The sequence below is a fragment of the Heterocephalus glaber genome, unplaced genomic scaffold (assembly GCF_053883595.1).
Source record: "Heterocephalus glaber isolate CG9 unplaced genomic scaffold, H.glaber_assembly_v1.0 deba00001673, whole genome shotgun sequence".
Lineage (NCBI taxonomy): Eukaryota > Metazoa > Chordata > Mammalia > Rodentia > Bathyergidae > Heterocephalus > Heterocephalus glaber.
Window position 1 is genome coordinate 201,792 of NW_028258410.1, and position 72,089 is coordinate 273,880.

The window sequence follows — 72,089 nt, forward strand, 5'->3', positions numbered from 1 at the left end:
TGAAAAAATGTTCTACCTAGGGAAAGATTATCTCACTGTGGTTTTCATTTGCATTTTTCTGACAATTATTGCCTTGAGTTTTTTTCTAAATATTTGTTGATCATTTTGTATATTTTCTCTTAATAGTGTGTATTCTTCATAGGTTTCATTGTGGAGTTATCTCAAATTCTCAGTTAAATTTATTCTTAGGCATTTTATTTTTTGTAGCTATCATAAATCATATTTCTTCCTGGATATTTTTCCTTTAATTTACTCTTTGTGAATAGATGTTACTGCTTTTTGTATGCTGACTGTATCCTGAAACATTACTGATTATTTATTAATCAGTTTGAACAGATTGTGTGTGTGTCTGTGTGTGTTATTCTAGGTTATTCCATATCATGTCATCTACAGGTTATTCTATATTATGTCATGTGCAAACAGGAATAGTTTGACTTCCTCTTTTCAAATTTAGATTGTGTATATGAAATTAAATTAAAAATTAAAAAATATATTACAATTATTAGCACATGTTAATTGAAAATATAATGTCTTTCTTTCCACCATTTTCATATATGCATATACCATACTATGATCATATCTACCTTCCCTATTAACTTTGCTTATTCTGCTTGGATCCTTAACTTTCTCTACTAGTCCTTATTGCAATTTAGGACTAGAATATTTCCTCAAACTCTCACACTCAGACTTTTGGTTGGTGATTGTATCACTGGAGCACTATACTCATCAGTGGCTTCATTCACTGAGTTTACCAGCTAAGTGTGCTGTTAGGAGGTGGGGCCTGATCCAAAGAGATGATTACTAAGGGTTTGACTTGGAAGAACAGATTTTCCTCCCTGGCTTCTCTTTTTGGTTCCAGGAAGTTGGGTCATTGACACTTCTATACCTGACAATGTGGTTTAGAAGCCCTTAAAACTGCCTTGTGGAAGAACTTTGGAAAGGTTTGGAGAAACCAGCTAGAGAAGCCCCAGAATGCCATAAACCAAGCTTGATGGGAGGTTCTGATCAGTGCTCAGAAGCCCAGAATACTGAAAGAAATTCAGAAAGTCAAGGCCAGGCTTAGGAAACTTCAACTGGGAATGAGGACTCCACTGACAGTTGGGTCAAAGATACAAAACTACAAAGCTTTCTCTGAGAAGAGAGCCCTACATCCACCTTGCACACACAAAAAAGAACTGCTTAAGGCACTGATCTGAGAGAGGGTGCTACAGCCAAGATTCAGGAGGCCAGACTATTGATGGAGCTGGCGGCAGATGTTGGCATGATCCAGGTGATGCTGGGTTTGCAGGAATGTAGAATGCAGGAGTTGCAGAGTGAGGGAAGCTTCAAATTGTACTTCAGAAGGCCAGGGTGTGTGCCCCTTGAAATAGTGTGCAACTATAAGAGTGAAGCCAAAACTACAGTGAACACTTCAGGATGTTGGCAAAACCTGGAATGTGTAAATTCTACTGAGGAAATCCACTGAGAGTGATCAATGCCACTCCAAGAGAGAGACCTTAAAGGCGGAAATCAGTGATGCCATAGATGTGGGGCCACCCAAGCTCTTTGGTGCTCACATTTCACCACAACTTGCCCTGGATTTAATGTTTGGCCTGCTTAGTTTCAGTCTTGTTTTTATCTATTTCCATTTTATCCTTTCCTTCATTGTGCCTTTATATGTTAGCATTTTAGTTCTTTTTATTTTTACAGTGGCTTACAACTAAGGTGGTTTCCATTGAGTCTTACAGGAGTAATTTACTGAAGATTTTTCTGCTATTTTCATCAAGGATATTGGTCTATATAATTTTCTTTTTATTGTTGTGTCCTTATCAGGTCTTGTTAACACAGTAATATTGGCTTCAAAGACTAGTTTGGAAGAGCTCTTTCCCATTTTATTTTATAGAACACTTTAATGAGCATTGGTATTCTTTCTTTTGTAAAACTTAGTCATCATCCTTCCATCCCTGGGATTTCCTTTTTCTTTTTTCTTTTTTATTAAATGTACATGTTTATAGTACACACAGTTTTCCATCATCTTATGACTGTACATGTACATAATACCACTTATTTCCTTTTCTTCTTTTTTTTTTTTGGTACCAGAGATAGAACTTGGAACTTGTGCTTGTCAGGCAGGTGCCAGAACCACTGAGCTAAATCCCCAGCCCAATTTGTTTCTTTTTTTAACCCCTTCCCTCCTTCCTCCCTCCCTCTTCCTCTAATTCCCCTTTCTCCATTTTCATTCTTGATATTATTAATCTTAATTCATATTTATGGCATATAATGTTTATATTCTTTGAGGTCAGTAGGTTCCTGTACATGGTGTATGTTTTTTCTAAGTTTATTTCCCTTTCCCATTCCCTTTCTCAGTCCTGGGCTTTTCTTGTAGGGAGAATTTTAATTGCTACTTAAATATTATTACTTGCTGTCCATCTATTTAGGTTTAAAATTGAACCCCCTCGGTTCAATTTTAGTGAGCCATGCTGTCTAAAAATATGTCCATTTCTTCTATATTTTCATATTTTTACATAAATTTTTTCAAAATATTTCCAATAATCTGGATTTCAGTGATATCTGTTATAATGTCACCTTTTCACCTCTAATTTTATTGCTTCACTCTTTCTTTTGGTTACTTTGGCTAAGGGTTTGTCAATTTCTTTTATCTCTTCAAAATGCCAACTCTGTTTCATGAATCCTTTGCATCATTCTTTGAGTCTCTATTTCATTAACTTTAGCTCTGACCTTTTGCTTCTACTGATTTTGAATATGTTTTTTTTCTCTCTAATGTTGAATGCATACATATACACAATTTTAATGGTCTCCTTATGAATTAACTGTCTTAAAATTATGTAGTAATCTTCATGGGGTTTTTATATTTTTTGAATTAAATTCATTTTCTCATAGAAGTATAACTACCCCTGCTCTTTTTCATTCTTCCTTTGTGTGAAATACTTTTTTACATGCCATCACTTTCAGTTTATGTGAATCCTTACTGGCAATGTGCTTCTTCGGCTGGCAGGAAATGGTTGAATGCTTTCTAAAATTCATTTATCTACTCTATTTGAATGAGATGTTTAATCTTTTTGCATTCAAGTTAATTATTGATAGATAAGGACTTGCTACTGCCATCTTGTAATTTGTTTTTGATTTTATTTTAGGTTCATTGTTTCTTTTATCTTCTGATAATGTCTTCCTTTGTGGTTTGTTTTCTGTGATATTATGGTTTGACTTCTTTCTTTTTATACTTCATGCAACTAATGTACATTATTGTTTTGTTATCATAAATTTTCCATAAAACATCTTATTCTTATAACAAGCTACTTTAGGTTGATAATAACAACTTTAATCAGACACAAAAACTTTGTATTTTTAATTCCTTCTTTCCACCTTTTAAATTTTTGATAAAATTTTTATTTTGTTGTTTTGCAAAATGTATAATCTTGTAACTATCCCTTAAAATTGATTGTCACTAGGGCTGGGGATTTAGCTCAGTGGTGCCACTGCCTACCTCGCAAGCGCAAGGTCACAAGTCCGATCCCCAGAGCAACAACAACAAAAAAAAGACTTTAAAAAACAAAAACAAAAAGATATTGATTGTCATTATTGTTGTTTTTAATATTTTTATCTTTATTATGACAAAAAGAAAAATAAGGGAAATATTTCTTTATATAACAATATGTAATGTTATAGAGTTCTAAATACTTACAAAATTGAGATCTTAGCTTTCTTTTATCTCAGCTGGAAGAATTCCCTTCAGAAATTCCTGTAAATCAGTCCTAGATATGATGAGTTTGGTTAGCTTTTCTTTTTCTGGAAAGTTTTTATTTCTTCCCCAGCTTTGAGGGATGGTTTTTCTAGGCAAACATTCTTGATTGGTGGTGTTTTTTCCTCCCTCAGCACTGAATATTTGATCCTCCTTTTTCCTGACCTGTAAAATTTCTGCTAAGAAATTTACTGAAAATCATTTTGGAATCACTTTAATGTATTTCCCTTTTATGTCATGGTGCTTTCTTCTCTCTTTCCTTTCCTTTGATTTTTTTTTGGCATTTTAAACAGGTCTAATTTTATTTTATAAACCAATGACAGCTACTAATATCCTTTGGAGAACCTTCGCTAAGCCACATGAACAATCAGACCTATACAAGTGCAGAATATCTAAACATGCTTCAGAACTAAAAAACTAAGTTGTATGTCCAGAGGGCATACAACTTAATTTCTACCAAAAACACTTTTTCAAAGGGGCTATGGGAATATCAATTGACAAAATGCAGTAGAACAAATAACATGATTAGACAGAGAAGTATCAAGCACTTAATACAAGATAAATTAACTCATCAATTTTAAAGTACCTTCATTCATTCAAAATTAGTGCAGGAGTGGAAAAAATGTTTAGGATTATTTAATCATACTTTGAAAACTCCCACTGGAACTAAAACAAGTTTACAGTCCAGGTTATAGGAATCCAAGTTACGTGGCAAATTATTAAAAGTAGCACATAGCTTTTATTGTCATTTCAAGTTCATGCTTAGGGAAATAAGAAAATGCTGTTTGCAAAATTCATTACATGTAATTCCAACTTCCCAGCACATAGTTAGGTCATGCACAGGCAGAGAAAGAGCAAATGCTGGCTCAGTCAATCTCACTGCCTTGTCCAGCAGCCAGTGGCTTGAGGCTTCACCTACACTCTCTACTGGTTTCCCAGCACCTTGGCCCCTGTGAAGAGGGCTAGCCCTGGAGGGGAGAAGGCACACTGTTGATCCACCAGCACAGTTCTGGGCCACTTTAGATCTGCCCCACCAATGCCACCATCTCCCAGAGAAAGGGAGGATCTGAAAACCTAACTGGAGCAAAATGGGTAAGCTCCTGTCTGGAAGCCCTAAGAACTGGCATTCTTGCCTTGGAAATGCATTGTACTATCCAGATATGCAGCACTCTCCAAGGCATGTACTGAGGTGCCAGGCAAGCACCTGTACAGTCAACACAGTGTTTCAGATGTACCAGGGGAATTTAATCAATTAAAAAGGAATTCTACTAAAAGATTTTGGTCATTTGAAGTAGATACCACTCCTCACCCCCAATCTGTAAAATGTAACACTGAATCTTTCTGAAGTAAAGCACACTAAATCAAACCAATTACAAAGATATATGTGTCACACCAAGAAAACATTTTCAGTTACACTGACAGCCCAAAATGCTTTCCTTTTTTTTTTTTTTTTTTTTTTTTTTTTTTTTTGGTACTGGGGATCAAACTCCGGTCCTTACTTTTGCGAGGCCAGCGCCAGAACCGCTGAGCTAAATCCGCTGCCCATGCTTTCCATTTTCAAAGACAGTTTTTTGTTTGTTTGGATTTTTTTGTACTGGGGATTGAACTCGGGTTCTTGCACTTGCGCAGCAGGTGGCAAAACCACTGAGCTAAATCCCAGGCCCTCAAAACCATTTTTTAACAACACAGGAAAAAATGCTCACAATGTTAAAAGTGAAAACAATGTAAAACACAGTTAGCATTTATGCAGAATGATCTCAACTATGAAATAATTTTAATATTTAAACATTGAAAAAGACTAAAAGAAAATGTGCCAAACATTTAACTGCATTTATCTCTATGTAATGGAATCACAAGATACTGAATTTTTTATTTTTCTGGAAATTTTCAAATTTTCCAAGAAATTAATATTTATTAAGTCAGGGAAAATTAATCTCAGTTGAAAAACTGCATCACAACTACCAGTAGGTTATTAGTTAAATCCTAGGTAAGTAAACTGGCATTGAGGCATGGCTATGTAGCCTCCTTTTTCACTGCAATAAAAAATAATAAGGTACAACAAAATTTTATCGCAGATTCAAGGCAATCCTGATGCTTAAAGCATTACCTCCAGACATGTCAGCATTTAATATCTAACCTTCATATGCAGAAAACACCAACTTTTAATAATACATTTTAATTCCATTATAACTGCTTTAATTGTTCTCAGAGGCTGTTTTGAAGAAAAGGCACAATTTAAAAGCTACAGCCTTAGAAAAAATTTAATTACAGATTTTGAGATACTACAGTGAATTTTAAACAACTAAGAGATTGCTTTGTTGGATTAATCTCTTACATCTTAATTTCCAAAGAAGCTTTTTAGATACATTTCACTGCTAAAAAGCCATCAACAATTGTTATTTCAAAATGCAGACTGCAACTTTCAGCAAGCATTTCCTAAAAACTTACTGAGATCCACACACCACTGTGAGTATGAGTTTCCTTCAAGGAGAAAAATACTTGTTCCAATCAGCCAGCAACAGGAAACTCCAAGGACATTCTTCTATACTATCCCATCAGTTTCAGAATCCTTAACCTAACACCTGTGTTAGCTGTCAAGAGAAATTTCTAAACATAAAGCTATACTAATGTAAGGGACAGAGGAGTGACAGGGGAGGAAGGGTGACAAAATACAAGTAATTAAATTCCTCCTTACATATACTAAATATCAACCGTCTAGGCATGGTAACTTCCCTTCAATATCACTCTGTCACACTGCAAAGAATGTTTTGAGGGGTAAATTAACACTACAAATTGTGCTCAGATGAGATATAATGGCTCAGGCTACCTAAAATCACAGCTCTCTATAAACTGTGGGTTGAAGGTAGCCATTTTATACTTTGAAAAATTCAAAATTTGCCTTATTTTTCTAGGTAAAAATTACTTTTTCACCTTATACCCCCCTCCTGAACCTGATTTTCAAATGATTACATTTTTGTTATAGAGTCCTACATCCAGCTTCTTCAGATCCAAGAATCTGTCAAGGATTTAACAGAGCAAGAATTCCCATGCAGCCCACAGACTTTGTTAGGCACAAGGGAAAAACATTGCTAGAAATAGAGCTTATGAATTGCCCAAGCAGTAACACTGTTCCTCAACCCAATTACCTGGATGTATATACTCTTTTTTGTTTTTGTACCAGGGATCAAACTTGGGACCTTGCACTTGTGAGGCAGGAGGCAGAACCACTGAGATAAATCTGTGGCCCTACCTGGATGTACATACTTTAGGCTGTGTAATAAATCCTCTAGGCCTGAGACTTCTTGAGAGTACTTATTCATCTTTTAGTCACCTGCCTGTACTTCCAGTAAGCACTGTTCAGTAAATATTGAGCTATAAGAAGGAATATAGAATGACAGCACACACTTTGGTTTTATCACCAACTACGCCTTCAGCAGGACTTAACTGCAGAAATCAGACCTCTTAACACCAAATCCATGAAAACAAGGGGCTTTCAAACCAAAAGTGCTCAGTCTCCAATACTAAGGAGCTGCTACCTTAACTCCTGAAGTACTTTTGTCTTTTATTGTGTTTGTTTTTTTGGGGAGAGAGGTCCTTTCTATGTAGCTCAGGCTAGCCATGAACTCACAAAGACCCTTCTGTCTCAACCTCCTGGGTTCTGGAATGACAAGTTCTCCACCTGGGTTAGAGCCCCAGCATCACCAAACTCAAACTTGCACCTCTAGTCCTAACATTCATGGTGGAGAACTGAGGCAGGAGGATGGCCAGGTAGTGAGATCTTATCTAAAAAAAATAAATAAAAGACTATCTTTCCTTTAGACTCTTTGCTTTGTTTTTGAAATTCTCCAGTGTCATATTAAAGGCCTAAGAATGCAAATCCTCAGCACTTATACTAGCAAATGTGACACCTCACTATGCCAGAAATCTGTTTTCAACATGAGAGAAACTTAAAATTGAAAAGATGCTATCTTAAAGCCAATTGCCAATGACAGCAATTGTTCCCACCCACCAGTGCCTATGATGTCACCAGATCTGCATGCTAGAGCCTTTGAGTCTGAAATGATGTGTAATTTTTTACAGAGGGATAAACCAGGCCCAATGAGGTTGATTCCAAGTACTACAGTCAAGAATGTCATCATTTGTCACTGGTTTAAATTGAAGCCAAGTATCTTTGATTTTTAGTGTGACAGGGTGAGCAACCTACAGAGACCATGTATGGGATGAAAATGAATGAGGTTCTGAATGAAGTTATCAAGTGAGTGACATGTAACACCTGTTACTTGGCTCTGCCACTCAGAGGACACGCCCCTTCTTACTCAACCCTTGCCACCAATCAATTCTCACAATGACAGCAGAACTCAGGACAAGGACAAGAGACTTCAAATATAGGGCTTTCCAGACAGCACTAGAATGGGGAAGCCAAGTCAGAGCCTCTCTCTAGGCAGTGGAGATTGTAACCAACTTCATCAATTTATCAACATTTAACAAGCTCAAAATCTTCACAAACAGTATATAAGTAACAATCAATTTTAAAATTAACTTACTCTCTGGAATAAATATCTGCCAATTTAAATAGGGAATTAAGAAGGATTCTTGAAGGCTATGTAGGAGTATGAGATGGGGCCACAGGTCTATTTTTGCACCTGGGCTGCCAGAGGGCAAAGAGGACATGGCACTCACAAGCAGGACTTTTAACCAGCAATCCTCCTTTCCTCAAGAAGAAACACACTGTCATGCATGGTAGGATAGGTGATCTATTTAGGTTTTCCCATACCACCTTATAAACAAAATGTATCAGTGCCACAAAGGAAACTGGCTTGGAAAGGTTAAAGCACACTGCCCAAGATTATACAGGGAATATGGCCTATGGTAAAGTCTGAGCACTCTTCTAACCATGTGAGTCAAGGGTACAGCAAGTCCCAAATCATCCATCTTCTAGCCTGCTTATCCAGATTGGGGAAGGGGGGCCACATGGCACGACCCCCTTTACACAAATAAAATCTCATGTATTTCCTAGTATCTTTTTTGTCTTTTTGAGAGTCTCTCTGTGTAAACCCTGGCTGACCTTGAAATCATGATAATCCTCCTACCTCAGCATCCTGAGTACTGGAATTACAAGCATGTACCACCATGCCACCAGGATCCTAATGTCTTTAAAGAAAATCCTCTTTTTATCCCACCCCAAAGTTATACAAAAAGGAGTTTGTGGGAGTAAAGACACTCTAAATCTACAAACATAGTGGTATAGTGGTAAAGAGGATAAATTTTTGAGCCAGATAAATCTAGATTATCTATTCTACTACTTACTAATCTGCACTATCTTAACCAGTGAGCCTTCATCAATAAAATGGTAATATTCCAGGGTATGGATTAAGTGAGACTCCCCTTACCATGGTACAAAGTACACATTAAAAAATAGTTCTCATGGGATCACCCTCAGGTTCCAGCAGATCCCAGTTGTTCTAACACAAGATTCCTGTTAGCTCCTCTAGACACACAGGTTATGATTCTTCTCTACTTGTAGTCTTCTCTACTTGTAGTCATCTGAGGACCATAATTGTTAACCTTTCCAGATATTCTGTCTTCACTGTGCTATATTTCCATTTCAGACCTCTGTGTTAACCCCTGTAGTAAATTCTGAATACACCTGTATCAGATATTTTGCTAAACTATGTAAAAGCCTAAAGGAACAAGAGAGGGCCTTTGCTCAAGTAACAGCCAAAAGACAGTCATGGAAATAAACTGAAGCCCCATTTAAGGAATACTCTGGAAATAGGAAAAACCACAGGAGAAACTGGAGAAAAGCTGAGTAAGAAGTGGCATTTCATCAGTCTTCCAGGATGAAGAGGTAGGGTAGGAGGGCTTGTAAGGGGAGCATGAATTTACTCAACAAATTAAACAGTATGGCTACAATATCTGACCCCAGGTCAAGAAAGGGCCTTGTAATGCCTCGTCAAGTCTGCACTTGCTCCAGTAGATACAGGGCACTCATGCAAAGACAGACTAGTGATCAAGTCAGCTTGGAAAGAAGAAGCCAGAGCACAGACTATGCCAAGCCCAAGCTCAGTTCCTCCACAGGGCCATTCCTCAGCCCACCCTAACCTGCACTGTGAGGTGCTCCTTTCTATCCTCCAAATATCTTGCATATGTCATCTTCAAGACCTTAGAATAAGTCAACCTACTATATGTTTGCCTCAACAGAAAAAAATAAAGCACTCTTTACTGGTTTATCTATTCTTAGAGACTGCACAGGCTCCTGAATGACTATAAAAGATGACATATATTGACTGTTGTTGGGGCAGAAGGTCAAGTCTGGTTTGAACCATATTCTGAGACAAGTATTTATGAAACACTTATGTTTGATACCCTGGAAAGAAAGTCTAAAAGAGAAGTAGCCATCTAGAATTCAGAGATGACCCTGCATGGCCTTCTAAAGGCCACAGGCAGGGCTAGATAGCTGGGACATCTAACTCAGGTCAATGAAAGAACCTAAGGAAAGATTAGAGCCAAAGTAGCAGAAAAGAAATAGTTCTGGAAGAACAAGGACTACTAAAAGAAGAGTCACTGGAAAGTTAGGCAGAGAACTACAATGTAGTCCAGGTGATTTAGTCCACCTAAAGTACTGTTTACATAAAAAACAAGTTGATAATTTGGCTCTCAGTAAATTTTCAATGTTAAGAGGAGGAAATGACGAAAATCAGTTCATGTGTGTGTGAGTCTAACATCCAATGGCTAGGTCCCATAGTACAAAGAGAACAAGCAATACGTTATAGATAAGGGTCAAAATAAAGCACTGGATTAGTCTTAAGCCTGGATAGCCATTAAAGGAGTTTTGACTGAAACTTTCTGATAACCATTAGTGGATGTACTTTGATTGAAACTGTTTATCTAAATCTCTCCTGCTAAAGTGGGCTCAAGGTTAGTGAGGGTTATCCAACACTGGATCTTACTCATCTGTCACATCCTGTCTATGTGAAATGCTCTGCAAATGTCCCAAGTCTTTGTCATTTTTCCTCAAATTGGTACATTTTAGGTATCTATGGGTGTCTCTTATGGAGGTACTGGTGAGGTGAGTGTCTAGGAACTGATTAAAAAACTAATATAGGGGGAAAGTGTCCTATTTATAAAGGTAGGACATGAGAACATGACATTTGCTTTAATTATAAACTCAAGTTTGGCTCAACATACTCTTTTTCCCATGTCTCTTACTCTACCAAAATGTCATGAATTTAGACTCACTCTCCAATACAAAACTACAAAAGCTTCCATTTGCCCTCACTTCTAACTACAGATTTGACTTAAAATAAATTATATGCAAAACTGAATTCTGCTTAGTATTTACCCTAAGTAAGATGTTTCCAAGTACATTTTAAAAGATCACCTTGACAGTTTTTACTTGAATTTACATAAGGTAGTTAATCTACAATACTACTTAATAATGCTTTTAACGCAACTCAAATTTTTTCAAAGATTCAAATGAGACTTGTATTTTCCTCAATACACTTATGTTCATGAAAACCACTGGAGCATAAATCTCAGTGCAATTTGTTTCAATAGAGTCTTTCAAGGGGCCCTATTATTAAACAACACTGACTTAACAACATAAATTATAGGTATGACTCCAAAGAGTAAATTGTACTTTGTGTCTACCAAATTAGTGCTGTTATAAATCATTTCAGGGAAAATTATTTTTCAAAAAAGTATTATATTTAAACTTTATAAAACTCTTAACAGTTTAAATGTAAGTAAAATTTATAAATAGTCCCTTGTGCAACTACATCATCACTAAAACTCCCAAAGTTCAAAATAATAAAACACAGGTTCAAAATATTCAACTTTAGAAAATATACTGAGAGTTACAGTTTCCCAAAGAGGGGGGCTAACTTGTTGTTTTTACTATGTACCAAGTATATTCTGATCTTATAACAAGCTGGCATTTGTTGCTTAAATCTATTTCTACAAAACAGTAGTATAACATAGAAAAAGTAAGTATGGAATGAATCATAAATCTGAGACATGCTACCATAAACTAAATATGTTAAATATGCATACCTCTTGTAATTGTATTTGCAAACTTAAGGGGTAAATTTCAAGCACTAATTCAGTAGGAGCAGATCAATCATACTTTTGCCTGAGTTTCAAAAATTCTGAACAGTTTAATTCTTTTAACACATTAAAAATACTCTAGAGTGTTAAATACTCTGTCCATGTGACATAGGCTTTCTTGGAGTAATTTTTTTTTAACTTGCCATAAACTTGTAAGCCACACACACAAAAAATACTTTTAGGAGTATGGGAAAGAATCAAAGTATGCCAAAAGAGAATAAGAATTTCTGTAGGCATTACAGTTTCAATGATAGAAAAGACCACATATGTTTGTGTGCATGTGTATCTGTCACATTTTTATTACCAGGTTACCTTTTAGATGACTTATTCTATAGCCTACAAATATTAATTTTTGACAGGATTCGTAATCTAACTCACTAGTTACTTCTCAGTAGTTACTTCTTGCTTAATTATGTTTGACCCATGTTTTCAACTTGGTTTCAATCAGTTCTTAATTATTTTGTTGCTTTTTCTTTTAGCTGCAATATTGTATGTTGTCATACCGACGACTCCCCCACTTCTCTACATGGAAGTCTGTACTAGAGAGCAAGCAACCACAGACTTATCCCTGATGAGAAACCTCTCAGGCTTCTCCTTTAATCCTTAAGCCCCTCATCCAAGAATGCCTTCTGATAACAGTTCTAGCCTGGGAAGGCAGTGATGCATCTGCCCACAAGCTGCACTTCTGATCATCTTATCAAAGCAAGAAGGACCCAAAGGACAGCAGGAAAGAGGAAAATGGACCTCCTATCTCCTCTACTCCTTGGTCATCTATGTCCATCCTCTACAGCAAAGAAGATAATGGCAGATGCCAACAGCAGTTCCCAGGTCTGGAGCACTAACCCAACAATTACCTGCTTTACTTGCCTCTTGTGGACCAGGCTGCCCTCCAAGCAGCTATAAATGTAATAGAATTCTTAAGACACAAGAAATTTCTTAACTCAGAATCTGAGTAAGAAGACATGTACATCATATAATGCAAAGCAACAAATTCTAGTCAATGTTGCAGAAAGACTGTTACTGCAACATCAATCTGCTTGAGCTAACTTTTTAAAAACATTTTTAGGATGGCCTAGCTGTCAGTCAAAAATTGCCCTTAACTTACATTCTAGTTCATATATTTCTAGAGTGCTCACTGTAATAGACAAAAAGCAGACAATATATCTGGATCTATGCCTGAACATGAAAATGTGTTCACAGGCACACTCTTACCCATCTTTCCAAAGAAAAATATTTAAACGGCTTTACCATGCAGAGCTATGGCTTGCCAGAAGCTTTGTAAATCAGTCTCTAGAGAGGAGCTGTTTTCTGCTGAAGTAGCTGGGTTAGGGGACACTACAGTCAGTCTTGGTGGATCTCTAGTTTCCTGGTGGAGGAACCTTTCCACACAGGAAGCGGATCAAATCTTCTCTGTGAATAGTTCTGCATTTTTTAACCCAAGCCAACACATCCTTATTGCATCACTGACAGCCAATCTGAATTCCAATATCAAAACTTCTCTGATAGGTGCACAAGGTTTCTCAGTAGAGGTTGGTGACAGCGGTGGCTGCGTTTTGGAAGGGAACCCAGAGAGAAAGTCCTAGCTTCTGACACACTAGGTCTTTAGGGCTGAGCCAGGGCAGTGGCCCAGTTCTGGAAGAGGGACTACAGCTTCAGCTGGCTGTGCTCAGGCTGCCCAGGATCGCCACCTACTCCTGAGCTCCAGGGCAGCTGCTTGGCCTTGGCCAGGCAATGCAGGTCCCACTTGGAGAACAGTGGTCAGGCCCTTGCTCCTGGATCTCCGCCTCGCCCTCCTCCTTCTGCTCCTCCATCCCTGGTGGCCTCCCTGCCACCACAGCCGCCACCGCGTCCTCCTTAGGCGGGGCCTCCGCGGGACCATCTTCCTCAGGGGCCCAGAGGAGGGACCGGCGGCTGGCGGCAGTGCCTCCGGGAGGCCTGAGACCCCTATGACCCCGCCCTGTTGCCCTGCGCAGCCCGGGATGAGCCCCTCCCTACCCTGACCTGGGCCCCGCTGGCGGCTCTGGAGCTCTGCTACCGCCCTCCTCTGCCACCGCCTGTGGCCTCCCTGGGGCGCTGCAGCCAGCAGAGCCCTCTGCCCCACCAGTCCTGTGCCACCAAGCCACCCCCCTTTCCTTTGATATTTGATCATTTGATTATGATGCATCTTGGTAAACCCCTCTTCGGACTGAATTTATTTGGTAATTTCTGAGGTTCCTAAATTTGTTTGTTATCTTTCCTGGAGTTTGCAAAAATTTTTGACATTCTTTGTTTAAATGTTCTTTCTCAGCCTTTGTCACTGTTCTTAAACTAATGTGCAATGTTAGTTCACTGGATGGTGTCCTATGATTGCTATAGGCCTTGTCAGTATTTACAATTTTTCCTTTTTATCGCTCTGGTTGGATGCTTTTAAAATTGAATATAATTTGATAAATAAAATCATATATTTAAGGCATGAAACATCATGGTTATGTATATTTATGAATAATTACAACAGTCAATCTAATTAAAGTATCCATCATCTCATATATTTATAGTAATCTTAATTTCTTCTGCTTAAAAATATGTTATAATACTTCAGGCCTGGCTAGGTAAAAAAAATTTTCTTAAGCAAAAAAACCCACAAAACTGTGTTCAGCATGTCATACCCAGAGACAAATGGAAAGGGTAAAGTGAACACCAGTTAAATTAATGATTTCTTGATATCTATACATTAATGTGATTTTGAAAATACAAAAATATGGTAATATCATATACTGCATACTGCTTTGAAACCTTTTGTTTCATTTAATGGAATATAGTGAATACCTTTTCACCTCAATTAACTCATGTCAACCACACAATCTCCTAGTGATATAATTAATAATTTTTTTCCATCACCTGTATTGCCCTCCTTTTGTTCCCTACTTCCCCTTTATTCCATTCTTCTTATCTAATAGTCTTTTGTCTTCTTTCATGTCATCTTTTTTAGATTCCACATAGTAAGGAAAAAACATTCAATACTTCTCTTTCCAAATCTCGTTTATTTCATTGAAAATAATGTTCTCCAATTTCATCCATTTTCCTGCAGTGACAGTTCTTCTTTATGGCTAAATAATACTTCATTGTGTATTTATACCACATTTTCTTTATCCATTCAGGCTCATTGCATTATCTTGGCTACTGTGTCTTGGCTATTGTGAACTATGCTAAAATAAACATAGATATACAGGTGTCCCTACAAAATACAGAATACTGACTTTTAATTCTTTTGGAGTATATACCAGAGAGTGGTATAGCTGGATCACACCTAGGGTACTTCTATTTTTAGCACATTGAGGCACTTCCATACTGGTTTCTCTAGAGGCTGTGCCAATTCACTTTTCCAGTCCTTAGTCTCTTCAAGGCCTTTATAGTGAAGGGAAGATGGATTTTGTGAAAGGCTGTTTCTGGACCAATTGAAGTGAACACATGATTTTTATCTTTGATTCTATTTATGTTGTGTGTTATGTTTATTGATTTGTATATGTTGAACCATTCTTGCATCCCAGGAGTGACCAACTTGATCATGTTATATGATCTTTTTAATGTTCTGTTGAATTGATTTTAAAAATATTTTTTAAGAATTTCTGCATCTATATTCATCAAGAATATTGGTCTATAGTTTTACTTTTGTGTTGTGTTCTTGTTCAGATTTGATATCAGGCTGATATTGGCTTCATAGAATGAGTTTGGATGCATTTTTTTTTCTGTTTCATAGACTATTTTGAGGAATATTGGTGTTAATTCATGTTTAAATATCTGGTAAAATTCAGTTGTGAAAGTGTTTAGCCCTGGGATTTTCTTTTTTGAGAGACTTTTTATTACTGCTTCATTCTTATTGCTTATTTTATGTCTGTTTGGATTTTCTTTTTTAACATCCTCTTGGTTCAATATTGTTGGGTAATGTATGTGTACAAATTTATCTCTTTCCACTAGACTTTTCCAATTTATTCAACTATAGATTTTCAAATAGTCTGTAATGATCCGCAGGATTTCAGTCTCTAGTTATTAAGACAGGTTCACCTCTGTAAGTGACTTGACCTTTTTCCTCTACAACTTACAATAGTCTTTTCTTGTTTTGTACTCTTGCTGTTCAATGTGACATAGGGAGTGTATATATATATATATATATATATATATATATATATATATATACACACACACACACACACTTCTCTTCTATTCTGGAACAGACTCAATGAGAAAACCAGGGCTGTGTGATAGAGCTGGCTAGGGGCTCAAACCTGGTAGACTTGTGTACTCTGTTTCATGTACCATGATGCAGTTGGCTAATCTTAGTGTTGTGCCATCTCTGTTGGTCAGAATGCAGAGCAATCAATGGTCAAGATCCACAAACTGTTTGCTATGAGCCTTATCATTATTTTTTGTTTTTAACTGATCCCACATGGTCTATTGTTTCTCTGGGCATGAAACAGCAGTGAGTTTCATGGAGAGGATTACAGACTAGTGAGGAATCTGAATATTTGCCTTCAATTTACTTATGTCACTGTAGAAAACAGGGTTCCGGGAGAATCCTCTGTGAAGGGCCCTGCTAGCTTGGAGCCAGTGCAGTGTAATTGAAGATAACTGTTTCTCTTATCCTTCAAACACAGCTTTTCTCAGTTCTGCAACCCCACCAGGTATCTCACTCTCACTCCAGAGTTTTGGAATATTCAAGAGTGCTCTTGCCCGAGGACAACTTCTAGTTATATTTCTCTGGAGGAGGGGTAATACAACTGTGGAACTATTTTACCATCTTGCTGCATTCATGCTTTTGATGGAATCAAGAGTTTTGTGAATTACTGCTCAGGGTTTTTTGTAGAATGTCGCTGAATTGGGATTTGTCTAAAGTATTTATCTTGATTAGAGTGAACTTTGGGGGTTTGGGAAGGAAATTTCTGTATGGATAAATCTACTCTAATCGTGTTTCTTCTGAGGGTACTTATCATTAACATGATTTATCACTATTAATGTTAACCTTGACGACATGGCTAAGAAAGTACTTGTTGAAATTCTCTATCTTAAATACTATCTTTATCCCCGGCATTCCAGATTGTGCTATTTGGAATGAAGCCACTATACTCATTCTATACTTAAAAAGTAATACTACTTTTAAATTAAATACAAACTTTTTTTATAATTCTACAAGGGATACCTATTTTTGTTACTTATTCAATCACGTTTTATATCAGTATGGATGTAAATGTTGTACTTTGGGTTGCATACTTATTTTATACTTTGAATTATAATCAAGTAAAACTTTGTAACAAATTTATCTGACTTTTACCACTTGAAGCTCTTTAAATTAGTCCCTGTATCACTTTGGCATATTCCATCATTGCATTTTTATCTTGCTTCATTCAGAGAGAGAGAGAGAATTCTTCCTTAATTTCTGGCACTATAAAATTTTCTAAGATCATCTTGTGTGTTTCCTGCTCTTATCATAGAGTCAGCCATTTCTCCAAGGATCTCTACATTTATTTGTAGAGTGGTATTAGAAATTAATATCTAGATGCTAGATATTTGTAATTCTATTGGCATTTCATTGCTTCTATACCCCTTTCATTGACAGAGAAGGAAATGTATTTGTTGATACTAACACATGGATATACTTATATCTGTAAATATTTATCCCTAACCATCTCATTTGTATGTAGCTAAACAGGAGTTTGTACTGACATCTCAACTTCAATCTATTGTCACAAACATCTTCCACCTGTTGTTTATCTCTAATCTTATACTCAACCAGTGAGAAATCTGCCTCTCTTCATCCATCCTCTATTTCATTAATTTTTCAGTTCAATACATGTGATAATGGTTTCAAAATTCTTAACCTGTACCCCATATATCAAAATTATCAAGTAGCATACAATAATTAAGTACCTTTTACCTTCAATTTTACAAACTCCACTCATTTCCAAAATTACTTAGGTCAGTATCTTTCACATCAGTCCCTTTCACTGCAGTTATTTCAGAGCTTTTAAACATTTATATTCTTTTGTCACAATCTGCATTCTGTATTAGAATAACTTAACCTCCTGCTATGGTTTGAATATGGATTTTTGCCCCAAATTCATGCTGAAATTTAATTTCCACTCTGAGGTGTTAAGAAGGTAGAGGCTGCACTCAAGTATAGTGTTTTTATAAGAGAGGTCTTCATAAGTGATATAACATTGATAAGGTCATGATGATGGAGCCTCCACAATTGAATCCTTGTGGCTTTAAAAGATGGAGAAATATCAGAACATACAGACAAACATACAAACTCCCTGTCTCTTGCCACATGATATCTTATGACACACTGAAACTCTGCCAGCCAAAAGATCCTTTGACCTTTCACTTTCACAATCATGAGTACCAATAAATCTCCTTTCTTTATAACTAGCCTAGGCTCTGGTATTGTTTTACTGCCAGCAGAAAACACACTAACTCATCTAAGTATCTTTATAGATTTTGCATATATTTCTTTTTTTGTACTATAAAGTTCAATGTATTTCACAAATACATAATGTCATGTATCCACTGTTACAGCATCATATAGAATAGTTCCACTCCATAGAGCAATATAAGCATTCTTACTCAATACAGTAATCTTAACTCATTCTAAGCAATACTCTAATGTCCAAACACAGAAAATGAGAGTGATAAAAGTTCCTAAACAATCCTCCTGCTATCTTACCAACTAACATTAAATTCAATCATTGAGGGGCCTGGGATTTAGCTCAGTGGTTTTCCCACCTGTTGCGCAAGAGCAAGGAACCAAGTTCAGTCCCTGGTACCAAAAAAAGAAAAAAAATTCAATAATTGAAGGCAACTGACTTTCATAAGAATCTATTTTTCCTTCAATCAGAGCTGGACCTCAGAAGCCATTTAGACAAATATACAACCTAGAAACTCCCTGGCACAGGAAGAAAGCCTGACTGCTGGCAACCGAGCTGAGCATATTTCCTGTCATCACTGGCATAGACATAGAAACTTACAAACTGTGTTCCTTATATTTAGTTCACTTATCCCACGTTGGGAGTAAATTTACATTCTTATCTATTAGAAGAGAAATGATAAACCACCTCCATTTTGTTTTTCTTTTTAAATTGAATGATATAATGGCTGCAACAGCGTCAACTGCTTTGAAAGTAATGGAGTGAGGCTATCCACACCATTACTTTCAGCCCCAGATTCTTGCCAAATCCACCCAACAGACACTGTAACTTAGGTCAGTGATTTGCTCATTGTGTTTACAACTTTACAGAGACTTTTAAACTGTCCCTTTTTAGTCTACACAAGCATACACATTCGAATATAAGGACTAGATGTCAGAAGTTTCAAGAGGGGAATCTAAGATCAGCTCTACTTTTTGGAGCTCAAAAATATTAGCTCCAATGTTTCATGGCCTTTGAACATTTTTTCAAAAATCTTAATTTCAGAAAAAATGGTAGCGGCTATTGGCGCGGAGTCTGATTTGTAGTGTTGTTGCTTCGTTCTCCTTGCAAAATGTGAATGAAGCGGCCGGTGGTGAGGGACACCTAGGTATGAGTTGGCGGAGAAAATATAGGGGCATCCCCAGCCCGAAGAGCACGCTGCGCAAAACTGCAGCGCCTGAGGAAGTCAGCTCGGTGGTTGAGCCGGGGAGGAGGCAGTTGAGGTCCGCCCGCCCCTAGTATCCCTGGGGGCATGGACTGCGGTCTCCAGCAACCCCTTGGAGCAGTAAAAGTAACCCGGAGGAAAAGTATGAAACACCACGGAGAATGCTGAAAATGGATTTGTTATCATGTACCTTCAGTTCTCCAAATGATCCAGATGGGCAGAATGATATCTTTTGGGAACAAAATTCTCCAATGACAAAACAGTTAGGTAAAGGAAGAAAAAAAAAATTTCTGCCACAGATAGTGATGTGATTTCACATATTATTAATCGCATTGCTCCTCAGGATGATAAATCAACAACAAATTCTATGCTGGGCATTTGGATTGGTGCAACTGCTATTTCTTGTACTCCCAGTGTAGCAAAAGAAAAATCAAAACTAAAAATCAGCTGCATAAAGTTAAAAACAAAAAAACAAGAAAAAGAACTTATGAAATTGGCTAAACAATCTGATAAAAATATGGAAGAGCTAGATGTGATTCAAGAACAAATCAAGAAGAATCATGATTTTATCCAGATAATTTCAGACTCAGAGACTGTGCGTAATTGGAAAAATTGTATAGAAATGCAGTCATCATGTGATATAGTTCCTGAAATAGATAATGTTGCAATAAAGAAGCCAATGGAAGGAAACACTGCAATATCAGTGGCAAATGATCAAACCAGCAGTCAAAAGCCATTTGACCAAAATGTTGAAGCAGCCTTTAATGCAATTTTTGATGCTTCTACTCAGAAATGTAGTGGACAGCTAAGCCAAGGTCTGTCAGATGGTTTTTTGTACAACAGTTATACTACTTTTGGAAAAAAAAGTGCTTTGACAAAGGAGAATATCATTGCTAATGAAACTCTGGTCACTGAAAAACAGACAAGTAAAACCCCAGTAGCAGTTTCTCCTCAAGTAGATACTCCCACAATGACAAAATCATACGTGACTTCCAAAACTAAGGGACCGGAAGGATCTGATAAGCACATGGGTGCATTTTCTACCAGTGATTTTGAGGAAGATTGGGAAAGCTTACTAGGAAATGAACTTTTTGTTATGCAAAATGTCAAAATGCTTGAACTTTTCCCTTCTAAAACTGCCCAAGTTAACAGTACATCAAGACCAAATGTAAGTCTAGATACCAGGTTAAGAGATTCAAAAATACTACAAGATCTTCCTTCAAACACACATAATGGAGAACTGATAGATGCTAATAGAAAATACAGATTTTCACAAAATCCAAACAGTAAACCAAGCAAATTACCACTCACTGGAAACAAAATGAAATTTGACAGAACATTCAATAAAATTGTTACTCAAGACAAAACTCAGGACTCTGCAGTTGAATATAACTTGACAAAAATAAAAGAAAATGTTCACATGAACTTTACTTCTAATATAAATGCTTCTGAAAAGTCTTTTTTGAACACAAGATCCTCTAGCGAACCAAAACATAAGCCCATTTTTAAGCATTCTTTCAAAGCATCTGTTAATATTGATTCTTTTGGTTCTGCAACTTTAGTCAATGAAACCAGTGTTGGTAACTCAAATCAAGCTAATGCATCAAAGTTCGATTCTTTTTTTGATGATTGGAATGATCCATTATTTGCTAATGAAATTACTAAAGCATGTCATAAATTAGAGACGACTTGGGAAGCAAATGATGTAGATGATGATTTGTTATATCAAGCATGTGATGATATTGAAAGACTTACCCAGCAACAAGAGATAAAGGACAGCAAGAGTACTCTTGAGATCAATAATAATTCTAAACATGGAGCCCAAAACATGTCTACTGTATCTAAAAGAGGAAGTCACTTGGCACAACCAAAGCATTTGAATATGGACAGCATTTCAGTGTAGACATCTTTCTTGAGAAATAACTCACAAATTGTTAAACCAGTGAAGATAGAGAAACAGAAAATGTGTGGAAATTCTCCACATGTTTTGGGTGCAACAACAAATTTGACTATGTACCCTAAGAACTCAAATTGTGAGATCAATAATGTGCATGTGTCTTGGAATAATTCTGATGTTCCAATACATGTGACTAGTTCCGAATCAGTTCTTTCAGGAAGTTCAAATCATACTAGCTCAGAAATTGTTACTAGGGAGAAGTCAAGTACACAGAGACTATCCTGTATGATCATAACAGATGAAACTCAAAGTGACCATAACAAAATGGATAGATCTTCAAAGTATACATTTACAAAGCTGAAAAATTCTCACATTCTTTCTCAGTTCAGTCAAAATTGTATAGCAGGACATATGACTGCTACCAAAATTACTCATAGTCTAGAGAAAAAAAAACTGTCATCTCACTGAAGACTGACCCACAGCAATCTTTGATTAAACTTTCTGAATCTTTGAAACAGTCTTCAAAAGAGGAAGAAGAAAAAAATAGAAAGTATTCTCCTGAAGAAAATCAGAGAAAAAGGCAAGAAGCATTGGTTCGAAGAATGGCCAAAGCTCAGGCATCATCTCTAAATTCAGTTCCCATTCAGTTTCTTCAATGAAATATTAGCTGCAAGATAAAAACTGTTAATTAACTATCTATGATAGGAAGTATTTTGTTTTATTTCTCTGTGAGAAACAGTACTAACTTATAAAGCATGGACTTGTGCTTTGGTATTAAATCAATGTTTGCAATGATAAATGAAACTTTGGAGATATATGTGAAACTAATTATAAGTAATAGAAATTCAGGAACATTAAGAATTATGTAATAAAATTATGCACAGGAATATAGTAGTAGTTTTAAATCTTATGCATGCAGAGAACCACCCAACAAATAAGTAATTTACTAATTTTCTGTTGTAATGTCTTTTCCTAATACTACAGAGCTTCAACTTCTAAGTTAATAGAGATTACTTTTATAGTTTTATTTTCAGTAGCTGTTGCTTAAGGTTGCTTAAGTAGCTTGTTGTTCATACATTTCCAGTTTTTGATTAATACTTCCATTATCCTAGGAACATGCTCGGTAAGAAATGAGAACTTCAGTTTTATTTGTAAGGAAATTATTATTTTCAGTTCTTAGTCAAAGTAAATTTGAATTTTAGTATTTCTAAACTGAGTTTGGAAACTCTACCATTTTTAGGAAAAACATTGGTTAAGGAAGTCTAGGAAAAGAATGATGGAATAGCTATACTTGATAGGTAATTTAGTGTCATTAATGTTTAGAACTGGCAGAAATTTAAATATCTGATCTACATTATTGTATGGATGAGAAAAGTTACTACTGTTATTTTCAAAGTCACAGAAAAATTAAAGCTGTACTTGTATTAGAATGCTCTCTTTGAATACCTAAACTGTTAATACCATTTGCTTCAAACTAGTAGTCTATAAAATAATTTGAGGGGATGTTAATAATTTTACACCACAAAGAATATAATTAAAAGCACATGAAGGACAAAAAAAAAGTCTTAATTTCAGAAATAACTGCCTTTGAAAGGTGGGTTGCTAACTGTGTCCTGAGAGATGTGTTTCCTATTGCACTGCTGGGTCACTCATCACGGCTGAGACATAAGTAACACTGCACAGAAAATTCTACCAATAGAAAAAAAAATACCCCACTAACTTGATTTAATCAGAAATGGTTCTGAAGCATGCAAATAAGGTTAGTGTCTAATTATTTTTCCATTTTTAAAATCTCCATCAAAGCTTATTAATTCTGAAAAGTATTCTAAACAATGAATTCTGATTTTCAAAATGGGGACCTGGGATATTATGCAGGGGATTTTTCTTTTCCAAAGTAAACTTCTTCAGAAGGTAGATTTTGTATGAAAGGAGACAGCCATCTACTGCAGTCAGTATATGAAGTGACGGAATCAGATCCAGGAAGGATATGGGAAAAATAAGTATCACTCTCTGTTTTTCTGAAATTGCCATGATATGAAAAGCAAATCTTTGTAGGAGAAAGAGGAGGGAATGCTGATTGCACAGAGCTCATTATAGTGTCTAAAATAACTTTGAAACTTACACATGTTCATTCAATAAATGTCCAAAGGCAACTACCACAGTATATTTCTGTTCTGTCTTATTTTCATTGTTCCATATTTGAAAGTTTTTCTCTGCCCACACATTCTTAGAACATTCTTGGAGATAAATTCTGGAAAAGTCAGCATCTGTCTTCTTTTTCTTATGGTTCTAATAATATTTTAGCAAAAATAAACAAACAATAAGGATCAAATAAGACAGAAGTGAGGAAACCAATGCTAAAGTGGCTATTGAAGCATAGAATATAAAAATTGAGCATCATCATAAGTCCAGCAGATAGAAGTTGGCGATGTTGAACTAGTCTTTGCAGAACATGGTGAAGAGGTTAGGTTAGGAGACATGCTTCTTGTCCCCTCAATAAAAGCAGCAGATACGCGACTCCTTGGGTTTCAGAAGATCCACAGAAAATTTCTTAGCCTGTACTCTTCAGACTTTTTATCATCTGGAATTCATATCTTCTAAAGAATTGACTTATGAAATTACATTTAACAATAAATAGTAATTAATTGGTTAATTTTATATGTTGTCTAGGACACGACACCTAGATACTTCTTAGACTCTAGTCTGGAGACACCTAAGACATGTATATATTTAATCATTTTTTATAAAAATGACATAGCTATTATTCACCAAAGATATATGTGTGTGGATATAGAGAGAATGTATTTTCAACTAATCTTCTATTAGTTTGAAAAAGAAAAACAAATAACAACAACAAAAAGCAATATAGGGCAGAAAGTTAGAACTTAAGGACATAATAATGTTTCAAAATTAACAGCCAAATAGCTTCTTATGACACATATTTTGCTCCAGAGCGAAAAGCAAAAAAACAGAGGGATCAAAGAGAGTAAAGAAGAAGGAAAGGAAGGGGTGGGAGGGGGGAAGGAGGAGGAGGAGGAGGAAAAAGAAGCTCTCCGGGAAGTTATCAACACATCATCTTAGTTAATAAACTGCTTGTATGGCAGGAAGTATTGGTCTGAACATCTGCCATGTTCAGAAAGGTGAGGAAGTGGTAGAGGTGTAGGGTTTCTGCAGGTATGTGGTAAGGTTGGGTGAGAAGAGAGTCATCTTGCAGATCTCTTCACTGAAGTCAAAATGGCTTCAGCTGAACTTTGCCTTCTGAAAGGCATATAATCATCACACTTACTTATTATAATAAGTATAAGTACAGATAAAAAGAAAGATGATTAGCTAGTTTGGCATCTTTAAGATACAAAGACAATTTCCATTAGGCTTTTGAAATATGGGAAATCTCTAGAAATGTACAGAGTGCAGATGAGGAACCTTTAGTCCAGTCTAGCATGATTCATCTTAGAGATGAGCAAATGAAGGCCCTAAAGAATGCTAACGTCTAGACTGACATTCTGTTACTGCTTCTACTCTCTTCTATATCATGAAATTTTAAGATTCTCTCTGTTATGGAAATACCTTATTTCTCCATAAATTTTTAAAGATAATTTTGCAGGATATATCATACTAGGTTAGAAGACTTTTCAGAGTTTGAAACTTTTCACTTCAAGATCTCCTGACCTTTAAAATATGTGTTGAGAAGCCAGCTATAATTCTAGCTCTATAGGTGACTTGCTGCATTTCTCTAACAGCTTTTAAGATTCTGTCTTTAAGTTGAAATTCAGGGATTTTAACTATCATGTGTCTTTGGGAGTTTCTTTTCTGATTGCGGCTGTTTGAGGTCCCAAAGGCTTACTTATCTGTAAGTTCAATTTTTCACCATATTTGGAAAGTGTTCTGCTATTATTTCTGTAAACAGGTTTTTTTATGCCTTTTGTGCTGTCTTCTTATTTTTCACTAATTCAAATTAATATTAGATTAATCTTCATTGTGTCATGTAGCAGCTGTTATATCATCAATAAACAAAATGAAAACTGGTTTTTGAGCTTTAGCTCACAGTTTTAGGTTTTATGATTTTATAAAAACTTTATAAGGGTCGTATACTGTTTCCCTAATGAATATCTCAGTTCCTAACAAGTAGATGCAAGTTTGCAAGTATGACTTGCTTCCAGTATCCCTATTCATTAGATCAAAATAGCTTGGAAAAAAATTTTAAATGGAACATGGCGTTTGATTGAAAGTAAGCCCCTCAGCAATGTACTTGAAATATCTATGTGACAAGCAGAGAAAAATTACATCCCTGTAAATATTTCAAGTATTTTTTATCAAGAAAGTTTAGGAACTTTCAGATTGAGTGATTCAAGAGGCTCAGGAACTCTAAGGATCAAATATTGCATGACTAACTTCTCTGAAGTGCTAAAGCAGAAAACACAAAAATTCAATGTCTTGCTCAAATATTAATCATCTGTCTCTTCTGGGTACAAGGGAGGCAGTCTTAGAGATTCAAAATACATAAGAAAAAAGCATAATTGGTCTTCTGAGAAATAAGTGATAAATGAAGCTTATACACGTGGTATTTGTTTATAGTTGTGTTATAAGGCACACCGCAGTCTGTGTGAACATAAGAGAGTCAGTGAATGCACCTGGGAGAACCATGGAAGAGAGAGCATTTGAGAGGCTTTGAATGTGGGTTATAATACTGGATTCAAGTAAAACTGAATTTTTCTATTTTTTTATTGGTACATTTTAGGTATACAGTTTGTTTACATTTATCATTGGGTGTTTGTAATTGTACATGATATATCTTGGTTCTTATTTTTCCCCATTACTTTTGCGCCCTTCACCCCTCCGCCCTTCCTTATTTACATAGATTTCATTTCCTTTTATTTTTTCTTTTCTCATAGTTTTTCCTTTCCCTCTTTTCCTTTGCCCTTCCTCTCCCTTCACTCCTTCATCTCTGGACCTTTTTTCCTATTTCAAATTATCAATTATTCATTTTAATCATTTTAACCCTTGTTTACACTATCAGTTTCTCACACTAGAGAAACTATTCAGTATTTACACATGTGTGTCCTATTTATTTCACTTAAGAATATGGCCTAGATATGCATCCATTTAGCTATAAATGACTCTAGTTTTTCATTCTTTATGGCTGAGTAGTACTCCATTTTATAAAAAACCCCACATTTTCTTTATCCAGTTTCCAGTTGATGGGCACTTGGGCTGCTTCCAAGCTTTAGCTATTACAAACTGTGCTGCTATGAACATGGGTGCACATATATCACTGTGGTATGATTCTTTTAATTCTTTTGGGAAGATACCCAGCAGGGGAATAGCTGGATCAAATGGCACCTCTAGTCCTAGTTCTTTGAGGTTATCTCCATACTGACTTCCACAGTGGTTGCACCAGTCTGCACTCCCACCAGCAATGGAGAAGGGCTCCTTCCTCCCCTACAACTCTGCCAGCATTTCTTATTTGTTGATTTCTTGATAGAAGCCATTCTTTCTGGGGTGAGGTGGAATCTCAGTGTTGTTTTTCTCAAATGATGAGTGATGTTGAACATTTTTTCATATATTTGTTTGCTGCTTTTACTTCTTTGTCTGAGAAATGTCTGTTCATTTCAGATGCCCATTTTTGAATTGGGTCTTTGACTTTGGGGGTCTGATTTTTTTCAATTCTATATATATTTTAGATAGTAGTCTTTTGTCTGAGGTACAGCTGCTAAAATTTTTGCCCATACTGTAGGTTATCTGTTAGCTCTGTTGGTGGTTTCTTTTGCAGTGCAGAAGCTTTATAATAAGATGAGATCCCTGTTGTTGATTCTTTCTGCTAGTTCCCATGCTGCTGAGGTTTTGTTCATGAAGTCTTTTCCTATGCCAATGTCTTCAAGACTTCTACCTAACTTAACTTCCAGCAAGTTTAGTGTTTCTGTCTGTCGGATACTTTACATAGAAGACCCAAAATACTCTGCCAGAAGACTTCTAGACTTAATTGACAGATTTAGTAGAGTATCTGGATACAAGGCCAACACTCAAAAAAACAATAGCCTTCTTGTACACAAATAACAGACTCAGTGAGAGAGAAATTAAGGAAACAATTCATTTTCAATAGCATCCAAAAAAATGAAATATCTAGGAATCAATCTAACAAAGGAAGCAAAAGACCTCTACACTGAAAACTACAGCACTCTGAAAAAAGAGATTGAAGAGGATACAAGAAAATGGAAAGACATCCCTTGCTCCTGGGTAGGAAGAACCAATATAGTGAAAATGGCCATACTTGCAAAACTACTATATAGATTCAATGCAATGCCAATTGAAATTCCAAAAATATACTTCACAGAACTAGAGAAAACAATCCAAAAATTCATTTGGAACCATAAGAGACCTAGAATAGCTATAGCAATTCTAGGCAACAGAGACATGTCTGGGGGTATCACAATCCCCAACTTGAAACTATACTACAAAGCTACTGTGATAAAATCAGCATGGTACTAGCAAAGGAACAGACCTGAGGATCAGTGGAATAGATTAGAAGATGCAGCAACAACTCTAGACATGCTCAGCCACCTCATCTTTGACAAAGGAGCCAATACATAGGCTATTTAATAAATGGTATTGGAAAAACTGGATTTCAACCTGCCAAAGATTAAAACTAGACCCATACCTATCACCATGCACTAAATTGAGATTGAAGTGGATTAAAGATATAAAGCTGAATTTTTCTTCCTCCACAAATTAATTAAAAATATGCCTCCTGGACTTGAACCAGTCACCACCCTTGCCTCTATCACATTTATGCACCATACCTAATTTCTTATTCTTAATGGCACATTAGAGGGACAAGTGAACCTTCAAGACACCTGAAGGCAACAATTCTGATGTTTATGCAAAGTGATATTTCAGTTATACCTAAGGTAGCCAATGTTTAAGAACTGCTGGCCTACAATGTTCTAAAATCTCTGCATCCATTAATATTTAAATCTGTAAATCATCCTATTGTGGCTGATAGATTTTAGCCCAACTTTACAAAGGAAGGAAGAGAGACACAGAAGGATACTAAAGTTGCCCTCAGCTATCAGGTGGCCCCTGCGGTCACTTGGTAAACAGAGTCCAATCTTTGGTACTAAACCTTTGAGGCTGTGATTTGAACTGATGCATAATCTACCTCTGCTATTAGACTTTATAATTCCAACCAAAATTTTCTTAACAGAAGAAAATAAATCACTTTCACAAGTTGTAACCTAACAATTTCCTCCATGATAACTGTGTATTCCACTGCGAATCACCAGCTGGAATCTCAAATTACCTCAGTTACAGTTTTCCACTTCATGTAGCACAGGGAAACTTAATAAATGGAGAAGTTCCCTTTTTACAATGGAAAAGATAAGCACAGACCACATTGAGTTCTGAAAATGCTTTTCTCCTTTCAGATAATTGAGTTTTCTACTTATTGTCTTCAAGAGAATCTTAATTTTCCATGATGCCTCACAAGACTAAATGAAAATAATAACTTTCCAAACTCCAAATGACCATCTCTTCTGTTGAATTCACATCTACAAAAGACCTCAATGTAGTGAGTTAGTTAAGAAATGCTTATAGTAGATTTCCATCAAATTGATTGGTCTTTTGTTGGGAAAACATTAAAATGTACATCTATTCATTACTAGTTATGGTCAAGTTTGCAACTTGTAACATAGCTAAGTTTACTAAGTAATACATAGAAGGAAATAAATGAAAATCTCGAAATGTTGAGAAGTGATTCATAATACTGAAGATACCACAACAAGAAAAGTAGTTGATATATATTCCAGTATCCTGGAAGTAAAAATGATAGACTAGTTGTACAGTCATCTATCATTTGATGTCATATTCTTTTTTTAGCTGCACAAATAATTTTGTCTTGCTTCTTTTTTATTGTATGTTTGCAATACATACAGCGATGTTTTTTGGGCTCACTGGTACATGCATATCACACAGCTTGACCATTTTCAGTCACTTTGCCCCATCCCCCTTACCCCCCATGACACCCTTCTCCACTTCCAAAAAGCCTACCTTCTTGTTCCTGTCATCACTTGTTTGACAGACTTATTTGTATTTTAGGTTTCTCATATAAAAGAATATTTTACTTTCTCTATCTGACTTATCTCACTTAACACTATGGTCTCAAGATCCACCCATTTTCTTCACATGACATGATTTCATTCTTCTTTATAGCTAAATAACATTCCACTGTGTGTATGTACCACATTTTCTATACTCGTTCATCTGTGAATAGGTATCCAGTCTGCTTCCAGATCAATGTGATTACTGGCCATTGGTACCTTTTTAAAGAGTTTATTCACTTCATTTGCACATTTCTTGATTTGGTTATTTGATTTGGAAGGTTAATGTTGTTAGTTCTTTACATATTTTATATATTAGTCCTCTACCAGAATAGTGCTTGGAAAAATTTTTCCCATTCTTTAGGTTGTCTCTCCACTCTGTTGACTGTTTCCTTTGGCATGCAGAAGCTTTTTAATGTAAAGATGTTACAAAAGCTCACTTGTCCTTTCAGGACAATGGTGTTCAGCCATGGAGTGAAACAATGAGACTCTCACCACAGACTTCATTCTCCTGGGACTCTAGCCTGAATTCCACCACCTCCTTATGCTCATCTGCCTCATCCTGCTGGTTTACTTTTTGGCTGTTGTGGGCAATGCTGTCCTCATTCTCCTCATCCTGCTGGACTCCTGGTTCCACAGCCCCATGTATTTCCTGCTCAGCCAGCTGTCCTTCATTGACTTCACCTTGATCTCCACTATGGTACCCAAAATGGCCACAAACTTCTCAGGGAAGAGAATCATATCGCAAGTTGGCTGTGGAGCCCAGGTCTTTATTAATCAAATCCTGGGAATTGCTGAGTGCCTCCTGCTGACATTCATGTTTTATGACTGCTACATTGCCATCTGTAAACCCCCAAGGTACTTGGTCATCGTGAGCCATACCATCTGCACACAGATGGTCGTAGTGTCCTGGGCAGGAGGGGCAGTCACGTCCCCGGCTCATATGGCCTATGACATGCACCTCCCCATCCACTACCCTGGAGTGATCCCACACTTTCTATGTGAGGTTATGGCTGTCTTAAAACTCACGTGTGAGGACATTTCTGTGTATGTGAAGTCAGTGGTGGTCTCCAGCTTTCTGGTGGTTCTTGTTCCCCTGAGTCTCATTCTGGCCTCCTACACTCTCATCTTCCTTGCTGTCCTCTGCATGAGCTCTCTTGAGGGCAAGAAGAAGGCTCTGGCCATGTGCTCTTCCCACCTTTGTGTGTTCACCCTCTAATTTGGCCCCACCATATTAGTTTACATGAGACCTGGCTCCTCTACGACTCTCAAATTAAACCAGCCTCTCTTTATGTTCAATGCTATCCTTACCCCTATGCTTAATCTACTCATTTATTGCCTGAGAAACAAGGATGTCATAGCAGCTTTAAAGAATACAGTCACCAGTAGATGCCCCCTATGAAAGATGAAAAACCACTGGGATAGCTGTAGTTGATTACAATTTTATGAAGTCATATTTCTTTTAGTTGCTCTTAAGAGATTTAGGGCTTGACAAACCCTATCATAAGATCTATAGATGTTAGAGACCATTTGCTTCAATGCTCTTGCATGTCACTAAAAATAAATGGTAAAATAAACTATGGATGACGTCAAAGCAACATCCAAAGGATCACTTCTTCTGACTTAAAATCCTGAATATAAGTACTGCTCTCCAATTAGTACATTTTCACTCCCATGTGAGTGAGACACAAATATGTTCATCTCCCTAAGCATGCTCATGAAGAGGAAGGTCTAATCTTCTCCTCAGAACAAGACAATTGACATTGTTGGGTGGGCTCAGGACGTCAAACTTTCCAGATTGGTAGTCTGAATTGATATGAGATTAAAACCATTTGTTCTGCCTTGAATTGATGAAAGAGTCAGCTAACAAAATCACACAGCTGCAACTCAAGTCATTATGCTTCATGAGGGAAAGAAGAAAAACTTCCACTTTCTTGAACAAACAAGTATTTTTTCTCTGCACTTCTTTTCAGTTTATATTCATTATTGTACCTCAAATCAGACCATGTAATCTGTCCCTGACAATTGCAATGAAATAACAGCACCTCCCTGCTAGAATTGCTGTAGGGATTAAATCAGCTGAAATATGTGAATCCTTTGAGCCAATGCAGACAGGGAGTGAGTGCCATGTTATGCAGAATGTTCATTTGAAACCCAGCTATGCTCTTATCACTCATTGTGGAACAAAGACAACTCAGCTTTTTAAGGCCTTTTAGTCATCACATGTGGGGCCTTATGCTATATGTAATAAACATGAACCATAATTATTTTAGGCTGAATGCCTAAGGTTGGAATTTAAAATCAGGCTAGTCAAGAATGGGACAAAACATACACCCACACTTTTCTAGAATATAGATTAAATATAAACTTTTATCTAAAATGCAAGAGCAGAAAGTTAGTACTTTCCTAATAAAAATTTAGGAGTCAAATTTTAGGTCGTGTTGTGTTTGGATCAGAAGTGTCTCTGAAAAACTCATCTGTTGAAGGCTTAGTCCCTGGTGGAACAACATTGAGGGATGTGGCCTCTATGACTGGGTCATCAGGGCTAGGACACCACTAGAGTCACAGGGTCATTGGGCCCTAATATCAATGATGGATTGACCCACTGGCACACTCACAGCTTGATGGGCTACTGGGCTGTGGTGGACACCTCCAGAGGTGAGGCCTGCCCTAGCAGGGTATTCTCTCTCTCTCTCTCTCTCTCTCTCTCTCTCTCTCTCTCTCTCTCTCTCTCTCTCCATCGCTGCCCCTCTTCTGAGCAATGTGAGATGCTCAGTCTCCACCTGTCCCTCACTAAGATGTTCTGTACCCAGGAACCGTGGAACCAAGTAGCTATGGACTGAAACCTCAAAATCTGTGAGGCAGAATTAATCTTTTCTGCTTTATATTGATGTTTCTCAGATTTTGTCACACCCACAGAATCCTAACACAGACTGTAATTATTACAGAAAACTGTAATGTATCACCACTATCAGCCTCTGACATGGACCTACAGTCTCTTGACTGAAAATGTGTGATATTAACTAAAGATACCCATTTGGCCAAGGCCCAGGAAAGACACCACCAAGGGGACTTTTGTGGATGAGTCCAAGTCAGCGTGTCATGACTCCAATGCACCAATGAGCACTTTTGCTCCTAATATGAACCACTTTAAACAAAACTCCCCTTCTTCCCTCTGGCCCAGGCTAGAATTGGCTGCTGGGTATGAAGTTGGTGTTTGTTTAGTTGCTTGTTTTAGTTTAGTGAATTTACCACGACTTTTAGTTTTAGAAACAGACCAACATCGCTGCCCTCATTTATGACTCCTAATATATTTTCATGTTTTGTTGTTTGTCACAAATCACCATTTGAAGACAAGTTGACTTGATTATTACACAATAAATGTGTCATGAACATGCAATCGGTTTTTCAATTGACAAATCATCTTTGTATCTTCACCTGAGTGACAGTGCCCATTGCATATCAACAATTTTAGGTAACTCTTTTTTTTTTTTTTTTTTTTGGTACTGGGGATCAAACTCTGGAACTTGTGCTTGCGAGGCAGGTGCCGGAACCACTGAGCTAAATCCCCAGCCCCTAATTTTAGGTAACTCTTTAGAGAAGTTTCACCTGCCTTCATAGTGAGAAAAATTTGTAAATAAATTATTTTATTACTTTTACTGAAGCATAGTAAAGCATAATATTTGTACATTTTTATGCCACACATTGTGATAATTTCATACTTATTCACAATGTATAACGATTAAGTTAGGGAAATAAGCACTTCCACTTCAACAGTTAATCATTTTTTAATGACTGGAAATTTCACACTCTTGGTTATCTTGAAATGTAGTGCAGACTTTTGTAACCAGTAGTTACTGCACTGTCATAGAAAAACAGCATGATTCCTCACTTCTGTGTTTGGGGTGCATTATATGACTGCTTTCTCTCTCCTCCTGTCTCCCCTTTCCAGTTGCCAGTGACCACTCCTTTACCCTTTTCTTTTATGAGACAGAATTTTACCTTTCAAACAGGAGTGAAGACCTGTAATGCTTCTCTTTTCTCATTTAACCTTCTAATATCCAGTTCTATCCTAGTTGCAACACACAGCAGGATTTCAGTTTTGTGACTGAAACATAATCCATGTGAATATATACACCAGCTTGTTCTTCATCTGTTAATGGAGTGCTTCACTGACTCTGCTGTATTGTAAATAGTGCTGTGATAAATATAAGAGCGAATACCTCTTTGCTACACTGATTTCATTTTCTTGGGTCATATATTTAGTAATGAGATATATGGTTTATAAATCATATAGTAGTTTTACTTTTAGGTTTTTCAGAAATTCCCACAGTGTTTTTATAATGGCTTTACTGATTTACATTCCATCCTCAGTGTGTTTGGATTTCCCTTTCATGACATCTTCGCCAGAATTTGTTACCTTTTCTCTTTTCAAAAGTAACCGTTCTGAGGTGAGAAGGTATCTCACTGTGGTTTGAAGTGCATTTCCCTGACGATTTGTGATACTGGGCATTTTGCAAACACTTGTTGGCTATGTGTGCATCTTATTTTCAGAAGTGTCTATCCGGATGCTTACCCTGTTTTAAAAATGAATTCTTTGGTTTTTGTTGCTGTAGTTGGGTGCTGTTGAAGGGATGTTTTTGGGAGGGAGAGTTCCTTATGTATTGTACATATTAATGCCTTTTTAGATATTGTCTCTTAATTCTGTGGTTTCCTTGCTATGCAGAAGCTTCTTAGTTTGATATAACCCAATTTTTCTGTGTTCACTTCTGTTGCCTATGCTCTGGGCTCTTATCCAAAATAACTTTCTCTCATCTTTTCTATAGAAATCTCACTGTTACCAGTTTACATTTGGGCTTTCATTCTTGCTTCAGATAATTCTGATGTGTACATTAAAAGGAAGTTACCTAACTGATGTTCCAGATATCCACATCCAGTTTTCCTAACATTGCTTATTGAAGAGACGGTCTTTTCAGTACTCCAAGCTGCTGATGCATTTGCCAAAATCAGTTTGCAGTATGAACATAGATGAGTTTTTGGGTTCTTTATTCTCTTTCATTGGTATACATGTCAGTTTTTATTCTAGTAACATGATTTATTGGTTTCTATAGCTTTCCAGAATTTTCTGAAGCCTGTTATTGTGAGGGCTCCAGTTATGTTTGATGTTGTTTTGGTTTGTTTAGGTGTTGTGCTCTTTTTGTTCAGGATAATTTAGGCTATTCTAGCTCTTTCGTGGTTTCACATAAATTTTAAGATTGTTTATCTCTCTTCCTGTGATAAAATTATAGGTACTATGATGGGGACTACACTGAAACTACAGATTGCTTTGGATAGCTGTCTTAGTTATGGTCTCATTGCTGAGACACAAATCCTGACACCCACAACTTAAATGAGGGGAGGTTTATTTGGCTTACAGTTTGTGGAGTTTTTGGTGCACAGTCAGCTGGCTCCAAGGCAGGGTGGTGTGGCAGAGGAGGCTTGCTCAAAGCATGCTAGCAGGAAGCAGAGAGCAGTCAAGGGAAGAGGAGGGAGACAGACCCCTCCAGGCCCCTGTATGTGTGAGCATAGATTGCACAGACCCTTACAGGCCATGCCACCAGTGACCCTCTGCCAGGCTTCCCCTCCCAGCATCATATTTAGCTATAAACCCATCAGTGGACTAATCTAGTGATGCATATCAGGCACCCATGATCCAAGCACCTCCCAAATGCCCTGCCTATGAGGTATGAGATTTTGGAGGACATCTAGATATAAAAAATGACACCATGCTTGTTATCAATGCATAAAATGGTACCAGGTTTTGGACACTGATTTTTTTATCTTGAAACTTTACTGAATTGGTTTATTCCAGAGCTTAGCTATAATAAAGTATGGTGCAATAAGCATGCATCACTACAGTGAGTTCTGTAATTCTTCAAGAATATATTCAGCAGAGGTACAAGTGGATCAAATCATATTTTATTTTAGTTTCTTGAGAAATCTCCATACTGATTTCCACAGTGGTTGTCATAGTTTGCTTCCAACCAAAACTGTAGGAGACTTCTTTTCCTTCATCCTCAACAGCAGTTGTTTTTTGTATTCTTGTTGACAGCCAATGATTATGTAATTGTTATCCTCAAATCTCCTCATATGGTGTATTTCATTTATTATTTTACATATGATAAACTACTGTTGCATCTCTGAGATGAGACCAACCTTGTCCTGGTGTCTGATTGTTTCAGTGTGTTGCTGAATTCTGTTTCTAAGAATCTTATTAAGGATATCTGAAACTATATTCATTGAAAATATTGGCCTGTAGTATTTTTGCTCTTTGTTGTTGTTTTCTTTTTTTTTTTGTTGCCTTATCTGGTTTTGGTATTAGAGCAATGATGGCAATATAGAATAATTTTTTAACTATTTTTCCCTGTTCTATTACTAATGGAAAATCAATTTTGAGAGCACTCATATGGTGACACCTCAGTTCATGAACTTAATTTGTCCCATAATTCTGGAAAAGATGGCTATGGCCATGAGGGTGAGATGGTCCTGTTTATCACCTGATGCAGAGTTCACAAACAAAAATAATTTTATTTTTATATAAAGTTGTGGTACAGTTCAGCAGCATTTCCATTGGTTCCTGGGATTTTCCTTGTTGGCAGAGTTCCTACTTTTTTTTATTTCAGTGGTGTCTCTGTAATTTTGCCTGGTTTGTTTCTAATTATATTGATGTGAGCCTTTTCTCTCTTTTTGTATGTTTGGCTAAGGGTTTATCAATCATATTTATCTTTTCAAAGTACCACCTCATTTATTCATTTGTCTTCATATTTCTTTTTTAATTTCAGTTTCATTACTTTCTGCTCTATTCTTTATTATTTCTTCTCTTCCGCTGGTTTTGGAATTGGTTTGTTCTTGCTTTTCTAGGACTTTGAGAAGTATCGTTGGGTTATTCATTGGGGATCACTCTGGTCTTATAATATCGATACTCAGAGCTATATACTTCCCTGTAGAACTACTTTTCTTGTGCCCTACAGATTCTGATACTATGCATTGTTTTCATCTTTTATTCCAGAAATATTTACATTTCTCTCCTGATTTTTTTCTGTTACTTAAGGATTATTCAAAAGTGCATTATTTAATCTCCATGTCTTTGAATAATTTCTGTGGTTTCTTGTGCTCTTTATTTAAACTTTCATTCCATTTCAATATGATAGGATTCATGAAACAATTTCAGTTCTTTTGTACTTACTGAAGTTTGCTTTATGGCGTAAAACATGATCTATGTTGGAGATGGTTTATATGCTGCTAAAAAATGTGTATTCTGATGTTGGGAGGAACATTGTAGATGACATTAAATCCATTTCCTCTAAAGAATAGTTTAATTCTGACATTGAATTTTGCCTGGATAGCTTGTCTGTTTATGAGAGGGCATGTTGAAGTTGACCACTGTGATTGTACTTGGTCCTATCCGTACCTTCATGTCAAGTAATGTTTACTTTATAGAATGTGGTGTGCAGGTGTCTGGTGTCTACCTACTTAAAATTGTTACCTCTTCTTGGAGATATTTTCCTTTTACTGTAAACTGCAGGGATGAAACACTTGTGAAACCTCTCCATCCAAGAAAGACTGCCTGAGTCTTGCTGTCCAGAGTTTGAAAAGTTGCTGCTCATCTAAGAATATCTTATGCACATGTGTATTGCATGACCAGCCATGGTGCAACCCTCACACCAGGAATAAGGTGAGTCTTCATTTTCACTTTAAACAATGACCCTAGTCTGCTATAGTCTTCTCTACTTCCCTAAGAGTACACAATGACATCATTAATCAGTGACTGTAAACACTACAATGTTTAGTTCTCTGAGCATAACAATAGTACAGTGTCAGCCCAAGGTGCCCTCTGAGATCAGCAAGGATTGAGCAAACTACAGCTACTGCATTAACTTTTACTCTGCAAATTTTGACTCATGACTGCAACCAGATTTGTGGGGGGAAGAACTTTCCAGAGAGAGAGAGCACCTGTACCAATTTCCTGCATGTGCTAAGCAGGTTGTTCCATAAAACAGCAATAAATTTGATCAATTTAGCTGGTGTGAAGGGGGAAAAAAGGAAGTCTTGAATCTGCCTTTCCCAGACTTAGAGGAGATCTTCCTATTTTCTTCCATTTCCTGTTTGTATTCCAAGTTTACAACCCAAAAGAGCAACCTACATTTTAAGGAGAAATGGCATACACTCAGTCAAAATGAAACCCTAAAGTTGTTCATAAAGTTGAAATCTTATTTTACAAATAACCAAACTAGAAGGAAGATTGAGTTACTATATCCAAAACACTTGAAGAACAGAGATTTCTGTGGCCTTTTGGGAAAAACATGAGTGGATGACATTGCTGAAATATATTTGTGGCTGTTTAACATTCCATGGAGCATGCACACTGGGGCTAATTTCACTGCCATGCTATTCACCCTGTCACCATGTCAATAAAAAACTACCAGCTAGTTATGCACCATCTGAAACCATCATGTCTTGTTATCATTTGCTGAAAGCCAAGCAAATATTCAAAGACTCTATGATAATAAAAATATTTTTATTCTTGATTGTAATATGAGGTCAAACAGTTTTGTTAGAAAATCTGAAAGAGACAAAGAGAGCAAAGGAGGGAATGCTTCAAATTATCTTTTTTGAAGTCGAAGAAAAGAAAACTTCCTTTGGGTTTTTTAAATTTCTTTTATCCTATATCTGGCTCTGTGACTTCATTCCAAAGCTTTCTATTGCTCTTTTGTGCTCATGCCCTACCCCACCCCCTTCTCTTGATTCACTAACTGTTGGAGAAATGCACTAAAGACACAAAAAAGAAATAATTTTTATTTTAAAAACCCTTAAATATACAGCCTGATGTATAAGAAATCATAAAACAATGAGCAAGCTCCCTGCATGAAACATTAGAGGTCAGTTGAATGGGTCAAGAAAGTGATCCAAATAAAGCTAATTGGCTTTCATAAGAAATTAATCAATGGGTTGAAGTCACAAGTTATGAGACATCCTGAAAATAGACCCAGTGTCCTTTTGGAGGAGGTTCTGAGTAGCCAGTGGAAGAAAGACCACGTATAGAAAAAGATGGTTCCCTTTCTTTATGGATCCATTTCACAAAAGCCAACTACAGGGAGTGCAAAACATGTCTTAGAATGTGCAAAGCCAAATCCCTGGGGTGGAGCCTCAGCAACAAAGCACCAACTCCAGAGCTCCAGATTCCAGTCGTCTACCCAACATGGCTTGGGCTCTTTTATCCTTGGGATATCTCAGGTGTGCCATCAGCAATGGCTCTAATCCATGCCCTACAGAACCTGCCTTGCACCTTCCACCTTGTACTCCTCATTCTCCTGGTTCCAGCAGAGACTAAGACAGTGAGCAACAGTTCTTGGTGGGGTGTCAATGGGCTTGTCCCTTTAATACTCATAAAGTATTTATTTTTATCTCATATATGGACTGAGTTTGAACAACTCTCAGTTAGAAAGAACTCAAAAGTACTCTTGGTTCCAAGAAGCTATGACAAATGAGCATCCCTGAAATCACTGATCATTGCAGCAATAGACATCATAGAGGTTGTTTTTGTTTGTAATCACACATGCAGTGGTTTAAATCTTGTAAATGATTTAGCAAGTTTGACAAGGATCCTTAATGATTTCTTGGGACTTAATAAAGATTATGGAGACCCAATAATAAAACACAGAGCCCAGTAGGGTGTTCCATGCTTAGAAACACAAATTTCAGCAATTATCATTTGTGAGGTTGTTGTATCTACCTTAAAAAACAATCACCTGCTGTCAGTAGAAGGATATGCATCCCCTACCTGGAATTCCCAAGTCATTCATGCCAGCAAAATCATCTTGCATTTGACAATAATGATAAAGCCTGCTTACATTGTCATTGAGATTTCAGGACCACAATCAATTTCTTAAGTATATTCTCTGGATATCATTGTTATCTAACTACATATCTGAGTGAAAATATTTACAAAATAAGTTATATGTGAGTACTTAATGTTACACTTGTGCGCATGCATGCACGTGCACACACACACACACACACACACACAAATAGAGAGAGTCAGTCCTCAACAAGTAGAATAAGAACAACCAAAAGAACCATTTACTTTTTCTTTTTTTTTTTGGTACTGGGGATCGAACTCAGGCCCTTGTGAACCATTTCTTAAGAAGCAATATTTTCCAAGCTAACCTGAGATGAAAAGAGGGGAGTAGAAGTCAGGGAAGACAGATGGGAGTTTTCCTTTTGCCAGTGATTGTTTTGGAAGTACCACAAAGCCAGCAGCACTCCTTGGAGGTAAAGCCAGGGTCACTGGGAATCAGGAGAGCATGTAGCCAACAACCCAGAATTTAAGTAGCTGTGTGATCTTCCAGTATCATTCCAAGTGCCCATGGTGTGGAAATGGTAACTCCTATTCTCCATCTGACATTGTGCTTTAGAGATTACATGACAGAAAGTAAGTTAAAGAATTTTTATAAAATCTAAATTTCATAAAAAAAATGTAGCTTTGTTTCACCCTCAAGCAGAGGCACACGAATCTCAATGGCTAAACCACTAGGGTTCCCATGGGCACCCAGTTCAGCATGGAGCCAGACTGGGACCCAAGATAACCAAATGACCTTCAGGGACCTCAACTGTGTCTGTGTTCCATCACCCCTTGGGGAGACACCACAGTAATGTCAGGTGGAAGTTCTTGTCACTGAAGACAACCACGCACAGAGAAAACAATGCTTCCATCAATGCATTGAAATCTAGAATCAGAGAGGGTCCTGAGCAGATAAAAAACCCACGTGGGTAACAATTGTTGGATTTTCTTGTATAGAATGCAACAAGAAACTGTCACTTGTGTCTACTCAGATGGATTATCTCTAAGATAATGGACAAGTGTAAAAAAATACATAGGCTGTTCAAGATACATAGTTGTAAAATAAACTAGAAAATCAAGGTAAGATGAGAAGTAAGATTGTTCTCCTTTACAATATAAAATTTACTTTGATAGAGTGTAACACATCATTAGCAGTTTTATCTCAGTGAAGTCGGAAACCTATTTCTTTGACTAAGATGAAAAAGATTTTTAGAAAGATAGAAAAAGATTTTACTAAGGACCCAAAGTTGCAGGTGAGGTTCTATGAGCTGCTTTTGTATCTCATGAGTTGCCTGCTGACATGATCGCCTTCATGTATTCCCATTTTATTGATGAAATTATTTGAATGACATACATTAAGAAATTTCCCAAAAGTTATAAATTCTAAAAAATGTTATAAATTCTAACTTTTACCTTAAAAATTAATAAAAACCTCCTAGAATTATGGGTCTCTCTCTGACCAAGTAATAAACTGGAAATGAAAGAATGTTCCATCCATCATGAGCAGTTAGTCAGTTGCTAATCAGGAAATAGAGGCCCATTTCCTTGTACACCACTGCCATTTTCTGTCCCAACATAATTTCCTCTCCTTCTGGCAAGCATCAGAAAAATTAGGATTTATTTCCTGTTAAAGGCAAGGTGGAAAAGGATATATACTGTATATAAGAAAACTGGGGAGGGGTTACCTATGGAATTAGAAAGCACAGATGTACAGAGTCAGTGCTAACTGGGAAGGAAAAGCAGGAAAGGAATGGTGAACAGAAGAATAAAATGTAAATGAGAGAAAGTCATGGATGAGTGAGGTGCTGTCTGAAGGTAAATGTGGGATTTTAGTGGCACATGGGCCAGGGGTCAGTACCTGTGTGGCCGAGGGAGAACAGAAGACAGAGCCAAGGTGAAAGAAGAGCTGTGACTCTGCTGTGTGTGGAAGGGGTGCTGAGAACTCCCACACTCTGCTCTCCCAAGCAGTGCTGAGGCTAAACCCCCGACTATCAGAAGACCACACAGCAACTTGGCATCCTTCATCCAAGAGCTCGGGCCTCCCACAGACATGGTCCACTAAAGCTTTGTCTCATCATATCACGCATGGAGTCTGATCAAGCAAAGGATGGTGGGACAAGAGGGCACAGGCTCATCCACCCACAAGACTGCTGCCCAGGACAGGCCTCAAAATGACTCTCCTGTCACATCACCATCCAAGAATTTGTGGATGTGTAAACTTGCCAGCAGATGTAGAATGAGCACACTGATGCTCAGGGGGAACCTGCTCATGATTTTGTTTGGGCTGCAAGCCTTGGGAAACAGGAGTCCAAGTCTACATGTGCTGATTCTGTACAAGGTTCTGAACCCAAAAGAGGAAAGCTGCAGAGTGGGTGGAGACCAAGGCTGGGATGTGTAATGACTCAGTAGAAGAATCCATACCAAAATTCAATCACCATTGCAGATTTTTCTAATTTTGCTTTCTTAGTAACATTTTGCAGCCAAATTGAATCAATTCATTTGTCCAGCATTCCAGAGAATGTGGCTATCAAGTCACTACTCGGCCAATAAACAGACCTGCTGTAAACTGAGTACAGAGTGCACAGATCTGGTTAAATGTGAGTACTTTCAAATTAGTAGACTTTAATAAATGAAACATAAATATGTAACATTGAAATGCATTAACATTTTGTGTATTTCCTAGATGATTAAAAATCTACATATAAACTATAACTTAACTATTTATATTCATGACTTTCTAAGCATCTCCTTACAGCCCTTATTCATGAAACTGAATGGTTTCACGCTAATTTAAAGCATCTTTTTTGTTCCCTAGGTGATCTAAAGTAAAAGAACCAATATGAATGGGTTGAAAATAGCAAACTCAAGAAAGTAAATAAGAAAATCACTGTGATAATAGACATGTATATGGTTCACTGTTAATGTGGCTAGTGATCTGCTGCTGAGCAAACATTTTCTAAACTTTATCACTAAAATTATAGCAATATAAAATAGCTGGGGATAAGACCAAATTAATTTTTAAAGACATTACTAGTTTAAAATCCAAAAGTATTACAAAAATATAACAAGTTCAGAGAATATTTGTGATAGGCAACTTCAAAGACGACCCCAGTGATCTTTGCCCATGTTTATGGCCTTTGTATTTCTCTCCCCTAAACACAGGCTGGATTTATTATAAATTGCTACTTCTGTTATTAGGTTTCAAAGACTGTGACTCCCAACTTGTTCTCCCTTTTTCTCCTCTCTCTCTTTCTCTCCCTCTTCTCTCCAAGGAGGGCAGCTTTCATGCAGTAAGCTGCCCCCATGGAAAGTAATAAACTGAATGAAACCCCCACCCAACAGCCAACAAAAAATGAGCCTTTCAATCTAAGAGTCCACAAGAATGGAACTGACCTCTGCCAACAATAGTTAAGTGTGGAAGGAGATCCTTACCCAGCTGAGCATTCAGATGAAATGTAATGCCAGCCAGGATCTCAGTTACAGTCTTGTTAAAGATTTTTAGGCAAACAGAAAAGGCTAAGTTCTGCTCAGATCCCTGATGGGAAGAAACTGTAAATGAACACATATGTGTTGTTTTAAACCATTAAGTCTTGTAATAATTATTATGCAGTAATGGAAAACTATTTTTCAGTGGGTAGATGTCACTAATATTTGAATGATGTCCACCATCTAATCTGTCTCTTAACTTGTTGGAAAAGTCACAATATATTGTGTTTTAGGTAGAAGAATAATTAGACATGCAAACTTGCTTATGGCCATAGATGGCAGGAATCTTGTAAATTTGCCTTAGTGTTGATAACTTATGAGTATTTTTTATAAGTCTTTTCTTCATTCTTTCCAGGAATCCTCAGGAATATTAAGAGCACCTCATTAGTTGGGGCATAAAACTAAGTGCCTTTGTGGATGTAATGATTTCAGTCCACTTATGCTGTTCTTTTCTGCATTTTTCCTCACTTCTTACACACACACAAGGCTAGGCAAGTAGACACTCATAGTCACACCTGGGAGTTGTACATGAGAGGATCATGTTATGCAGTGGTACACTATATATTGGCATTCAACATAATATGTCTCTTGGAGATTAAAACCTATGTCCATAAAAATGGACTGTTTTTAATTTTTAAGTATTTAATATACATTAGCAAATCAAGTAAATTTGTGAGATTTAAATTAATTTTATAAAAATTATAGCAGAAATCTGTTGCTCCCAACCAAGATCAGAAAGTGTATTTCTTTTAACTTTATCTATCCTAGACATGGAACACTGGATAACACGTAGAATATGTGAATGTGTGCATGGGGCCAAATGCAGGGACAAAGGGGAGGAGGAGTCTCCGTGCAGTGAGGGAGACAGGAGGGGAGGGTGTTGTTGACTCTGGGCTGCCATGAATGGAGAGAGAATGGGCATTCACTGGCCTGACTGGTGGCACTTCATTCTGCATATAAAGATTACAGGTGAGGACTGAATTGTAAACACATCTTCTTGTTAAAAGAACCACTGATTCAGGTTCAGTTCTTTCTTAGCCATGAAATTAGCTAAAGTGCTATCACTTGCAAAAAGTCTACAACTTGCTGGTGCTGCTGAAGGATAAGAAAGGACACTTTGAGAAAGAAAATCCAATAAATTTTCATGAGTCTCCAACTCTTGCTTGTTTTCAGGGTTGATGAGTTCCAGCTAATGAGGCATAGACATGGATGCAGGTAATGAGTCTTCAAATGTGGATTTCCTCCTCCTGGGCCTCTTTCCTGGGATGAAACATATCAACTTCCTGGTGTCTGCCACCCTCCTAATCTATGGAGTGGCTCTCACTTCGAACTCCATGCTGATCCTTCTCATCTGGGTGGACTCTCAACTCCACATGGCCATGTATTTCCTGCTTGGCCAGCTGACTCTCATAGACCTGATATTAATCTCTAGCATCGTACCCAAGATGGCAACTGACTTCTTTTCAGGGAAGAGAAACATCTCCCGGGTGGCTTGTGGGACTCAGATATTCTTCTTTCTTACTCTAGGAATTGCTGAATGTATCCTCATCACCCTCATGGCCTATGATTGGTATGTGGCCATCTGCAACCCTCTGAGATATGCCCTCATCATGAGCCCCAGGGTCTGCCTGCAGATGGCTGCCATCTCATGGGCTGGAGGTGCCTTTACCTCCCTCGCACACACAGCCTATGCCATGCACTTCCCCACCTGTGGTTCCAGAAAGATTTCCCACTTCCTCTGTGAGGTTATGGCCATCCTAAAGTTGCCCTGTGAAGACCTTTCTGCCTATGAGAAGGCTGTTGTAGTGACAAGCATTGTGGTACTCCTCATTCTGCTGTCCTTCATACTGGCCTCTTATGCTCTCATCTTCCTTTCTGTCCACTGAATAAGTTCCACTGAGGGTAGGAAAAAAGCCCTGGCTATATGCTCCTCCCACCTGACAGTGGTGAGCCTCTACTTTGGTCCAGCCATGCTGGTCTACATGAGGCCTACTTCCTACCACAGACCTGTACCGGATCAGGTCCTCTTCATGCTCGGTCCCATCCTCACCCCTATGATGAACCCTCTTATCTACAGTCTGAGGAACAAAGAAGTGGTGTGTGCTCTGAAAAAGGTCTTGGGATATTGCCTAACCTCAAGTTAGACCACAAGAATAGGGCAGAGACTAATCACTAGCTCTACACCTGTTCAATCAGCCCTGCTTAGATGTCGAAGTCTTATATCTGGTCTTGCCATACTTAAAATCACAATGGAATGACTGGCCCTATGTATTTGGATCATGCACACATAAAACTGCTAAAACATGTTTAACTATGTTTATACATCCCAAAGACAACAGGGTCAAACACATGGACCGTGAGCCACCAAAATTAGGCATTTCAGAGATGATAGCAGTGGTGGTGTTGGTGATGATGAAATTTCTCCATTAAAGGGAATTAAAGCAGTGACACTTTATTCATGGAGATGTGTATCAATTTTAGTGCTTGAAAGAAGCAAACCACCAATGAAAGTATAGAACTTATCCAACCTCCAAAATATCTTTCAAGGCTGACTAAAAACTGAGGAGGTTTCAGTTTTCAATATTTAAAATGAGGTGCGTGGGATTTAGTTCAGTGTTGCCAAACCTGCCTCTCCAGTGCCAGAAAATAAACAAACAAACAAACAAATAATAAATACATTGCATGGCTATATTGGATTCTCTAAGGTATTTATCACACCTAAACATAAATTATTTACTTTTTTTTTTGGTACCGGGGATCAAACTTGGGTCCTTGTGCTTGTGCAGCAGGCGGCAAAACCACTGAGCTAAATCCCCAGCCCATAAATTATTTACTTTTAAATACTATTCTGCTACTTAATTTTTTACTTTGAGATTTATGACCAAAAACTATATATACCTAAAGATTAATTCTATGTTCAACTCTTTATTTTTAAGTTAATTTTTCTATTTATATGTGTAGTTATATTGGACTTAATAGAAATGAATAGATATCTGCATATTTACATCACTAGAATGAAATTTGAACATTTTTTACATTCCTATCCAACTTCTACCACTATAGGAATTAATATTTACATTTCAACAGAAGAAACTTGAAGTTGCCAATTGTTAGAGGTGAAATATTACTGTGCTAATCTCTGCCAGTATGGGCTTTAAATGGACTGCAACTGAAGGTGAAGAATTTAATAATTCATCAGTATATCCATCACAGCTTAATTGGTTGTATTATGTAACTGAACTAGAAGCACAGAAAATTATTTAGACTGTCATTTTAAAGGTAAAAGAGAAAATGCAAAGAAGTAATATACCTCAGCTAAAAATAAAACAAAAGGCTCTAAATTAGAAGGGATATTCATAAATCATCTCCTAATCCTCAGAGAAAAGAAAAAGATGATTATATTTAAATCCATATGTTGTTGTTGGGGATTTCTATGGAAAAAGTATTTTTATCTACAAAATGGATAAGTAGCACTCTATTCTTCTTATAGTGGATGAATGTAAATTATTTTTGCAAGGGAGTAATGTGTGTGCCAAAGTGGGTGACAGAGAGTGTTGAGGGAGGAGTAGAAACCATGAGTGTTTTTGTTTTTCTTTTACTGGTACCAGGGATCTATTTCAGGACCTGGTGCTTTCAAGGCAGGTGCCGGCCACTGAGCTAAATCCCTGGGCCCACCACTGGTGTTTTTGAGAGTGACTGAGTAAGTAAATACAAAGACATTATTTTCCCCATAAGAATCTGCTCAGGTATCACCCATCAGATTTGACCATTCCTAGTCAATAAAGCTGAATTTTTGCACATTAGTTGTATTTCTAATACAATCATTCTTTCCCTAAGTAAACAAGATGGGAAAGTTTTTAAGTCCTCTAACCAGCAGGTTCAAGCAAAGAACCTTAAAGAACCAGGCTGACCTGCTTCAGTGTGTGACAGGGAAGTGGTAGAACAGTTGGGGCAAGGCCTATCACTGCCTCTACTGTCTCAATGATGCAAAGTGCTGGGACTCATCCCCACAAGCAGTGTGGTAGAGCCATCTTCACAGTAGGGGAAGAAGGAGGAATCCACTGGAAGGAGATTTGATGCCTCACTTGCTCTGAAAGTCTAATAGCATCTCACAAAAACAGTTGTATGAGTACCCTCATCAGCCCAGCACAAATGGAAGAAAGCTGTAATAGATTGACTTCTTTTATGATAACAAAAGAGGAAGCTTAGGAACAAAAATCACCAGGTGTAATTCCTCCATTCCTTCACTGTTGCTGGACACATCCTCATCAGCAGGATTATGGTGAGCAGGATTCTTAACCAACTAAACTCAGCAGTTAGGGAAGAAAGGCTTGTCAAGGTTTCTGTCCATGGAGACCACCATCATTTGAGAGAAATTCCTTCTTTCTCCTCTAATTGGAAATATTCCCCCAGATATATGTAAGAGAAGAAGATAGAGCTGTTAGTGCCACCTCATTCCCTAATGTTCTGAAAAAAGGTGAGATCTTCCAAAGATACAAGAAAAATAAAAGACATTAAGAACTGCAAGAAAGGGAGGGTAAGGTAAATTGGAAAGCAGCTCTTTCCTTAGGTATGAATTTCTTTAAAGAGGAAACTTCTCAGTCTCTAATATAAACTGAAATCTCATCGAGACACAAACACTCTGCAGATGACTGAAATTGCCACCTCTGAAATGAACAATTAGAAAACCAGCATTCCCACTTCTACCACTCATCACTGAATACAGGAATGAGGTCACTCCTGACTCATAGTACTAAACCCACAGTTTCAATTCCTTCATTTATGGTTTTTTGTTTTTTGTTCTGGGTTTGTTTTTTTTTTTGGTGGGGGCATATTATGCAGACTTGATCTGTTTGGGCATTTTTATTATGATTTATATATTCCTCCTCACATCCTACAGTTTTGTCGCATATCCTTAAAGTATGATTATAACACCCCTGTTTGCTTCCTTTCCCATTTGAGGAAAGAGCTTGGGTTCCCAATATTACATGTACCGAAACTGAAGCCTAGGTAGTTTCATCCTCATCATTTCCCCCTTGTGCTGACTGATGGCAAAGCACGCTGCTCCTTGCTTATGTGCCTCAAATGTATGAACACAAATCTGAAGTCGGACTGGAATAAGCCCACCTGGACTTTTAAAAAATGCCATCCAATCACCTGGCTTAAGTAGAGAAAATCCTGGTCTCAAGGTTACTTTCACAACTCTGCACTGGAGATTCTTGAGCATTAATATCTAAGGAAATCTGAAGAGCTGCAAACAGGATATATAGTTTTCTCAATTTCAAAGAAGGAAAACCTACATAACCCATGGATCAGGCAGTTTCCTGTGGTGGATGATATGAGCACATACACAGATCATTTTGCCAGTGCTGAAGGGTGATGATGTAGGTGTACTTTCCTAGGAAAAGCAATGATGACAGGCAGGTAGCCTGATATGGGAGTTGAGGCCAGTCTGCCAGAAGAACTACCCCTTATCTGACACTTCATGATGAGTAACTTTACCCTAAGAAAAGAGAAAAGCCATGGGTGCAGACAAGCCAGGCTTCTGTCAATGGAAGTTCCAGGGGGCATTGGGCCAGGAGCTCTGTGCAGTTGCTGAGAGTGGAGAATGCAGAAGAGCCCCAGGGCCAGCTCTCACTGCTCAGGCTTTTCCAGACCACAGAACAGTGTATCCACAAGGACCATGTGTTTATTTTTCATCCTGATTTACTCAGGTTAATTAAAGTCTCAGGACTTCATCAAGCCAGGATATTCTCCTGAGATTCAGCATCTCTTTTTTTTTTTTTGGTACCGGGGATCGAACTCGGGTCCTTGCACTTGTGCAGGAGGCAGAGAAACCACTGAGCTAAATCCCTGGCCCCATCAGCATCTCTTAAATTGGCATTGGCCTGGATTTACTCCCCATTTTATTTGGATCCATGGGCCACTAGATAGGCATTGGTGAGATGTTTTCACAATTAGCAGTTTGGCTGGCAGTCTTTCCATATTTGCCATATGGTCCCAGGCCAGAGGGTATTGGGAACATGAAATGAAGATGATGAATCCCTCCAGCTTCCCAAGAGGCAACACTAGAAGGGCTTGAGTGAGGAGCTATGATCTTGTGTTATTGGAGGAATGATAGTTTGGGACATGCGCCAACTTTCTTAATTCACATGGAGTAGATTTGTCCCTGGTTAGGGATAGTTGATAAAATAATCAAGACAGCCATTGTTCAGGGCAGAGGGAGCACTCTTGGAAGGACTGCCAGTCTCTATCTAGCTGAAGCCTCTTTGAGCATGACTTCATCTCATGTAAAAAATCATCCTGGGCTCTCTTGCTTGTGGAATGATCCAAACTCTTCAGCATTGCTGCCACATTCTTGTGTCATCCCTTGTTTCCCTGTCCAGCTGAACAGAAAGTGCGTATCTGTACCTTGACACTATGTTCTGCACTGCACAAAAGTATAGACTAGGGTCCAGATGAGGGCCAAGGGCTCTGATGACCAGGTAGGTCATCCAAAACAGGCATGTGGCTCCATGGGGAGAGAGTACCACAGGAGATGGGGAAACTGTCTGCATTCAAAAGGACACTTCCCTTATACCACATATAAAAACTAACTCGAAACAGACTGAAGCCATAAACATAAGACTCAAAACTTATAAAACTCCTAGAAGAAAATAGAGAAAAGTATTGGTGTCACTGGATTTGTCAATGGTTATTTTGGATACCATCCAAACAATTCAGGTTACAAAAGGGAAAATAGACAAATGAGACTACACAAAACTTTAAAATGTACACAAATCAACAGAACCAATGAAAGAGTGGAAAGGCAATCTACAGAATGGAGGAAAATATTTGCAAGTCTTGAAACTGTTAAGAAGTTAATAGTGGGGTCTGGGGATTTAGCTCAGTGGTGCTGCAGCTTGCCTTGAAATTGCAAGGTCCTGAGTTCAATTCCTGAAACCAAAAAAAAAAAAAAGAAGAAGAAGTTAATAGTGGAATATATAAAGAACTCCTACAATTCAGTAACAGATTGAGTGAAACAAGCATATAACTGAGTAGACCTTTCTCTGAGGAGGTACAATGTCCAGTGAGCTTAGGAAGACACTCAACTTCACTAATCACCAAGAAAATGCAAGTTAGAACTACAATAAACTGTCACTTCACACTCATTAGGAAAACCACTATCTAAAGAACAGAAAACAACTGCTGATAAGGATGTGAAAAATCTAGAGGCCTTGTGTACCACCAATGGAAATGGAAAATGGAGAAGCTATTACAGAAAACAGAATGGAGGTTCCTCAAAAAAAATTAAGTGACTCTCTCCTGATTGCCTCTGACTGTATGCTTTCTGTTATGCCTCATAAACCTTTTCATGCCTCTCACTGATGCATCCTAAAAGTTCTTTTTCTGTGGCCATAGTCAAGGACCCTACAGTCTTCACTATGGATGAGTTCAGATTCCCCATCCCCACTCAGGACCCTCCTCAGACCCATCTGTGACAGTCCCTTTGGCAGGCCAGCCAGGAAGTAAACAAGGCACCAAGGTGTCAACTTTGGCTATGAAAGGATGAGCATTCACCAAACAAGGAGACCCATCTTCCCTTCCCTCCTGTAGATCAGTCAATCTGAGACTTTTTCCCTGGCTAGGCCAGGTCAGTGCCCCTCCCTAACCCCTACCTGAAGCAGGCATAAGAAGATGGACCTTTGGCTCCTTTGCACCTCTTAAGATGAGAACAAAATTTAGGAGGAGGGAGGGGGATTAAGTAGAATTAGAAGAGATAAGATAGATAAAGAGGAAACAAGGAAAATCATACTTCCTAAATTGTACTCTCAAGAAGAGTGCAACTTTGGGACAGGAAGTGACCCAAGGTTGTCCAAATCTACACTCCCTACCTTTACTCCCCAGGCTTGTTTAAATTTCTTAGACTTGTCCAGCTTTTCTTCCAAGATCATCACACCCAAAATCCCTTAAAGATCCTGTGTGTCCATAAATTAGCTTAGCTGGTAAGGTAAAGGCAGAAGCCTGACCTGGGAAACAGATTCAAAGGTTTCAAAGAATGTTTTGGGGGAAAAGAGAAAGCACCTTTAAAAAAACACAACAGACTGGGCCTGTGCCTTTCACAGGTAAAGTGGTCCATCCTTTCACCACTAAATTAACTCATTGTCTTTCTACCTCTAGGTGGATCACTGCTTTTTTTTTACAGGAGTAAATCAAGCCCAAACTTCCTGTAGCTTCACAAATTCCACAGATTTCCACTACCAGAGCCATAGATCCAGACCATAATGTGGCTCTCTCATGGGCCCTATACTCTACTCTGATGTGTGTACTTTCAATTCTGTCTGAGAAACCTCTTTGTGCCTCTCAGGAAAAAGAAATTGTTTTCTTTTCCATGCCAATAATTGTACCCAGGGCCCCACTTAGCTACATCCCCAACCTCAAAAAATTTAAAATAGAATTTCCATCTGGTCTAGTAATCCACTAATGGGTACATATGAAAAAAGAATTAAGAGCAAGATCTAGAGGAGAAAATCACTTCCGCATGTTCATTGTGGCATTTTTATAAGCAAAAAGGAGGAAGCAACTCATGTCCATGAATGGATAAGTGGATAAAGAAAATGTATACATACATACAATAGACCACTATTCAGTCTTCTTTAAAAAATTAAACCCTGTCCTATTCTACAACATGAATGAACTTTGGCTAAGTGAAATAACCCAACCACGAAAAGAACAAGACTGTATGATTCCACATATATAAGGTACCTAAATTCATCCAACAAAACCAGAAAGTAAAATGGTAGTAACCAAGGCTAAAGAGATAGGGGAAGTTGAGTGTTATCAGTAAAGTTTCTGATTTACAAGCTGAAAAACTTCCAAGAGACCTATTGCACAATGATGTGAACACACTATGAAACTGTGCACTTAAACAATTTTGTTATTTTTTACTACAATAGTTTTTAAATAGTTGTTCAGCTAACTTAAGGTCTAATAGACATTTTCACTGTTTTGAAAAGCTTCACCTTTGTCCAGGTTCCCAGTCTGCCATTAACATATACTGTTTTTTAGTTGTGCCTAATTTATTAGAAACATATTTGAAATATCTTCTACAATAACCAGCATGATTTTCACATCCTTTGCAATTAAGAGCCATCATTTCCACAGAACTGTGGTGAACACAAATAGAAAGTACATCCAATGATTTCCCATTTGTCTACCTGCTGATCTCCCTTAGTTTCCTTTGATGCCTTTAAGTTAATCTCTGATAATATATCAACAAGGAACAGTGTCTGACCTTGACAACCAGCTATAGTGCTTGTTGACACTGTCAGCTTCCTCTTGGATATTAGTTTTGGTTTCAGTTGATGGCCTGGGAAACTCTGCACAGGTTGCTACATCCATTACAACCTGAAACTATTCATCTGTAACAGTGATGTTTCATTTAACCCAAAAGAGGAGCCACAGTTGAACATTTGGTAGCTTCTAAAAGCTTTACAACTGCTTCCACAGTCACTGCAAGTCATTCTCTTGGACCATCAGTAAGATAAACATACTTGGCTTAGAATCTGCAAGTATTCCTGACAATCATGATGCGGAAGAGAACTGAATGGCAGAATTTTCTCAATATTAAATTTCCTGATATGAGAAATACTTATGTGTCCAGGCTAGATTATTAAAGATAAAAGTAGAGGGCCAGAGATTTAGCTCAGTGGTTCTGGTGCCTGCCTCAAAAGCGCAAGGTCCTGAGTTTGATCCCCTGTACCAAAAAAAAAAAAAAAAGCACCAAATATATAAACATTTTTCTAACATGCATTTTAAATTATTTCAAAATTTTAAAAAATATTATAGAGGTGTGTTAGCTCCCTTTACCCATCTTCCATGGATATAGACATCTTTAATGGTCACTATACAAGCATCAAAGCAGGAAAGTAGTCATAAAATACTGTAAATTTATCTACAGTACTTACTCAAGTCTTATCAGTTGTCCCACTGTTGTTGTTTTTTTTCTTGGACCAGGGATCAAACTTGGGTCCTTGCGCTTGCGAGGCAGGTGGCACAACCATTGAGCTAAATCCCCAGCACCCCATTGTCATTTTTTGAAAACAGTTTGGTGGATCTGGGGCTAGTGTCATACACTGCATTCTGTCCCATTGCATTAGTCCATCTAACCTTAGGCAGAACTCCTCTTGGTACTTCCTAAGGCTGTGAGCCAGCTGTTGGGTGGACAGTGCCAAATTTGGTTTTGTCTGTTTCCCCATATTTGAAACCTTCACAGTGAGCTACATCCCCTGTCCTTTCATTTTTCATTTTGAGACAGGGTCCTGCTAAGTCACTAAGTTGCCCAGGTTGGGCTTGAACTTGTGATCTTCCTCGCTCAGCCTCCTAGATTGCTAGGACCAAACAAACCAAGTTTTCCAAAATAAAACTGTTTCCTTAATTCAGTGTTCCCCTTAAATTCAGAAAATTTTACAGGTGGAATCTAAATCAGTGAAGAAATATTTCTCTTTTAACAAATTATGTGGGGAAAAAGTGGATCACTACCACATGATATTTATAAAAATAGTTTTCATATGGACATATGTAATTAGGAAAATATTTTTTTATCAAAAAATGAACTCTACAACTTTAGCTCTTTGAACAAATACAAGGCAGACTATTGACATATGGCAAGTTTGATAGACTTGGACTAATATGACATAAATATTACTAAGAAATCCTTCATTGTATCACTATGATACTTAATACACTACTACCTATACCTTAGATCATAAATCATGGTACGCAGTAGTAAAATATTTTTACTGTTTATCTAAGTACTTCTTTGATTATCCTTACTAGAACTCAAATATACCCCAAGGTAAGATTTCATTTGAACATGTTTAAATAAATACCAGTATAAAATACAGATTTGCACACATTTAAGTGTACTAACATAAAAATTTATACTACAGGTAGGCAGAACAGCATACAACAAAACAGATAATTATAATGGGAATGGGGAGAAAACACAACACAAAATCAACAGATGCAGGTCTTTCTTCAACACAAATGAAGCCAACGTCCTCCCTTGGTGCCTGTGGCCAGGTGTCCACACCTGGCTGTAGGTGAACAGCTATCTGCATCTCACCAGATGTGGTACTTCCTGAAGCACTTGGCATGGACTCCCTTCTGGCACTTCTCATGATAGGGAAAAGTTTTAAAGTAAGTTTAGTAGATTAGCTATTAAGGTAGTTGTGAAAGAAAAATAGGTAGTGTATCCCTTTAAAAGCTTGCCTTAGCCCATTGCTTTTGTTGTTTAAAGTGAAGATTATATAGCTCCTTTGATCTGTAGCTCCACTATAGATAACATTCTAGCTCTGAAGAACAAAGTGGGAATCCTTGAACAAACTTGTGATGTATGTGCCTTAACTGTCAAGTGTTCAGGACTGTAATTAGTGACAGAAAACACATGTGTCTACCATTATACAGGAATTGGAACTTTATTTAGTTAACAAAGACTACTAGGGATGAGATAATGACTGACAAAATTATAAAAGGTGATGGGCAAAGAACACGAGGTGCGGACTCTGACCAGACCAGTTTCTGGCAGTCCTGCCTGCTTGCGAGTAAAGCCTTTGTTTTTTCATCCAACTTCTGTGTCTCTGTGCATTTCTTTCCATGATTCCAGAACACTCACACCATGTGTTGGTCTGAGTGGCAGAGGGTGCAGTTGGTCCTTCTGTCCTGGTGGATGATCCACTGCCCCATCATATGGAAGCAGTTTTTGGTCTCAAGCCACCTGCCCTGCCAGCCCTGCAAGGATGGGTCAGTGTTGCTTTGCAGGTACACAAAGGCCACATACCTCCAGAAGGCCAGCAGGTCCACACACATGTCCAGCCAGGAGATCCTGTGCAGCTGCCATGCATTGTTGAGGGTGGCATCAATGACATAGCCAAGGAAGCTCGAGTATCACTTCAGGCCATGGATCTTCACGCTGTATTTGGTGATGTTCTGGTCCAGCTAGTCCATGTCCTCCCACCATCTCCTGCTACAGTTTCAGCACCAATGGCTGGTGGACCTGCACCCATGCCCTGGGCACACCTGTGTGCCAGCAGACCACCCTCATGGCTTGATGCCCACCACACTGAAGCAGATGTTGACCATGGTGCTGTGATGCCAGTGGGACAAGATTATCTCCTCACGATCATCCACCTTGTACTCAAAGAATCCCCTCTTCATTTTCCTCAGCTCCTTTGGATCTTCAAGGGACACTGATCTGTCCTGTGCTTACAAACTGTTCCTGTGGCCTCAACGCCCTTCTCGCTCACAATGGACATCAGTTTGACACTTGTGAAAACCTTGTCAAAGAAGATGTGGTATGGCAGGCAGACCCACACCCAATCCACATCTACAAACCCAAGGACCATTTTGCCCCCAAGGACTAGGCTGCGCTCCAGCTTGGTGAAGAGCATGCCCTGCAAGGGCTCGAACCACACCAGGTAGCCACTGCTGGTGGTCCCATACCAGATTCTGTAGCCCAGCCGCACAGCAGGCAGCCACCTGGAGCTTCATGGGAGCAGGGACTAGCATGTGGACTGGCCAAAGCTGTAGAACTCCTCCAAGGGTACATGTTTCTGGAAGTTGCAGTTCATCTGGACAATGATGAGAGCCTGGACCTTAGGGAACTGGTCACTCTTGTTCAGCTCACTGTTGTCTCTGAAGTGCAGTCCAACTGCTGAAGTCTGGCTGGATGTCTCTCTTGGTCCAGACATGCTGATCCTCCACCCCTGCATTCTGCCCCTTCTTGGGTCTGCAGTGCCAGCTCTCTGCTGTCCTCACTGCTGCCAGAGTCCTCTGACATGACTGAGGTGTGCAGTTCCAGGGAGCTGGGGGCCCCACCAGCAGTCTTCATCTCCAGATTCCTCCTAGGTGAAGTCCCCATCTATGTTGTCAGGGGGAATGATGAATATCTCCTCCCTGTCATTGCTGGACTCATCCCCATCCATGGCACTCTGAACCTCCAGTAGCTTTGTGGCTTTGGCATTGGGGTGAGTAGCTCTCCCCAGAGGGGCCCATTTTCAAGGAAGGAACACAGTCAGGCAGAGCCCTCAGAACAGCATGACTTAGCAGAGAAGGGTGCCTAAGGGAGCATGGGAACTGTGACATCCTCAGTTTTGGTTCACCAGGCACAGAGCCAGGAGGAGGGTTTCTGGATCAGTGCCAACCAGGTCTTTGCACACACAAGTGTTTTCAGGACAGAGGGTCACACTTCCTCTCCTTCTAAGTGAACTGTGGTGAGGTGGGCACATCTGCCATCACCCCACTCACAGAGGCTCCCTCAGGAAGCCTGGGTGGCTAGAGCACCACCCTTGCTGCCCTAGACAATGTTCCCAGAGGTGGTGATAGCATGCTTTCCCTATGTAGGAAACAGGGAAAGAGGTTGTTACTAGGACCTCTGCAGTAAGTCCTACTCTCCTGTGAACCACTGCAGCACAAAGAGAATGAATTTATTATACAGGAAAGGGAGAAAAATGAGACTTTGAGAAAAAGCTAAGCTTTGGGTCTGATCAGTGCTGCTTTTGGGCAGCAAAGACCGAAGCCCACAGCTTACCACAACTTTTATTCAGTACATCAGGAGAAACAAATGTAACAAATAACTTCCAGAGAGTTCAGCACTTCGGCTTAAACAAAGGGTAACAATCCAAGCACAATGAGGAACTGAGTAGATGAAGATTTTGTTCCTCCAGGGATGTCTTCAGCTGGTGTAATCTTGTCCTGGAGAATCACAGCATCACCGGATCATTGAGGTCTGTTTTGGCCAGGAGCCAAAATGGAATTATATCTCAAAATGCCATAGCTGGCCTGTAGGCAGGAGAACTAGGCCTAATGAAATGATTTTTCCCTAAAATTATGTAGCATCGTTCCCGACGTATCTCCCTTTCTGTCTTATGTGAGGGTGTTTTTTAGGAAAAGTGAGCATACCCAGCAGTGGCTTTTCCCCATATACTGTGAGATCTACAGTGTGTTTGACTGGCTTAGCTTTCTACAATAAGCATAATTTCTCTTAATTGGAGCTATAAAGGATTAAAAATCTAATATTTTTTTTAAATGTTGGCTAAAAAATATAAAACTTTTGTTGAACTCAAATAAATACTATCTTCTGTTATACTTTTCTACTGGGTGTTTCAGACCAAGTTATGGACAGACATATATTAAATAAAATGAACCTCTTGCTATCTAACAAGGTCAATTGAGTCTTCTCAGGCACTGTCTTGGAACCATGCATACAGCCTCTTAGCTCCTCTGTCAGTGTCAGCCATCAAGATATGTCATGGCCTTGCTTGACCATGGTGCTTTCTGTGAAAGCATGGGATATTTTTTCCTCCAGGTGACATTCCTTTGGCACAATATTTGTTGGATCTTTACTGTTTTGGTGTGCAGAAACCTCCTTGCTCAGGAGGTTGGGTGACACAAAAGATGCAGGATCTTGGAGAAGGTTCTCTCATGACTTGGATCTTTTTGCTATTGTTGTTGACATTGGAGGGCCAGGTCCAAAATATTGGCTGCCTTCTTAGCCCAGATACATTTTAGTTTTGGTCACTAAACTTTGGTTGTTGAACTCCCAGAAGAGAAGCTCAATAACATTAGCATTGTAAGAGGAGTAGTGAACTCACCTATTATAATTTTACCTGGATATTAAGCATTTTGGAATAAAAATATAGTTAAATGACTGTTATTACTGCCAATTATGGTTGTTCTTGTGGTTGAATCCCTTTTTATAGGATATCATCTAGGGAAAATAAATCAGCCTACAAGTGTGTCTATTATAGGTGGCTGGAGTGTAAGAGAAAGGCAAATATCTGATTCAAAAGCTTATTACCATAAACAATAAGTTGGAAGACCCATACAGTTAGAGGCCATGAATACATTTTGTACACTAGAAAAGGAGCAGTAATAAATATCACAGTTATATAAAACCTTATGCTCTTCAATATAGTTTGGTACCAAAAGCTTCTTTCTAATAACACACTTGTTTATGCCTCAGAAATTAATCTTTTGAAGATGACCAATGTAGACATATCACAATAACATTTTTAAACTTAACCAATATAAACATTTTATAGTAGCATATTTAGAACTTAAACTTCAATGATAACAAATATAATCAATTTATAATAACATATTGAAGGAATATTTATTGTGGTGTGTCCCCATAAGATTATGAAAAGTACTAGGGTGTTCCTTTAGTGAAATAAGACCAGAATAATTATTTTCTGGGTAGCTACTTCTTTATTCACCAAAGAGAGTACCAACAGTCTCTATGTACTTTGAGAAATAAACCTTGATGGCACTTTGATCATGCCTTCAATTTAATAACATTTCTCTGCAAGCCAATTTAATAATAGGTGAATATCTTTAAAGAATTTTTTTTTTCAAAAGGTGAAAAGGAAGAGAGAGAAAAAAATTTTTGAACTCAACTGTACAAACAGACAGACAATAGACAAACATATATGACAATTTATAAAATTAGAGGGTGCTCAAACATATTTGACCAAACTGAATTATAATATCCCTTTTATGATTTTTAGGTTTATAATTGTATATAAGACTGGTCAAAAACTTTTGTAGTCAATAACAGAGATCTCTGGATATTAAAATCAGAAGAAATGCAAGCACTTTTATACTTATAAATGTAAAAAGAACATTTTCAAGTTGTGTCCCCCCTTTTTTATAAATCTATATTTATTCTTCCTCTGGAGGCATCATCTCAGTCCTGGACCCTGCTGTGGATATGTTGTTCATCACTGGTGAGGTGAGTCTCTCAGGTGCAGCTGGCTCATCGCTCTCAGCTGGGGTGCTATCACCCATTCTCCAAAATGTTGGTGGTTCCTCCATTGTGACCCATGGTCTCATATTCTGGGAGGGCAGCCACAAGTTTTCATCATTATCTATTAGAACATAGGCAAAACCTCTCCCCCAAGTTATTAAGGGAGCAGGGGCATTCCAATTACCTGTTTGGACATTTTTCCAAAGGACTTGTGGATTCTGAGTCTTAGCCCTGGCATTTGTATGCCAATAGAGCATAGCAGGAGGTTGTGTGAAGCCTGCTACAGGACTCAAAAACTTAAGTACAAAAATGGATCTAAATGGGCTTGTGGAGGCAGTTCATTTCCTTGTGATTGTTTAAGCAATTGATTTTTGAGGGTAGCATGGACCCTTTCTACTGTGGCTTGTCCTTGTGGATTTTATGGGATACCAGTACTATGCTTAACATGCCAAAAAAGAAAGAATTTATGGATAAATTTATTAACATATGGTAGACCATTACCAGTTTTAATATTTTGGGGCACTCCCATGGCAGCAAAGGTGGACAAGCAGTGTCGTTGGACATGGTGTCCTTTCTCACCAGAGTGACATGGGGCATGTATCATGTGTGAAAATGTATCTATAGAGACATGTACAAATTGATATGTTCCAAAAGAGGGAACATGTGTCACATCCATCTGCCAAATCATATTAGTGTCTAGGCCTCAAGGGTTAGTTCCCTAAGGGGGAATGGGCCGTGGAATCTGCTGTCAACTAGGACAGGCCATAACTGTCATTCCTGAGCTCGAGATAGCTGAAAATCATGTGGTAGTGCTTTGGAGTTCTGATGGAAATAACTATGTGATTCCTTAGCCTGATGAAAAGCAGTAAGGTATCCTATAAGCCAATCTGCTTGTGCATTGCCATAGGAAAGTGGTCCAGGAAGTGATTGAATATGTCGAATATAAAAGGGAGCAGTCCTTTGATGTATGGCCTTTTGTAATCTTAAAAACAACTTCAATAATTTAGGTCTTAAGGTAGAGCAGACCATAGCTCCTTCCAGTATTTGTGTCAAACAAACTGCCTAAAAGGAATCACACAAAATATTAAGAGGTCGGGAGAGAAAGTTTTTGATCACAAATATAATGACTAGCAACCTTGACCTCTGAGAAGAGAGAACAGGTGTAGGCAACACATAGCTAAAGAGCTCCAAATTGCTGCTTGGCCCTTAGAGGAGCCATTGGTAAAATAGGTTGAGGGACCTTGCAATTGCTGAAATTGAGTAGTCTTGGGGAGAATAAATTCATGTCGCAAAAAAAGCTGAAACAGAGGATCACTAGGGTAATGATCATCTATCTGTCCTATGAAATCTGCAAAGGCTACTTGCCAATATAAAGCAGTTTGTACCAGCATCTGCATTTGATGCTTATCAATGTGGATAATTATGAAATAAGGGTCAGCAGCAAATAATTGTGAGGTATGATTACATCCAAGGGAATCTATTTTTGCAATTTGTTCTACATATAATTGTAGAGATTTCACTAACTGGTTAGATAAAAACAACCATTCCATGGGAAAGATGTGTTTCTCATACCATTGCCCTATTAAACCTGTAGGTGAATGGGGGGTGTTAAGCACAAACAAGTGAACTAGATAGAGTTTATATGAAAAACCTGATGGTTATGTACATTTTGTTCTATTAATTGTAACTCCTTTTGTGCCTCTGGAGTTAATTTTCAAGGGGAATTAAGATCAGAATCTCCCTGTAATATTTCGTACAAATTCTGGATTAAAAGTTGCTATCCCTATTTTAGGCCTAATCCAAATAATATCACCTAATAATATTTGAAAATCATTTAAAGTTTTTAATTTGTCTGTCTTAAATTGTATCTTTTGTGGCTTAACTGATCACCCTGCTAACAAGATACCCAGGTAAGTATAAGGCTCAGATAGTTGAACCTTTTTGGGTGCTATGCATAATCCAAAATGCACTAAATCCTTCTTTGCAACAGCAAAGGCCTGTAAAAGTAGTTGTTGTGTATTTGCAGAGATTAATATGTCATCCATATAATGCATTAAATATGCAGTAGGAAATAATTTGCGAGTAGCTTGAAAAGCCTGTGCTACAAAAAGCAAACACAATGTGGGGCTGTTAGCCATTCCTTGAGGCAACACAGTTCACTGAAAGCGCTTCATCGGTTCTTTAAAATTCATACTAGGTACCAAAAAGGCAAATTGAGGTCGGTCACTTGGCCACAAAGGAAAGTTAAAAAAGCAGTCTTTTAAATCTATAATTATAAGTGGCCACCTCTGGAGGATTGCCACTGGGTTTGGTAAGCCAGATTGCAGTGCCCCATTGGAATGAGGCTTGTATTAACTGCACATAAGTCCTGAAGCAAATGCCATTTGCCTGACCTTTTAGGAATAACAAAGATAGGTGTGTTCCAAGGGCTCACAGATGGTTCTAAATGCCCCTCATTAAGTTGTTCTAATGTGAGTTGCTGCAGAATGGTTAGTTTCTCCTGTGGTAGGAGCCATTGATTAACCCAAATGGGATCATTTGATTTCCAATGTAAAGGCAAGACTGCCTTGGACAGAGAAACTTCTTCAATAGCCCCAAATAAAAATTTTGATCATATCCATTTCCAAAGCCATTATCTTTTTGTTTCTGTTCAATAGGCTGTGTTGTTCCCTGAAGCTGCTTGCCTAATCCTTTTCCTGGTGCATATCCCAATTTAGACATCTGTTGGCCTGGTGAAGTTTCAGGGGGCAAAGCAGTCACTATGAGTCTTCATTCTTCCAATAAATCTCTGCCCCATAATTTTACAGGTATGGGAGCTAGGTAAGGACAAATATGTCCCAATTGACCATCAGGCCCTTCATAGGGCAGGGGAATGAAGCTTTGCAAAACTTGTTGGGGGGTGCCAAGGCCTATGAGAGATGTTTTAGTTGTTTTTTTCACCCACAATGATGGCCAAAAACAAGTGCCAGTCACAGACACATCTGCACCTGTGTCTATCAATCCTGTAAAGAATTTGCCATTCAATTCAATTTTGCACATGGGGCTGTTTTTGGAAATCTCTTGGGTGAAATAAAACTTTTCTTGAGGAATTTCTGGCTGAGGATCCTCTCGGTAATTTTTAAAGCTAACATTATCTGTTCCACTTAGGAAATCAAACTGTTCCAGGTTGGAATGTGCAAATGCTCCATTAACTGTCAGCCCTGCTTTGAATCAAGTCCTAGCTGTAGACACAGCCACACCCTCACCTCCTACTACACCCCTTAACCACAGCCTACACACACCCCAACTCTGTCAATCATTTAGTAGTTATGTGAGTGCTTAAAATATTCTACGCACTTATTACCATAGCCATTATTAGATATTTTCTACTAGAGATATCTCATTTTATGGATAAATCATACCAAGCACATTAAATTTTGTTTTAACTAGGGGTCATTCTACTGTGGACACCAGTATAGTTCATGTTAAGCTTATTCAAGCATAAAATTGCCTCCCTTTGAAAAACATTTATTCAGAAGATATTTTACGTGAAAATCTTTGGTGATAGTACAACTGCTTGAATATCTATAAGTTACATGATAATGCTACCATAGTTTTTTGAAGTGTTAATAAACTTTCAATGCTGATGAATTGCTTAGTACAATCATTATTAGTTCTGCCATAAAAATTTCAAGTATCAAACTTACTGGGGTGGTGAATAACTTATTGAAAAATCTTTGTGTTACTGCTTGTCATTCAGGTGCACTGCAATTTAACGAGAAGCAGAAATCAAGCAGTGAAAAGACATAGTATGTGTGAAATAACATCTTCATGTTTTTAAAATTGTTGATATGGAATACTGTCTAAGAGATATAGTAGTAGTCATCTAGCCTAGGAATTAATGTTCTAATCACTCAAACCTCTTTTTAAAAATGAAAAAAAATGGGATATCTGTTTCTTAGTGCTTTGGTGAAAGATTTAAAAATTTATAAAATATACAGAAAACATATTTTCCATCTCCCCTGTACACAAAATATCGATCATTTACAAATTATACCTGAGAAGAATTTCTATTAAGCAATGACAAACAGTCTTCCATTGGACCAAGGCAACAGCAGACTTTGCCTGAGGGCTGCTCTCTGTTGAGACAGAGGAAGCACCAGGTTCCAGGGAAAGCCCCGACACAAATACATTGAGCCCTTGGAACAGAGCTCCACAGCACCTGCTGGTGCTGTTAGACTTTCTGCAGCTGCCATGCTTGGCTTCATATCTCTGAGTAATGTTAGCTTTTAAAATTCCCAAGAGGATCCTCAGCCAGAAATTCCTCAAGAAGAGGTTTATTTCACCCAAGAGATTTCCAGAATCCACTGCATGTGCAAAATTAAATGGAATGGCAAATTCTTTACAGGGGTGAACACAGGCACAGATGCATCCTTGATTGGTACATGTATTTGGCCATCATCTTGGGGGAAAAAATAACAACTAAAACATCTCTGGTCGGCCTTTGTGCCCCCCAACAAGCTTTCCAAAGCCCCATTCCCCTGCCTTATGAAGGGCCTCATGGTTAGATGGGACATATTTTTCCTTACATAGCTCCCATACCTGTAAATTTATAGGGCACAGATTTATTGGAGGAATGGAGAGTTGTAGTGACTACTTTGCCCCCTGAAACCTCACTGGGTCAATAAATGATGTCTAAAATGGGATATGAACCAGAAATAGGATTAGGAAAGCAACTTCGGGGCAGAACACAGCCTATAGAACAGCAACAGAAAAAATGATTGCTTTGGAATTGGATATGATCAAAAATTTATTTGAGGGTATTGAAGAAGTTTCTCCACCAAGACACCCTTCCCTTTAAAATGTGAATCAAATGATCCCATTTGGGTTGATCAATAGCCCCCAGCACAGGAGAAGCTAACCATTCTAGAGTAACAATTGTGCAATATAATCTCCTTGTTCTATTACCCAAAGTCCTGTGGAGCTAACAGGAACACACAATTCAGAGGTACAATCAGAATCAACAATAGTTGGAATAACAGTAATGCCTTTCAAGGTTAGAGAGAATTTTCCAAGTGTCAAACCAATAGTTCCAGGGGGTGGGGGTCCATGAATTCCTATGGGGACAGATACCAGAGTCTCACCTCCCAACAGTTGAGCTCTCAGAGCAGGAGGAAGATCTATTCCTGAACTCCCGAGTGTTCCCCTGATGAGGGAAGAAATGTCCTTCTGGACACCCATGCCATCTGATTTTGTATTTGTCCATATGTCTAAACAGGGTACTGCTGACTCAGGGGGACTGGAGACCCCTGGCCCTAATCCCCTATTATTTCCTTAGCCCTGGGAAGGGCTTGATTTCCATTTCCCGGCAGCAGTGAACCATCCCTGTCATATTTGGAGTGGCAATCTTTAGCTCAGTGAATTCCTTTTTGGCATCCAGGGCAAAGGCCAGATGGTAACTTATTTTCACTGGATGCCTGACTCAGTGGCACTGGGTTAGCTTGTAAAGCCACTTTCATTTTGCAGTTTTTTCTGAGATGCCCCATTTTTCCATAATTAAAACATTTTAAATCGCTGTGTGTACTGGGTAAATGTTGGGAGATGGCTTGAGCCATCAGAGCCGAATTGTATAAAGGAGACCAAATATTCTGGCATGGCTTAATATATGTTCCAAGATCTTTAGAGGAGTGAACAGGATTTATTGCCTGTTTGCAATCCATATTAGCATTTTCCTAGGCTAGCTGTGAAATTAGGATGTCTGCTTACTGGGAATTAGAAATCTGTCTCCTAATAGTTTGTTGGAATCTTGCTACAAATCCTGTATTATTTTCCACCAGCCCTTGCATGATTTGAGTAAAAGATTGTGTCAGCACACTATCAACTGGCACAGAAGCTCAAGCCCTCCGCAGGAGGTCCTCTAGCTGGTGAAAGAGTAACACTGGGCAACAGGCCTGCCTGCTTAAATCCAAAAAGACACCTGTGCCTGATAACATATCAGTAGTAACTTCTCTCAACTGAGCATCTCCCTGAGCATTTTTATGAGCCTGTTCCCTGATTAAAGAATGCAGTTTCACCTCAAATTGGAGTATACATTTTGACATAAGGTCTGCACTGAACCCTGAGTAAGGCAAGAGGGATTAAGTCAGGCCACCTACCGCCAGTTTTTAAAATGAACTTTGTCAAAGATTTTTTTAAAGTTTTATTTATTTTTTACTCATCCTGAACTTTGTGGGTGATAGGCACAGTCTAGTTTGTATTTAATATTTAGAGCCCTTGCCAATAATTTAGACACTTGAGCCATGAAGCCTGGGCCATGTCAGACCCCAGGTACTGTGGGAGATCAAATCTAGGGATGAGCTCTTGGAGTAATACTTTAGTGACCACCTTAGCTGACTCTGTCCTGGTAGCATAAGCTTTTACGCACTCTGAAAAAGTATCTACTAGGACCAGTAAATATTTGTACATTTGGCTGTCTTACCTCTGTAAAGTCCAGTTCCCAGTGTTCTCCAGGTTGTGTTCCCCTCAATCGGGCCCCCTCCTTGTGGGGCCTCACATGGGGGTTGACTTGAGTGCATACTTAGCTCCTGGAACAGATATCTGTAACCAATGGAGTTAGTCACAGAATGGAGAATTTGGAACTCACCAGTTTTTTTCGTTTGGATTTTTTCAGATGGGTGAGGTGATGGAGCTATTGAAGAAGTTGTCTGTCCAGGGCTTGAGGTAGGCAGAATTTTTTTTTAATCTGGTCACTTTTATCACCTACAGTCCTGTTTTATTGCCCCTAGTTGGGCATTTTTGTTTTTCTCTTCCTGGGTGTACGTGGGCAATTTCGGTAAGTAGCCAAAAATAGATGAGCTCAGATTCATGCTGGAAGCCAGGAATGCCCAGCATGAGAAAGAAATGGAAACCATGATCACCCAAAATAATAAAGAAATGGAATCCATGAAACAGATTCAAACAGATATTCAGGAGATTATAAACTCCAATGAAAGCATGCAGAGCAGATTAAGAGAATCTGAAGATAGAATATCAGATATAGAAGACAGGATCACAGTGAAGGACCATGAAAACAGAGATTTCTTAAAAATAGTAAGGGGCCATGAAAAATCAATTCAGCAGCTGCTAGATGATGCGAAGAAGAATAACATAAGACTGATAGGAGTCCATGGAAGAACAGGAGAAAGAACAATTGACATAAAAAAATCTGTTCACAGAAGTAATAGTACAAAACTTCTGAGACAGAGGTGGAGAATTGGAATACAGATAAGTGGGGCATATAGAACTCGACCTAGACATGATCAAAAAAATTCTACACCTAAACATATAATAGTCAAGATCCCAGAAACCCAACAGAAGAACAAAATTCTACAGGCAGTTAGAGAAAAGAAACAAATCACCTATAAAGGAAAGCCCATCAGAATCACAACCCACTTCTCAATACAAACTCTCAACTAAAGGAGAGCCTGGAGTCAAGTATTTCACCCCCTAAAAGAAAATAACTTCCAACTTAGACTGTTCTATACTGAAAAATTATCTTTCAAGATTGATGGGGAAATTAGATACTTCCATGACAAAGAACACCTGAGAAATTACATGAACACCAAACCAGCATTCCAAACACTTCTAAACAATATCCTAGAAAAAGACAACAAAGGTCATAACTCCATGAGGCTCAACAGAGGTAAGCCATCAGGCAAGGTAAGAAACTAAAGGGAAAGGGAGGAAGAGAAATAAGAGGCAACAACAGTAAAACATAATGACAAGGATGTCAATGTCTATCAATTATAACTATTAATATTAATGGCCTCAATTCCCCAATCAAAAGAAGTAGACTGACAATGGATTAAGACGCAAAATCCAATAATATGCTCAATACAAGGAACACACTGAACTCATAAAGAAATTCATAGACTGAAAGTAAAAGGATGGAAAATGGCTCTCCACATGACAGGAAGCCAGAAAAAAGCAGGGGTAGCAATCTTATTTGCAGACAAAGTAGATTTCAAACCAAAACTAATTGAGAGACAAAGATGGTCACTACATCCTTGTGAAGGGAAGAATCCAAGAGGAAGAGATGACAATCCTAAATATATATGCACCAAATACAAATGCCCCAACTATACAAAACAAATATTAATGGACGTGAAAAACCAAATAAGCACTAATACAATTATGGTGGGGGACCTGAATACCCCACTATCACAAATAGACAGATCATCTAAACCAAAAATTAATAACAAAATTCAAGAACTGAACCTAGCTGTTGAACAAATGGCCTCAAAAATATTTACAGAGTGTTCCACCCCACAAAATCAAAATACACATTCTTTTCAGCTGCACATGGGTCATTCTCCAAAATAGACCACATGCTAGCTCATAGGACATGTCTAAGTCAATGTAAAAGAACTGAATTTACCCCCTGTATATTATCAGACCATAGTGCAACAAAATTGGAGATCAATAACATGAGAAATTGCAAAACTCCCCAAAACACCTGGAAATTGAATAAGACCCTCCTGAACAATCAATGGGTCACAGAGGAAAATAAAGAAGAAATTAGACAGTTTCTACAAGTAAATGAAAATGCCAGTACAACATAGAGCCATCTATGGGACACAATGAAAGTAGTTCTACATGGGAAATCCATAGCAGTGAGTGCCCATATTAGGAAAACAGAGAGAACTCAGATAAACAATCTAATCCAGAACCTCAAACTTCTAGAAAAAGAAGTGAATTACAAACCCAAAGCTCTCACAAGAGAGGAAATTATAAAGATCAGAGCAGAAATCAATGCAATGGAGACTAAGAGAATAATAGAAAAAATTAATGAATCAAAGGGTTGGTTTTTTGAAAGAATAAATAAAAATGATAAACCTTTAGCCAACCTTATTGTTAGACCCAGCTAGAGAGAACCAAACAGAGACTGATATTAAATCCACACAGGAGTTTATTGTCTGCTGGGACCCAAGCTGAGCATCGGACTCCAGCCCCAACTGGGGGGAGACAAACATGTTTTATACACCTTTGAGGCCAACAGCTTCTAGGTCCCTATGGGATAGAACTAGCAAAGCAAGCAAAAGGTACAGAAGCAGAACGTCCTGCTGTTAGAACATTTGTAAAACAATGGTTGATTAATTGTTATTTCTAAAGGGACCTTTGAAGGGGAAGAGGTTTCTAAGCTTCCTCCTTCTGAGTTCATCTAAAGGACAGGTAGGTGGGTCAAGCAGTAATATGGAGTTTGTCTTGCTAACTAGGGTCCTTCACTTATCAAAAAAGGAAAGAAAATGTTCAAATCCATGCAATTAAGAATGAAAAGAGGGAGCCACAACAGACCCAGCAGAAATCCAGAGGATCATCTATACCTACTTTGAGAAGCTGTACTCTAATAAAATGGAAAACAGAAGAAATAGACAGATTCCTAGATACATATGAATTGCCAAAGTTAAATGAAGAAAATATAGAAATTCTGAACACCCCAATTACAATGAGTAAAATTGAAAATGTAATAAAATATTTACCAACAAAGAAAAGCCTAGGTCCTGATGGCTTCACTGCTGAATTCTAAAAGACATTTAAAGAAGAACTATCCCTATTACTCTTTAAACTCAAAGGAAATTGAAAGGGAAGCAAAGCTTCCAAATTCATTCCTGGAAACAAGTGCTACTTTGATTCCAAAACCAGGGAAAGACCCAACCCAAAAAGAGAACTACAGGGCAATCTCCCTAATGAACATAGATGTAAATTCTCAACAAGATACTGGCAAACAAAATACAGATGGTCATCAAGAATATCATACACCCTGATCAAATTGGATTTATCCCAGGGATGCAAGGATTGCTCAGTATTCATAAATCAATAAATTTAATACACTACATTAACAGAGCCAAGGATAAAAACCACATGATTATCTCAATAGATGCAGAAAAGTCATTTGACAAAATCCAACACCTATTCATGGTAAAAACACTACAGAAAATTGGAATAGAAGGTCTTTATCTCAACCTGATCAAGGCTATCTATGAAAAACCAACAGCCAACATCATACTAAATGGTCAAAAACTGAAAACTTTCACACTAAAATCAGGATCAATACAAGGATGCTCACTATCACCACTCCTATTCAATATAGTTCTGGAAGCATTAGCCAGAGCAATTAGAAAGGAGCAAGAAATAAAAGGAATAAAGTTAGGAAAGGAAGAAGTTAAACTATTATTATTTGTTGTTGATATGATACTTTACATAGAAAATCCAAAAAGCTATACCAAAAGTCTTCTAGACTTAATTGACAGATTCAGTAGAATAGCTGGATACAAGGTCAACACTCAAAAAACAATAGCCTTCTTATACACAAATAGCAGACTCACCGAGAGAGAAATGAGGGAAACAATTCCTTTTGCAATAGCATCCAAGAAAAAGGAAATATCTAGGGATCAATCTAACAAAGGAAACAAAAGACCTCTACACTGAAAACTACAGCACCCTGAAAAAAGGAGATCGAAGAGGATATAAGAAAATGGAAACACATCCCTTGCTCCTGGGGAGGAAGAATCAATATAGTGAAAAGGGCCATACTTCCAAAACTACTATATAGATTTATTGCAATGCCAATTGAAATTCCAAAAATATACTAAACAGAACTAGAGAAAACAATCCAAAAATTCATTTGGAAACAGAAGCGACCTAGAATAGCAAAAGCAATTCTGGGCAACAGTGACATGGCTGGGGGTATCACAATATCTAACTTGAAGCTATACTACAAAGCTACTGTGATAAAAACAGTATGGTACTGGCAAAGAAAGAGACCTGAGGATCAGTGGGATAGATTAGAAGATGTAGAAACAACTTCAGACATACTCAGCCACCTCATCTTAGACAAAGGAGCCAACCACCCTCATTGGAGGAAAGATAGCCTATTTAATAAATCATGTTGGAAAAACTGGATTTCAACCTGCCAGAGATTAAAACTAGACCTATATCTATCACCATGCACTAAACTAAGATTGAAGTAGATTAAAGATATAAATATTAAGACAGAAACACTAAACTTGCTGAAAGATAAGTTAAGTAGAACTCTTGAAGATATTGGCATAGGAAAAGACTTTATGAACAAAACCTCAATACCATGGGAACTAGAAGAAAGAATCAATAACTGGGATTTCATGTTATTAAAATGCTTCTGCACTGCAAGAGAAACCACCAAAGGAGCTAACAGACAATCTATGATGTGGGGAAAATTTTTAGCAGCTGTAACTCAGACAGAGGGCTACTATCTAGAATATATAAAGAACTGAAAAATATCAGACCCTGACAAATTCAAAGACCCCATTCAAAAATGGGCTTCTGAAGTGAACAGACATTTCTTTGAAAAAGAAGTAAAAGCAGCAAATAAACGTATGAAAAAATGTTCAACATCACTGGCCATTTGATAGATGCAGATGAAAACAACATTGATATTCTACCTCACCCCAGAAAAAGTGGCTGCTATCAAGAAATCAACCAATAACAAATGCTGGCAGGGGTGTGGAGAGAAAAGAACCCTTCTCCATTGTTGGTGGGAGTGCAGACTGGTGCAACAATTATGAAAATCAGTGTGGAGATACCTCAAAGAACTAGGGCTGGAGGTCCCATCTGACCCAGCTATTCCCCTGCTGGGTATTTTCCCAAAAGAATTAGACGTATCATACCATAGAGATATATGTGCACCCATGTTTATAATGGCACAGTCTGTAATAGCTAGAGCTTGGAAACAGCCCATGTGCCCATCAACTGGAAACTGGATGAAAAAGATATGATTTTTTTTATAAAATGGAGTATTACTCAGCCATAAAGAATGAGAAACTAGAGTCACTTATAAATAAATGGATTCATATTGAGGCTATACTCTTAAATGAAATAAATAGGACACACATGCATAAATACCAAATAGTTTCTCTAGTGTGAGAAACTGAGAGTGTAAATAAGGATTAAAATAATTAGTAACTAATAATTGATACTTTGAAATAGAAAAAGGTCCAAATGGGTAGGGGTGGTAGGAGGAGATGGGGAAAGGAGAGAATGGAAAGGAAAAGTATGAGAAAAAAAAAAGAAAAAGGAAACAAAGCCTATGTAAATAGGGAAGGGTGGAGGGGTGAAAGGCATACAGGTAATGGGGAAAAAATAAGAACCAAGACACATCATGTACAGCTACAAGCACCCAATGATAAATGTAAACATATTTTATACCTAAAATGTACCAATAAAAGAATTTAAGGAAAAAAATAAATCCAAAAAACAAAAATAAACCCAGGCGCAACTCCTGCCATTGCAATCCTGGAGCAGAGGAGTTGATGTTGTGTCCGACCTCCTTCTGCCCACTAAGCGCACAACCCACAAGACCATTTGGTCCTTACAACTAGAGGCTTTTTCCCAGATAAAGTTTCCTGCAGTAGAGTCCGAATCTGCCTGCCTCCATCTATTGCTGCTGGACCCAGGGCTCCGCAATTCCTTGGCGTGGCCTCCCCATAGTCAAGTGCACCAGAAGTGGCCCGAATGGCAGAGAAGGCTCCAAGATCTTGCTGGGGCCTCCAAAACCTCTTCCTCCTAAGGTGTGAAAATCAAACATTTTCCAGACATTGCCAAGTGCTCCCTGGGGGCAAAACTGCCCTTGGGTGGCAATTGCTGTTATGGATCAGTGCTGCCAACAGAGCCTCCCATGCTTACAGAAACAGTCTGTACAGAGCTGCCCAGTAGGGCCCCTAAGCACCTGTGACAGGACTGTTGACTGAGACACTGAGCTGCCAATGGTAGGGAAGTTCAACTAATGCTGATTTAAACAGTCACCTGTGCCAAGATGGTGAGACTCTACACATAATAAATACTAATTGTGAAAAAGAAAAACATTTAAATTTTTTAAGTATTAATGACACCCAGAAAAGGGAAGAATTTCTTGAAGAAAATATTTAAAGAAAATGGATAAATTAAACCTCATCCAACTTGCAACATCTCTGTACTAGGCAGCCTGTCAGATGGCTTCCTAAGACTTCCTGTAAGACTTTCTTCCCTCCTGGTATTCATCCTCTCCTCTGGGGAAGCCTGGGCTTGTGATCTGCTTTTCACAAATAGGATTTGACCAGTGAGATAATGAGACATATTTTCCAAGGTGAGGCCACAAAGAGATTGGGCTTCCATCTGCCTTCTACCTCTCTCTGTCTTGCTCTACTTCTTGCTCACTCTGAAGGAAGCTAGCTGCCGTGCACTAAGCTGACTGAGACAGGTTAAGGCCGAGTTCAGTTCCAGCCAACAGGCAGTGGGAGCTGAGGCATTCTGTTCAGCATCCCTTAAGCATCCCCCATCCAGCCCCATCCCACAGCTGGGCTGCCACCCCAGGGACTGTGAGTTCCAGAATCTCACCCAAACCATGCCAAGATTCTTGACCCACTGCAGAGTCAACATGTTACATCCCTGTTGCTTTCTGGTTCTTAGCTATGGGGTGAGTCAATCCAGCAACAGATGATTAGTGTAACATCTATCAAAAGAACACC

At 38.2% G+C, this 72,089-nt stretch overlaps 1 protein-coding gene and 3 pseudogenes across 1 annotated transcript; 3 read left to right on the forward strand and 1 right to left on the reverse strand.

The window, feature by feature from the left end:
• Positions 1-13,079: 13,079 nt before the first annotated feature.
• Positions 13,080-13,656, reverse strand: LOC101713736 (HUWE1-associated protein modifying stress responses pseudogene; annotated as a pseudogene).
• A 5,736-nt stretch (positions 13,657-19,392) lies between these two features.
• On the forward strand, positions 19,393-22,003 carry LOC101724758 (ewing's tumor-associated antigen 1 pseudogene; annotated as a pseudogene).
• Positions 22,004-29,981: 7,978 nt separating this feature from the next.
• LOC101725125 (olfactory receptor 2AE1-like) lies at positions 29,982-30,839 on the forward strand (annotated as a pseudogene).
• Positions 30,840-43,953: 13,114 nt separating this feature from the next.
• LOC101714420 (olfactory receptor 2T27) lies at positions 43,954-44,947 on the forward strand. The gene is given in 1 exon segment (XM_004875348.2): positions 43,954-44,947. A coding segment is annotated over 1 exon segment (939 nt). The 5' UTR covers positions 43,954-44,008.
• Positions 44,948-72,089: the final 27,142 nt, after the last annotated feature.